Raw genomic sequence first — 60,948 nt, forward strand, 5'->3', positions numbered from 1 at the left:
TACAGGTCTGGATTATAACCATGGCCCTGAGAAGGACGCATTGCTGTAGAGCATTCTTGAGGAGGAACTACACTTTGGCATCCTGCTCTGAAAAGTGAGTGTGCAAACTCCTGCCTCATGTCTCCTCTTTTTCCTCATCCTCTATCCATCTAATCCACCTAGTCACCACCAGGAAATGATGTAAGGAGAAGCAGTCAAGGACCCAGCCTCCTTTTTGATGCATTCTGCTCTCTGAAGTTTTCTTCCACTGCATGAGTATCGGGACACAGTTTAAGGTCCATTGAAATGAATAGCTTTCCTTCTGGTTTTAAATCCCAGCAGAACGGCCGATGCTGTCCCAAGCACAGAGGTTTCCATTATGCAGAGTACAAAAGTCTAGTGAGGAGAGAGGACAATTGAGGGACTCCTTGTGTATTCTACCCCCTCTTGTACAGCTCTGCATGATGGCAGGTATTATGAAGCTCTCAGAAACCCTTAATAAAAAGAGAGATGACTGCACAAATACTGTAAGCTTACAAGTTGGCTTACGGACAGGAAACAGAAGGCGTTAGCAGGAGTGAAGAGTTCAGAACAGGGAGAGGTAGCAAGTCGTGTGTTCAAAAGGTCAATATACCATATATATGAACAGCCTTGCGGAGTGTGAGAGTTTCACTTCAAAGCTGATTTTGCTGATGAGACAGTAACTGAGGGTGGGAAGCAAAAGAAACAGAGGAACCAAGCCAGATTGATCAGGAGGGCAGAAAGAGATGGAGAGGGGAGACAGTGAGACAGAATGAATGTCTGGATTGATAAGTGGCACAGACATTTCAGTGCAGTAAATGAAAGTGAAAAAAAAATGCACAAAATATTTTCCTTTGCTCTCCTCAAAAGTAATGGATGGGATTCCCCACTTGTATAATGATCACAGCTCCAAAATAAAGCATCAAGGACCAAACAGATGTTGTTTAAATCAAATTCATTCTAAAGAACAAATTAATTCCCATGAACTTCAGTGAAAATAGAAAGTACTCAAAATATGATGATCTGACTTGAATTTTGGTTCTTGATAGAAAGGAAGATGCTCACTAGTCTTTCTGGTCCCCTAAGATACATATATTTATATAAAGTTCATGAATATAGGGCATACCAAACCCAAAAGTACAGAGTATTTCCAGAATTAACAGGAAAAGTTTTGGGAATGTCCTGCGTTGTTAAGACTCTATTTAAATAACAGCTTTTAAAATCATATTTGCAATTCCAATCTTTATATTTCGTAATAAAGCAAAACCTGAAAAGAACATTGGCTATAACAGTTAAAAGCTAGAGGCATAATTATATAGCTATTCATCTAATATGTCAGACTTTACATCCAGGATTAAAATATACTTTAAAAAAGTGATTTTGAATTATAAAAAATGTGCAGTTTTATACTACCCTCTTACTAAGCAATTTTATTGCTTGGTAAAAACAGTGAAACACCTCATACCTCACAGGAGACTCTATTATACAGTTCTCTTCTGGCTGATCAACAGTGAAGCATTAAAGTACATTGAAAAATTATAGTTAATTTCTGAAAACTGAGTTTAACCATTTGTTTTAGGAGCATAGAGATTACCTGAGGGGCTTTCAGTTTTCCCTGCCTTTGTTATTTTGAAGATCTCAGTGCTTCAGCAAGTATCATCTTCCTGCTAGAGTCACGGAAGTATAACTCTTTTGTACTTCATATTCACTTTTACTTCTGCAACATAAGGTTTTTCAAGCTTTCACATGACAGGGAGAAATAACCCTTTAAATTTTTCTATCAGTGCTTCACACGAGATCTTAACTGAAAGAGAATGGAAACAAGAGGTGAAGGCTGCCTCTTTTTCTTGTTGCTCTGTTTGAGATATTTCACTTCATCTGCTAAAAATTATTCACAGAGATGTGTGTTTGTCTGTGTTATGGGTGAGGGAGTTACTTCCAATTTGCTCATACTTTAGGTTTATCACCTTCCTTGATTTTCCCGTAGTTGTAGCATCCCAATGAACTAAGGAAAAAAGTTTTTCTGATGCCAGAAGTATTTTTTTCCTGTTTTTCTTACCACGGATACTTTCCTAGATGAGTTAATTTCCACCTAGAGAACCTTTTGAGTCATCTAAATCAAAGGAGACAAGCCTTTTCCTTGCAGAGGGCCAAGCAGACCTTTCACACACCTTTCACAGGCCACACATTAACACACAGATTAGTGTTGCCTTATAATCTGTGAGGAAATTAAAATACCGCTTCAAGCTGTCTGAAATAAAGTTGGAGGCTAACTCTGTCAGTAGGTTCTCACACCTTTTCTGTATAACCTCTCTCGCATGGTGGATTCCCACATTTATAAACCTCCTCGAAAAAAATGTCTCCTGAATGCTTTATTATGGGAAATAACACATATAAAGCATTCCAGCCCTGGAAAAATTCACAAGGAATGTCTCTCTGAAAGTATTTTTAAAGAATAGCTCATCTTTGACTACGTGCTTGTTTAGCTTAAAAAGACACCTGTCGAAGCAAGATGGATTACATGCATTTTCCTCTGCCAGCTTCTTCTGTACCCTGATGTATTCACTGAATGTGGCCACACAGAAGCACCCATGGACTTCTGTGAAAGGATGGTAGGTTTAACCTCCAGAGGGGACCCAGATATATGTTTAATGGAAGTCAGCTGAGGATATGTGAAATCAGTTCAGAGCTGTGCACCTAAGGCTTCCACACTGCAGATCATCTGACAGAAGGGAACAAAAAGGCAGCACATCCCACTGTTTGATCACCCCAGGCACCAGCCCCCTGTGAACACCACTAGCCCCTGACACGCATCTTAGGAAAACTTCACCCTTGAATTTCAAAGGAAGCTTTTGAAGAATCTTTACCCACATATCTGCATCTTCTCTCAACCTACATTAGGGAGCATTTATAGGACTGGGTGCCGTTTCTGAAAGTGAAATTCTAGACAGCTACCTCCCCTGCCAGATCTCCCCAGTGAACTCATGTTCTCACTCTCACATCTGAGATTTTTTTTATATCAGATAACTTCTCCCATATCGCATGAAATTCTTTCATTCTCTCAGAAATATTTGTTGAGAAGGATGGATTGGACACACCAAAGGATCATAGTAGGCATGTGAAAAAAATATCTAAAACTTAACTTAAGCCTATATCCTTTTAGGGTACAACTCAAAGCTTTTCTGCTGCGGGTTTTAGGGCTTCATACATGCTTGCATGTTGTCACTTAATGAAACTATAGTATGAACTTGTGAACGGCATTCATATTGTGCATTAACATACTGTGTCACTAGCTGAAGGTTTCCAAGAGCATATCCCCTGTTTCTGCCTGGAAATGTTCTCCGGGCAGTAAAAGATAATTTTTCCCATTTGTCTGGGTAAGTTAGCCCGGAGAAAAGGTTGCGCTCTGGCTTCCAGATGTCCAGCAGCCCCAGGCAAGTATACGTGCAGATCACCAGGTGGACGTGTAGCTTAATGCAGTAAGTCAGATGGACCCCAATGCATCAACTATATTGCGCATAGTATCCGTGGTACTCTCCAGTTCGAGAAATCTGGGACAGAAATATGTGAGTCATATTAGCTAAAACTCCTTGTATTTGGTTTTACATGAAATAACAGTATTAGGAAGTTAGTTACATCCAGGACATTCTCCTATTAAAAGACTTGTGACAGATTTTCTACATTGCCAGCACCCTTCCACCTAAAACTACCAGTCTCAGCACTCCCTACTGCAACAAACATTTTGCACTAGTCTGATGATAAGTAATAGATTAAAGAGATCTTAATAGTGGGAAAATCCCAGCCCATGTGTTGGGGAATAAGGGGATTCTGGTAGTATATTGCTGCTGGGATGGCTTCTATAGCATCACCTAATAAACTCCATCAATTTTTGGCTGGCTGAAGAGCCTGAGGTTGCTGGGAACTAGGCCAGTGGCAGAACAACCAAAGGCTGAAGGGTGGATCAGCAACATATGCTGGTCAGGACCTCTAAGCTTAATGCAAAGCAGTTCAAATGTTGATCCGTGGTCTGTGGATCTATGGAGGTGGAACTGGTCTGCTGAATTTCTGACTCTTAACTCTCTGTAAGATTTGCCCTATATGTTTTATATATTGCCAGAAACTGATTTAACTTGCATTCCTAGTTTTGGTCACAAACTCCTCAGTAAGAAATTGGCTAAGTATATGTGGAAATGATGCCTCAAACGGCACATAAAAGGATGCAAATGCAAAAGCGGTATCAGTACTATGGAAAACGAAACCTAAGAATTTATGTCCTGAACAGTTTTTCAGGCTTCACTCTGACTGCTTTTTCACCCTGCAGGGTGAAAGGAAAGTGCTTGGTGTCACTCTGTCTTGTAACTCCTGTAACACACCTTTGAATTCTCTGTGTTTTGTCCTACACAATTCAGCTAAGTCCTGACTACTGTATACTTTTTCCAGTGAAAAAGAGTAAGTGCTTCTCTTCTCTTCTTTAAAGTAATAGAGAGCTACAGAATCTACCCTACTTTGTTATCAGATGATTTCCTTGAAGCTGTAAATTAGCCTCACAAATCTTCTTTGTGCACCAGGAGCTAAAATGAGCTAACCTTCTGTCAGGCAATGAACTCTGGGACATTTTTTTCACTTTTGCAAACATTAGTCTGTTTAAGTGAATCAAGTACTTAACATGGCTTGATGAGGAGGAACCCAGGGGAAAAACTAGTGAGCTCATAGTCTAAAACTGATGCAGTCATAGTACTCAAAGAAAAAGAAAGAAAAAAGAACACTCAAATTTTCCACTATGATAAAACCAGAAACAAGCACTAGAATAAGTAGGTTTTGATATCCATTGTTCAGTGTCACTAGAGTGTTATTTTCTTCTGTATAGCAGAACAGTGGTTAATTCATAGCTCTTGGGATTTTTTTTAAAGCATAAATCACTATAGTTTTTTTTTTTCCTATATCAATAGGTGGTTTGTAAAAATCCGCAGGGAAAAATAAACCATACAAGCTGGCAAGTAGCTTTAGTGGCATTTAAAACAACTGTGGTAGTTATAAACAGTAAACAAAACATAGTAACCAATTTAAACACTGGAGATTGTTGTATCATAGGAGCATAAATCATTAACTTAATAATTTCAGCAGCAGTGACTCAAATACAAAATTAAGCCAACAGTACCCCCTGTGGCAATAATGAAGTACTGTATTTCTTACAGAAAACCACTGACACAATTTGTGGCTGCAGCTTGGAAATCTTCTGAAGTTGAAGCTGTGGAAGAGTTATCTCCAGGCAGCTTTAGCACAAAGTACTTTTGTAAGGAATTGTATTCCAAATACATTTTTGTAAATACAAAAATAAACCTGTGTACAGTGGAGATGAGGACACAGGTTTTTAGAGAAGAGATACACATATAAATGTGATGGCAGATCACTGCTGAGATTCAGATAATAATATGCTTTTAGATAACATCATAGGTTATTTTTCTGAACAACCTAGCAAGATATCAGTGTTATGTAGTAGGATATTAAAATACAGAACGGTCCCTGGCTAAACTTATCCCACGGTAGGACTGAAGTTCCAAAAATCCTAGACAGTCATTTACGAAACACTGAAGCATATTTTAAATGCAACTACATTCTCCTGCCTTCAGCCAAATCCATCCTACGTCTCTTTCTATTGTCTGTAAATGAAGCTTAGAGTGACCAGTCTTCTCTCTGGGCATTAGTCACGGGTCTGAAATTAGATGGATGAATCTCAGATTTAATTCTCCTTAATTTTACAAGAAGAATTACAGAACTTCTAAGGTACATGAACACTGCTCAGCAGGAATTTCTTTTAATTACCATTTTCAGATTTTGATATCTCTTCAAAGAGGATACTTGTAAATTGTCAGAGCTGGTTGGGCATCCAATTTAGTTTCACCTTCTTTCTTTTCTTATGACTTTCTGCTTTTACTCCTTCCAGTAGAGCATTTCGACACAAGAACAGGTCTTGTATTTCTGATAAGGTTAGATGATACTAGAGGAAAAAATCATCGGATAATACTTCAGAAGAACCCTTTCACTATGGGTCTCAAAATTCTTGTTCCATTCCTTATGTCTGGATTATGAAAATACATAGAAATATTATGAAAATATGTAGAAATCTAGGCTTGGCCTTAGTCAAAGATTAAGTGCAATAAAGTAGGAAATATCACTGTTGAAGCACAGGATATTTTCAGGTGGAAGAGAAAGAGGCAGTATAGATTCTTGTTCACCTTGCTGTTAGCTGTTGGAGTCCCACAGTGTTTTCTGTCATTTTTAGCTCAAGAAGAAAAGAGATAAGAGTGGGCCCTATTTCTGAACTATTTAAAATATTTTAAAAGGCAAGAAAAAGACAGAAAGGTAAACATTCAAACAGGAAAAGAAAAGACAATCAAAGGCTATTCCAATAGGAATCAGGCTGAAGTTCTGATCTTTCTTTGTTGTCTATATTCTCATTTCGTGTCCCAGAGTAAGTGTTGTCTTCTGTTTGCTGAAATGTCTAAGAATCCTAATTATAGAGCAGGACCCTTGTACAACATGGAAGATGACAATATCTATGTCACAGTGAAATTATGACAGAAGACAAGAAAGTAAAAATGGAAACAGAGGGGTGCAGAGATGCCTTTCATTTGCCCAGAGAGGCTGTGGAATCTCCCTCCCTGGAGATATTCAAAAGCCGTGTGGACACAATCCTGGGTAATGTGCTCTAGGTGACCCTGCTTGAGCAGGAAGGTTGGACTAGATGATCTCCAGAGGTCCCTTCCAGCCTCGGCCATTCTGTGATTCTCTGTGATTCTGTGATATACAGTAACAATTCTTCAGTAAATACTTCAGTATACTGCTTTTCCTCATCAAAATCACTCAAGTCAGGCCTATCTTCCTCAGCTGTCCTTTGTGATTTTGCTGGCTGGAGATCTGTATTTTCAACCTAGTCCCTTTCTTAACATAACTAGACTTTTATTCTGTAAGTATGTGTCATGACATATATTACCGATCACAGTAATATGAAGTACTTCCCTATGCACTAGGGAAGAGATACATACTGAAAAGTATGGGACTGATTGCAAACATTCCTGCCTATGGATCCAGACTATTGATTCAGGCCTACATACCACATATAACATATACGTTAGCAAATAAAGGTGACGAAAAGAATCTGCAGAAATGACAGACTGCAGCGCTGTGAACTGCAGAATTTCCCTCTAATTTTTAAGATTTAATAACTATCCTAAAGGAATCATTTAAGAAAGTAACATTATCCACAGTGTTTTTAACAATACTACATTGTCCTCTTAAAATATGTCTGAAAGCTCTGGAATAGCATAAGTACTTTTTTTCCAGTGTATCAGAGAAGAGAAAAGCGCAGCAAAGCACCACTACTAATGGTAAGTAATCTAGATGATTTATCTGAGTAATTACCAGGGATCCAGTCAAGTCCCAGCTATATGAAAGCCTTTTTCCTGAAACGGGCTTCTGAGAATTAAAACACACCATAAGGAAAAGAGAAGAGATTCAGAACTGAGACAGATCCTTCTAAAGCTTGAACTAGACATTTTTTTGGTCAGGATATTATGCAATGGAAAAGGTGAATTGCGAAATCTGCAGCAAAGACATCACATACGTAGGTGGTATAGCTGCAAGGAGTCAACATATCAGAAGAGCCCAGGGGTTAACGGTGAGACCAGAAGAAGATAGGGCAAGTGCTGATGGCAAACTGAAGCGCTAACTCAGGACTCATGTCCTAGACCCTAGATGACTGTTAAAGGCTGAGGAGTTGTTATATCTCCTGTTGAGAACTAGTAGGCAATATTCTCGATGTTTTGTACAGGTAACTCCACATAAATGGGAGGGGAGGATTTGGCATTCTGGAGTAAATATTCTTCCACTGAAGTTGAAATGTTACTCATATTATCTTTGACATGGTGTCATTTACATACCAAGAGGTCACAGATCAGAATCCTTCAGCCTCAATGCCCCAGATTAAATTCTCAGTTTTACATACAAATCCAGAATGATAATTCAGATTTATATCAATTTAATATGACTTACAGAATAACTGGTTGCTGTATATCTTTCCAGTTGTTTCTAAACCTAAACTGTGTGTGAACTGTGGGACTGAGATGTGCCAGACTTTGAAAGGGATGAATCTAGTTCGTATGCAAACATCTATCTATCATATCAAGCAATTGTATGTAGAAAAACTATCAAGTACCTTGCTTGGGTTGAGATTTTCTCCTTTCAAATGTGCCCTAGTGTTTGCTCTATTTCTGCGGCAGCAGTAGCCAAGAAAATCCAGACAATGGCCAACTATTATTGCTGTGTAGCCAAACTTAGGATTAGTAATGCATTTAGCCAACAGCAGAAGGTTAAAGGACACTTTGCAGCTGAAATATTTTTCAGGTAGGGTGCATACTCAGAGCAAAAAATTGTGATAGGTCTTTATACACAGAAGGATTCAGCATCACTCACCAGGAGAAATTCCATCACCAAGAAGAATCCTTGGAGGAGACTCAAAACTAAATAGATGACCTGGCCAATTATTCAGCTCTAGCTACTATTTAAAAATTGCTTTAAAGAAAGAGGTGGCTTGCAGAACTTTTTTATTGAACAAGATTTCTTGGGTTTGGACTTTTTTAGCTTGAGACTATTAGAAACACTGGATCACCACTGTTTATCTGGCCAAGATTCCAGCTGGTGGCGACAGGTTTGGGAGACCCTTTAGGAAACAGCAGAAGGAAGGAACAATCCCCGAGTGAGTGCTCCACCACTTGTGGAATCCACTAACTAGGATTTTTCTCGCTAGCCGCTTTTCACAATCAAAGTTAGCTCAGACCCCAAAGCCACCACTAACTAGCACTGAGGTGGCCCACAGTCACTCATTTTTACACATATTTACACATACTTGCCTGCATATTTACTCACAGTCACTCATTAAAAAAGTGTTCAGAGCTTTCTGGAGCTGCAGAGTTCACAAGTTTGTAAAGCAAATCTCCATTGTAAAATAAAGACTTCCCTTCAAAATGTAGGCTAATGTTGCTGCTCATAGAGAACTAGAGAGGCCTTGTTTTGCTGTACATACACAGCAAACATCTTCCTAGGCTGGGTCTAGTTTAATGCACATGCCTGGAAGGAAAATAATTAGGTTGTTAAGTGTGAGTCAACTGTCACTTACGTTATGAATAGTGCATGTCTGTGTGATGAAGAAATGCTGACTACATATGAGTTCAGTCTCTTAACTAAATTTTCTGCCAAAATTGCTAGAAGTTACTTAATATGTGTGAACAACATAAACTGTAAACAAATCTAGAGAGGGAAATTTGGTCCCTGAAATACACTCTTGTAGGTTTCACAGATTACTGAAACAGCAAGCTAGCTCTACCATTAGCCTCTCTTGAACAAAAACAGTCTATTGTTCAGTCTAAAGCAGTCTAAATTTATGTTTCTATTAAATAATGTGAAATAATGTCTATTAGAACCTTGGGGATAAGTGACAAACAATTTTGCAGGGTTCCAGGTAACAGTGCAAAGGTATGGCAGAGGGCATGGTGCTGTTCTTCACCTCCTAGCAAGAATCAGTAATCACTTTTAAGAAGGTTTATTTTGTAAACATTGTGTGAGATTTTTAACAAAATGGAGAGAGAAGTTAAAATCATAAAGGTGGTACTGGACAAGATGCAATGTATTTTCACTTACAAAATTCTTTATAAATTCCCATAAATGATGTTAATTTAACTTTAGAAATCCAAAATGCACTGTATGTGCCATAATATTTAGTCACTATGACAATGTACAAACTGGGAAACAGGTCATTGTTTAGTAAGAATCTTCCTGAAACCACACCCACACTTCTCTTCCAGATTTTCATCCCAGATGACATTTGACTGCAAAGTAATTCCTTTTGTTCCCTTTTCTCGTCATGATCTCCCTCCTCCCCTTCATTTTTCTAAAGAGAATCTAAAGAAAATTTAATCCAAAATGACAAGTCTACTTTATGATAACTCTGTTGATGAACTACTAGCAAGGATCTTTGCAAGCACTTAGTCTTAGTTGCCAAGAACCTTGTTCTGAACATCTCAAAACACAGCTCACCATCAGGAGGGGTTAAAAAAGTCTGATTGCAATTAACATGCTGTCATTCTTTTGGTCACATGAACAACCTGTTGCAATGCAGCTTGCTTTTATGCCTATCAACCCATTAACTGTCATTACTGTACCTCCAAGTATATCACTAAAACTCACACAACCCACTCTTGGTATGTCTATAATGGAGAAAATCTGATATGTTTATGTGCCATAATTTTGGTGCCTTATTATGTGCCATATTTTAATGGCACATACAGAATGAAATTCCAAAAGCCTGGTATGCTAAAGGAAAATGTGGCTACTGATGCTTCTAGGATAATTACAACTGGAAGAACTTTAGCTTGCAAAAATTTCCTTGCGATGAACATTATACTTTTAAAACATGAGCTTGCTGTCTTTCTTCCCTAGCCTTACAACTTACAGACAAAATTCTGGGATGGCAGCGTCATGGGTTGTACTGTGAAACAAACTTCGAAGTAGAACTCCAGTATATATAATATATTTGAACCCTGTCAATAGCTAATAAGGTAAAGGATACAACCCTTCCGAGCACAGCGAAGCTATTTGTGATCCCTATTTGCTATCCTAACTTTCAAGTGAAAAAATAAAGAATGTTCCATATCAAAATGCAGTGACAAGCTATAAATACAGAGATCACTTCAGCATAAGCTTTGAAGGTCCTGCATGAAATCAGGAATAATTGTAAAAAAGATGCAATCAATAGTCAATGTTACCTTTTGATGCTGTTTTGAAATGTCAGATATGTCCAATACAAGCAAAATGGAAAAACATAATTGCATCTAGAGGTATTACAGGCAATCATTTTTTTGAACACCACAATTCACGTGATTGAACACTCAGCATTTTCCAGAGAGTTGCCTTCTCTGTTAAAATGTTCATTAAATACTTCACAAATACATAATATAATCATTTATTATCAACATCCAGATATGTTTATGATAGCATTCGCACTGATGTACTATCTGAAAATCCCCACCAAAGTCAGACCCCACAACAAGTCCATAGTCAAAGAACAGAGAAAAAATTGTTATCAGGCTAACACAAGATACCATACAAGCATAAAGACAATGATACAGGAAAGATGAGAGAGGTAGTATAAGAACCTGCATTTATGGAATCACTGAATTGGGCACTCTGTTTCATCCTCTGCTGCTAGATCTTTTTAGTATAAAGCAGTGACATCTTTATTCTATAATGTTAGTTTTTTGTCACTGCTTGTATTACGAATCAAAACGATAGAGCACACTTTGAGACGGTCCAAAGAACAATAGCAGACTACCTGACAATCCTCTGAGAAACTGCTCTTGTGCTTAAATCACCGATTCACTCTTGCATAAACTATCTATTCCATAGAATTACGCCTTCTAAAACCTATTAGAGTGCACACACATTAAAGCATTCGAAACATTTTCAAAGGATTCATTTGGTCTTTAGTTTCTCCCGTACCCTCTAGCCTTCTTTTATGTGACAGTACCATAATCCATTATGTTACCGAGACAAGACAACTGCCTTTGCGCTGTCTAAATAAGACTAATGGATATTTCATACTTGAAGTGGTTATTTTATGTAATTGAAAAGAACTGATGGGAACTGTATTGTTCGGAGCTCATATTCAATTTCTCCTTGAGGTCACTCCCCAGTTCAAGTCTAGTCCAGGCAGATTCTGACTGATATTTTAAAGCGTAACGCCAACAGAGGGCCTGACATACGAGCTTTAAAGGACTGATAATGGCAATTCTGATCACAAATGCAGTGGTTGCTACAAGGTGGTCCTGTTACTTCAGGCCATTCTATATATCAGAATCAACCAGCTCAGACCTAGGACACAGGGCGTATCAACAGTGCAAGATTTGCTGTCTCTGCCATGTTCCCCTGCATGGAGCGGCAATACCTGGAGCTGTTCGAGAAAGTCAGTCAGTCAGGAGTCAGTTGGTCATCCCACACGAGGAAATATGGAATGATTTTATAAGTATCATAGTGCAAAGTGAATAAATGTTTGCTAATCCTTCCCGTCGATTCAGCACTCTTGAGATTGCATTTGGAGTAGTGTGTCTGGTTTTACCTCCTCCTCTACACAAGAAATACATTGACAAACTGGAGTGAGTCCAATGGAGAGCCATCAAGGTGGCTAGACTGGAGCACAGTACAATGATGTACAAGGAGAAACTGAGAGCATCGCATTTGTTCTGACTGGAGAAAAGGATGCTAAGGGGGGACTGAACTGCTGTCTTCTACTCCCTTAAGAAAGAGTGATCATAGAGAAGACAGAGTCGGCCTCTTCTCAAGGTGCTCAGCAGAAGGGCAAGAGGCAACAGTCAGAGCTTATAGGAGGAATATTCTGGCTGGACATTGGAAAAAAAAATTCACACTAAAGGTAGTGCAGCACTAGAACAGGTTGCTCAAAGAGGCTGTGGTACTTCCATCCTCGGAGTTATTCAAAATTCAGGTGGATGAGGTTCTGAGCAGCCTAATCTAATTTTGAAATTAACGCTCTTTTCAGCAGGACTAGAAGACTGCCAGCAGTCCCTTCCAGCCTACATTATTCTGTAGGTCTGTGATATAACTACTAAAGTTGTAGATCAGCTCGTCCACTGGTGCAAAAGTACATATTTTTGCTGTTTTGAGAGGCGCCAGGTCACATTTCACTAGCCGAGTTTTTAGTCTATAGGTCCTTATTTTTCAGAGGGAGGGAGCATCAGCGGTTTCCACTGAAGTCCATAGTATATGTGTAACAGTAACAAAATAGTAATTCTTATTATTTTGAAGGAAATAAAAGTAGGTCACTAAAGATTGAAGGATCAGATTTTGAAACCTCCTTTATGGAAGCTACAGAGCATTGAGGGCACTGATAGACACATCTATTTCATTCCGATAGGCTAAAATTGTTACTATGACTCCAGAGAAAATCAGGCCCTCATTGTTTCACATTGGCATGTCTCCTTTGTTAGTTATAGAGGTCAGATTTCTTCTGCTGTCCCACAGTGCTATATGTGGTGCTCTGTTTATTTTCCAGGTCAAGTAGTTTCATGCACTGGAAATTGAACTTTGAAGAAATAATATGAGAAAAAAAAAAAGATAATCTTAAATCTACCAAGTTTAAAGGGAAGAAAAAAAAATTCAGTTCACATGATTAACTGTCATAAGCACAGTACATACCATCAGAGGTGCCAAAGCCCAACTTGAAAGGTTTTAAATGTTTCAAGCTGTGCAAGCATGCGTTTCTTTAAACAGGCAGAACTGATTATGATGATCACAGGCAAAACCTTAGTTAAACAGAGGATGTGAAATTTTTGTAAATCGTTATACAGCGATTACTAACTATCGAAATAAATGGCTTGTATGTTTATTAGTATTAGAATTTTTTTTCCTGTATCTGTGTAAAGAGTAAGGAATGCTGCAGGTGATGAAGACAATTTTTATTATCTACAAAGGACAGAGAATGAGTTCTGAAAAAATCAAACCTGATTATAACCTAATCAAGTGTTCTTTAGATTTCAAAGTTTGGTAAACTTAGGGATACTTTTCATTTCTGAATAGCTTTTTTCTAACAGCTGAGATCAAAATACTACCAAAAATGCTATATTTGAGATATTTCTTACTCATTTATTATTTGAAATGTGTTCATTCTGGTAGTACCAAGAGGCTGAAATGAACATCTGCTCCCCATTGTGTCAGGAGCTGTACACACTCCTGTACGCTCTGCACATTAGATGAATGGATGGAAAGAAGCACTGGAAAGAAGCACAGGAAATGCTGAAAGTAAGGACAGGGTTATAAAGTCCACATTATATTTTATAGTCCCTGTTCCTAACTCTAAACAAAACCTTAATCAGCTAAATGGTTTTGTTGTTGTTGTTGTTGTTGTTGTTGTTGTTGTTGTTGTTGTTGTTGTTGTTGTTGTTGTTGTTGTTAAAATCAGCTTATTTAAACTGTTACAGGCCATTGTTTGGATACTCCTAAATCTTATTTAACTTGCACACAGACTGAATCGACAGAACTAAGCTAACTATTTAAACAAGGTTTTGTAATGCATCAGTTTTGTCAATTTGAAACATAAGTTAAACTGGTATCACTTTAAAACATTCATGTGCATGTTATTCTAGTATTATTCCAGCTACGTTGTACTTGTTAAACTGTTAACTGCTCCCAGCCTACCTCCAAAGCATCATCTTCACCATTCACCAGCAGATCAGACAGGTGAAAACCTCTGGAGGTGGATGAGGAAAACTACTGAGGCTGAAAAACTCTTTAGCTGTGACAAGTGTATCTAGAAGATGATGGGTCACCAACATCTTCAGTTCAGTTTAGATGAAGTATACACTTCTGAAGGGGTAATTCTGCCCCTTGCTTGCAGGCTTCTCCCATTATACGGTCAACTTTACTAGTAGCTCCCAGGAACAGAGAGGTCTGCCTGTGCAGACCAGATTGCAACCTGAGACTTAAACGTGGGCTTGCTATGTAGTGTATGTCAGAGCTAGAAAATTTAGGAACAGCAATGAGAACTCCGATCTGTCAATATGACAGATGATCAACATTCCTTATTTTCTACAGAAAGACAAGAAATTTTTTTAAAATGTCCGATTTCAATGTCCAATCATTGGCTTTCCCAAAAGGAGATACTTGAAAGGGGCCTGATTTTCAATAAGTGGTGAAAATCTGCCCTTTGAATATCATCTTCTTTTTCAAATGTTGTTAACTGCTCTTCTTCCAGAATACAAAGCAGCATTCAGGCTGTGATTCACAGAAGTGTCATTTTTTAGGGCAGATCATGCTTAAGTCCCATGGAAATAAGAAGGTGTTCAAACATAATCCTCACTCAGATGTGCTTAATGTTTTCCTGGCTTGGGTTCCTAACCAGTTAGTTCAGAGCACCTGGAACAAGCTGAAATTATTTGCCCCCTTTTTTGGAGTAAGAGTAATTTAGATTTGTTCAGGATGACAAAATATCCTGACTCCTATGCCTGGCCCTTATTCATAGTTTCTCTTTTCTTCCTTTTTATGATCTATTATGCAAAATAGGATCTGTGACCAGCAATAAAAGATTTAGGTTTTGTTTTTTTCCTTTAAACTGAGCATCTCATAATGAACTGATGCCCGAGTTTTCCAGCATCTCTCTTCCTCTCTAAATACAGAGACGTACACTTCCATCTATGTCTAGTTAGCTATACATTTCTCATACATGCATAAATATTTGTAGTCTTTATGAATACATATCAATTTCTGCCTGTGTTACTCAGAAGGGTAATATATTCAACCTATAGCATATTGAGGTTGTCATTCTACAATATCTTTAAATTTGTAATGGAAAAAAAAACAGATCCAGAGGGAAATCTAAAAGGTTGATTAATACCAGAAAAGGAATAAATAAGATTGGAAACAGAGTAGATGCCTGAAAATCTTACTTATTTCTACCTAAGGTCACTAATTTAATTTTCTCCTACCGTCCATGTGGTTTTTGTTTTTTAATTTCCAGGAATTCCTGACTGTTTATTCTATAGCAAACCAATGGGATTTTGAGGCCACGGTATGTTGTGGGAAATAGTAGTATGTGTTCTTTGTTAAAAGTTGCTGAGGAGCCGTGTTGGTGTAATTGAATAAACACTAACTATCCCACTTTCAAAAGGGAGTATAATCTGCACATCAATTAAAGCCAAATGTCTGCTTAATGGTTAAGACACTGCTGTGTGTCATCCTCCCAATATTTGGCAAAGAAGCGTTCCATAAGTGCCTTGAAATCAAATTTTCAGTGTTTTAAAAAAAAAGTCTTCAGATAGATATGTGAAGGCAGATGGCTTGTTTATGCATGATTTTAATAAGAACAATGTTCTGCTAATAAAATTGTGTATGATTCATCTAACATGTAAAGCACAACAAAGGAAAACAAGGAGCAGGCTAAACACACACACACACACACACTCACACACACCACCTTCTGGTTATGTATACCGCTCCCAAGCAGCCCCCACGCCTGACTAGCACCACGCTCCCTCCTTCTAGTCCTCATCCCTGTGCTGCCTGAATGAGGGTGGGGAGGCTGCACGGAGCCCAGGAGAGAGAAAAGATGTTTGTTGCCCTGCTTAGTTTTCCTTTTGACACATCCCTCCCCACTTCTAACAAAACCTTGACGTTAAATATTGATGCAGTCATGAAAGAAGTAACAGAGGTGCTGCCACTGGCGCTGGGTAGATGTTTGTCCCTGATCTACTTCCAACCTTACTCGTCCTTCCTTGCCTCCTCCCATCGCTAATATTCTTCCCAGAACTTCACAGATGTTTTCTTATCATGCTACTGAATGGTTATTTTTCAAGTGGCTTCTCAGAGCAGATGTTTTACAGGCAAGTGCTCTTTAGTCTTCTGTTGACATTATTTTTCTTTCAAAAAAGCACACTGCTGTGCTACTTTAAAAAAAGGAAAAATAAACCCCAGAACTCCAAATAAACAAACAAATCACTGGGGTTTTTAAATACCTACTGATAATATTATAAAACATCCCCGATCAGCTTGGATGCTGTAGTTGTTATTGTACACTTCACAAAGAAGCTCTTTCAAAATGCCTCTTGCTCCAAAAGCTCTAGCCCCTACCTCGTTGCAGGACAACTGCATTAATACTTACAGCTGTATGACAAATAAAATTTTATGGTGAGCATATGCATGCCCTTTAGACACACGCTCCGTTATTACCATGTTTTGATATTTACTTTATCAAAAAAAATCCCAAAATAAAACATGCATCATTTGATTTTATGCCAGCAAGTGAATTAATTCACAGTTAGTGAATCTTGCCTCCGCTCACTTCACAGAGTTTCTATTTTGGGCATGTTCTTTGCTGAAGGTGATGTTTGTTTTTTTACTTAGTCAGACCTAGCATCTTCTATTCCATTTTTAATCCAGCACTTCATTTGAGTTGCTCATGCAGGTATATGCAGTAGCTGCAGTTGTGCTCAGGTTTTCACATGGCATTTGGAGGTGCTGCACTTACACCCCGCTGGTTCTCATGTCAACACTTCAAAATTAATGAGAAAGAACTCATTGGAGGCTGGAATTCAAAAAGAAATGTGCAGTAAAGTAGTCACATGGAAATAAAACTGGTTTGGAGGCTCTATCTGGGTGGAGAAAATAAACAAATGTAATATGAGTTTGGGAGTTTCAACTAGTGACCAGGTTTCTCGGCTGGTCTAAACTGGAATTACTCCATGAATTAAAACTTGATTTCATGGGAGCTGTGCCAGTTAAAACCAGCTGAAGAGCTAGCCCACAGCCTTTGGCTTTGAGGCACTCTGCACAACCCAGAATATGCCCTTGCTGTGGATGTCCTTCCAAAATGAGTGAAAGAATAGAAAATCTTTACCCAAGCCACCTCATGCCTCTGCTCCTGTTGGTCTTTCTACACAATTAGTTTAATAAGCAATATTTAGAGAGCCTGATTCATCCTCATCATCTTTTATACCAGTGAAATCATTGGATCTGAACCAGTAGAAAACTAAAGCCATATAGCGCTGAATTAGGCCCAGGGATTTTGAAAGGGTTGGTTACCTAAAGCTTTTTCAGCTCTTGTTAGTATAAAACACCAAGCGCTATTAGTAGTTTGAGAGACTTCTTAAACTTCCAGAAACTTAGAATTTGGGGTAGGGGGAAAGCTACAGTTTCATAATGACGGGCAATTAGGGAATGAGTTTTCAGAATAGCCTACCCACTGGGTAGCCTTCTGTAACTTTCTCAGACTTCTGCTCCAAAATGCAGCTTCAGGGCTGAACTCAACAGTTTAGGAAAAAGGGATCCAACATTTTGTTTACAGTCTCTCTCCCCTCAGCCTAATATTACTCTTTTCTCAGTGTCCTACGTACCACCAAAACATCTGGGGTGGTGGCCTGTGCCAGAACTCACACCAAGATGTCCAACTAGTCAGATGTCCCGAAGGATGGGACATATGCCTCACATCATACGTCTCTCCATCCCACTAATGGTTTTGTTACACCAGGAAAACCTCAGCCTAATAGCTTAAAAAACACACCAAAAGCACAAGGATGAAACAGAAGGATATAAGCAGCATGGAAGCCGAGGTGAGGAGAGAAAGAGAGGAAAAAAGTACATATAAAGTGTGTGTGTGTGTGTGTGTGTGTGTGTGTGTGTGTGTGTGTAAGTACACATATAGATATAAATATATATAAGGTATATATATATCTAAAATATATTAAATGCCTGAACAACTTCAAGAGTGAGCACAGAATATTACCAGAAAGAATAAGAGGAATGAATTAGCTGACTTTGAAAGAAGTGGAAACTACTTTCGATTGGATTTCTACTAACTGTGGGAAAGCTACTAGGGGAAAAGTGGGAAATGTTTAAGCAACTGTTGGAAAGAGTGCAATTGAAATTCTTCCCACTTCAATCTAAACAGGGAAAAGTGCAACATAGGCCATTGTGGTTAGGTAAGGAATGAAATGCAAAGAGTTTTACAAGCAGAGAGCTGAAAGCTTTTAAAAAAGATAAACAAATCTGGTGCAGAGGATTTGGAGGCACTGTATGTAAAAATAAGCAGAAGTAAGTTAAAGGATCAAATTAAAGGAGCAAATGGAATTACTGAATGCTAAACTACATAAATATTTCAATTGACAACAATGGGCTCTTTAGATATATTCCCATTAAAGAAAAAGGAAAATATAATAGTGGTCTCCTAAAAATGCACAAAAAATGAGAAACAGGGACAAAGGAAATAATGGTCTAACAATAACATAGAAAAAGAAGGGAAAAAACAGGGATTATATTACGGTTCTTGATTTAGAGCCCAGTCCTACAAGGAATTGAAATGCATCTCTACTGTTTAGTGACAGATCTTTGTCGGTACCAGGTAGAAGCAAAGACAAAGTCTGCCACTTTGACCTTTTCTCCCAGTTCGGACTATGGGACTAGTTCAGCCTCCCGTGCACTTTAGAGGAGGTACAAAGCTCCTGTAAACTTCATCTGGCTGCATTGATCCTGATGGCATCCTTCTGATACCTGTGAATCACTAGGAGTCAGCTTTTTTCCAGTCACTTAGTAAATAAAGTCCTAAGTTGATGCCTGAGAGCAGGGCTGCTATACAGCCATTATGACAACTTTCTGCCACTTTTTACTTTAGAGAAATCCCAAGGCAGCTTTACATTAAATTACTACTTATTTTCTTTAAACTTTGTGTCCATGAAAGGAAAAATGGATATTGTAAGACAGCATTAAATCTCAGCATGGCATGAAAAACTGAGCGCTAGGAATGACAGTCAGTGACCTAGAATTTTTGGACCTTGAAGACTTATGTGCTTTGCATTGCTCACTTCTATCATATAGACCTACAAACACAGGTTCTTTGGATATGCAGAAGAGGATTTACAGAGGGAGTGGGCTAGGAAAGCTGTATCCCCCTTTAACGTATGTTCTTGCTGTTTGATAGAGAGAGGCCTCTGCATTGCACTGCTATGGATGTACTAGCACTGTTCTTTCGAGCTCCCTCTCCCTATCTGGCTCCACACCTGTTGTAAGTTAAGCTTATTTTCAGTGAAGAAGAAAAACATTTAAGATGACCTGACAAATGAGTACAAAATAATGAAGGAAGTGATAATAATGCACATGCTAAAACATCCTCCCATCTAAGAGGCTCATCAACCATGAAATGTGGCAGAAGCATTCTAAACATAAACATGAATAAAATACAGTAAGAACCTTTTCCACTAAGAAGAATAAACACCTGGAATAAGTGGTCACACTGAGCAATAAGAAAAATTGCAATAGTGATTTCAGTTTTTTCATACAGCAAATTTATACATAAAAAGCTGGAAAGCAGGAACGAGGTAAGTGTAATAACAAAACAAAAAGAAAGTATTTGGATATGTCCAAGTGCAGGCTGTATATGGAACAAAAGTGACTGTAAAAGAGTGACTGTTTATTATTTTTATCAGTTATCATTATTTATTTGTGTGAAGCCAAAAGTCTATGAAGTCAAAGCCATATACTAAGTTTAATTTTAAGTACATACTTGCTTGCAAGGTTTTCAAGAACAAATCTTGATTTCTTATTTTGAGCTAACGCTGTTCAAGATGTTAACACTGACATAACAGGCATGACCACTCATGAAGGATGTTAACCTTTCAGTGTTAAGTCCATTGTTATTAACTATTTTTTGACTTGAAGAACGCTTCCGGCCTTTCAAACCGATTTGCTCTGCTAAAAGTTAGGCTTGAACCTAAATCCCAAATCTAAAACCTTAAAGGTGTGGGTCTGTCCCTAAATCTAATACTTGGCTCCTTCTCTGCACTAGATCTTCATTAGCTTCATTGGTGCCACATTAATTTATGCCTGCTGAGTATCTGTTCCTATATATTTATTTCCTAAAGACTGAGATGAAAAAACACATATACCCTATACCCATGTTTTGAAACAGGCTTTGAAAGTAGTGTTAAATCCACTATATTGTTAAAGATGCAGAAGTAGAATTCAGTTTCTTCTTCAAGGGCTCTGCTTTCTCTCAATTCTGCTAATTTTTGCCCTGAGGCACCATGCTCACATGTTCGTATGCTACCTAAACACAATGGCTGACAACCCTCTGTTGAAATATAGGACTGCTATCAGTCCAAGTTTCTCTTTTCAGTCCTCACAATATGTTGTTCTTGACAGACTGTGCGTCTCGGTGCCAGAAGCAGCGTGGTTTAGTTACTGCTTTGCTTGGATGCTTGTCGGTTATCGACTGCTATGGATGCGGGGCTTTGTGACGTGTTTAGTCCTGAGTGTGCAGAAGCTCCCACCTCACTTCCCAGAGCCAGTCCACCAGAGGACAGGCAGGGCTCTCATTCCCCGCTGTCTTCTGCTGCCTTTGAAACCATCCACCTAGAAGCTGTATCCCATTAGCAGCCCCTGGACAGTGCTGAGCCATGTTAGTATACAATGATTAATTCAATGAATTTGGCACGCAGGAAAGAAATGTATCAACATTGCACTATTCCCCTGAAAACACCTGGATACCCTTAGGAAATAAATATAACAACACTATTATGGAGAAAAAGAATTGCTAGGAATTTTAAAAGGGGGAAATAATTTGAAGTCATAGCTTTTATATATCAGAACCAGCTTGGTAAAACAGATCCTTTTGTAGTGTTATCAAATGTTCTGACACATGGGTGACATGCAAAGTGCACATTTCCTGTTCTGCTAAAATATTAGGGCAGGAGTTAGTTCACTGAACCAACTGGTTTTGTTTTAAAATTAAAAGCTTTGGTAGATATTTCTTTCTATGCTGCCACAGAATAAAACCACATCAAAAAAAAATTATGTCTCATAAATTAGATCAAATCTACAATTTTGATTCACAATAAAAAGTGTCTATCACCTCCTTCCTTCCCCAGCTACTCGACAAAAGAAGGGGTTGAAGAATTGAGGTCTTTTACTCAGTTTTCTTACTTCTCCTTTAATAAAAAATAGTACTACTGGCACTTTCAGTACAGTCCATAAACCCCATCCTCATGTACCGAAAGATTAAAAGGTACCAGTCAAATTCACAGTTCAAGCTGCCTAAACCAATAATTCTTCTACATCATTATCACAGAAGCTCTAATACTAAACCACTTCAGCTGATCCAAAAGTCTCACAGTGGCCCAGGATTCTTGGAGCCTTTGTAAAATTGAAGTTCAGAATTGCAAATGGTCTTTTCCCCCTCTGCAAAGATTCAGCAAAAAGCTTTGCCTTAACAGTCCCATTTAGCAGTTCAGATGCTAAATAGGCCATATAGAATGGCAGTGACCAGGACCAGGGCAGAATGGGGCAGAAAAGAATTTCACTCCAGAATCAGTATGGGATTTTGTTTGTTGTTTTAATTAAAAAGAATAAAACTCTGCATTCCTAAGCATTGGCATCAGACACAGAACACTTTCATGTGCTTTGAGATTCCAATCACATATCTCTCAATTTCATGTGAGGACAATACAATGTAAACTCAGTACCCTGAGCTAATCAGATTTGCGGGAAGGGTTTCCAGTACTTTTCCGAGGAAATCTCTCGTGGTCTGTTCTATTCGTAGAAACGTAAGATTCCTTTTAAATCTATAGTATCTGTATTCAGTCAGTAGAGCTAAGACCATACATGTTCTCCCAGAACAAAAGAAAAGGAATGTGAGAATGCGACAAAGGTATTTATTTTTCATTTCCACTGCTATGAAGTCCTATCTTCCTAACCCCACTGCTTAAAATGCCAGTTTAAATGAGATACAACAGGACAATTCATAAGCTTTCTGCAACTTTGTCCTAGCTTGCAAAATCCTTTTCTTTATTCACTTTTCTGAACTATTTTTTCAATTCACTGGTGTGATAAGAACATCTTACAATTCCAGGACCCTTGTTCTATACTCCTAGGACTAACCATCTTTGATAAAAAAAAAAAAAAACAAACAAGGTTTGAAAACCTGCAATGTTTCTTTAAATGAAATATGAGAACAAGTGGCAGTTATAATCACCATGAGGGCATGTACCAATGTCTTATGTGTACATACCAAGTAGCGGATCAGATCCTGAGTTGCATCACTCTTGCCTAGACAACAGTACGGACTTTGGGACTTTTCCACTGTATTTAAATAGCAAAATGTGTAATATAAAAGCCATAATGTGATTAGCATCTGAAAATCTTACAGATTCACACTGCTGTTTGAGCACTTTTAAATTGCTATTTGCTTAGAGATCTGATTGCAATAATTTTGGATGAAAATCTTCAATGCAGCATACTAGAACCCAAAACTAACTTGGTCCATTACAGAAATGGACCATGACAGAAATCTCTTACTTGATGCTATACTGAACTTTTGCTTCATGTAAATAGAACTTAGATAGTAGCTACTTTTGCTTCCAAAGCATCTCTACTTAATAAATAAGCTGATGTGAAAAAACTTCACCCCAAGTTCCTCTTGGTCCTTTTCTTAAAAAAGAAACATATTTTTCTTCCTGACCTCTTTGCTAGCAAAGACAGATAGATTATGTGCAGAGTTTATTACAAGATTGATCAAGATAATTGAGGTATAATTTTCTCAGCTATTTCTGTCATCATTTTTAAAGGCCGAGATGATTATGTTTCTTTTTCACCCATCTGGGAAAATGTGTTCTCATGTAATTTGAACGCTTCAGCAAGGATGTGAGACCATCTTTTTGGATGCGGCTAATAGCTCTGCCATTAGGCCATCCTCTCCTGAGATTTCATTTTTCTTATTAATAATTCTCAACGCTATCTCTTTTTCAGAAACAACCAGCCACACCTAAGACTTCTCCTCCTCCGTGCTTGGCACAACACTAACCACTTTTATACCCAAAATGTGGCTTATGGTTATGAAGTTCCTTAAAGATTCACTTGTTCCTTGTGAAAAACTTCACAGATAATCCTATTTCTATAGTATATATTTTTAGGAATGATTATTGAACATTTGCATCAAAACAAATCTTATTTTTTTAGGCCACCTCAAAATTAAACTCCAAGTCCCATACCTTTCCTGGAGTGACCATACACAAAGTCTTCTTCTCATTTATGTCAATTTTCCAGTGCCATAATTTCAGTGAATTGCTCTTAATTGCATCTAACATTTCAGAAGAACAAGACCCCAACTGTTTACTTTGTTACTTCTCATTCTATCCTTTTTTTTTTCCTTCTGCTCTACTCTGTTTTGGAAACAGTGATATGTTACAATAAAGAGCATCTCTGTTCCGAAATACAATTCCTTTGATCCAATATTAGATAATCTTCTGGATCTGTGATGATGACTCTCTGTGCTACTGTGATCACTTACATTTTCATCTATTTTAACCACGAGTTTTCTTGCCAGGCATTTGTAACAGTCACCTTCAGCCCCTAACACTTGAAAAGTTTTGGGATCTTCTTAATATTGTTAAAATCAAGACACCAAAAAGGTTAACAATACATGCATGAGTGCATATTAACGTGCATACAGTGTGTATTAGTGGTTTGAACCCTGACTTTGTTATTTTTCTGTAACTGGCAGGGACAAAACATTCCTACTGGATATAAAATCAGTGATTTCCAAGTGCACTCATGACATAAGCATATCTAAGCTTCTGGCAGGGATAATTCACATTAAACATTCTTTGCACTGTATATATACAGTACATTTGTACACCAAATCCAGTTATTTTATAAACAACATTGAATGGACTTGCTTGTTCTGCATTTGATTTAGAAAAATAATAATAAATTTATACTGTTTCAACTTATTCTTTGACAAAAGATTCTTTTTCTACTACCAAAATAAAGCATTTCAACTTAAATTGAATTCAGAGAAAATTGATTCAAGAAAATAATTACAAAACTTAAAAATAAAATCAAATTAAAGAGTAAGCTTTGAAAATTTGGATCATAACAGTGTTTTCGAGTTAGTTAAGCGGGACTTTTTTCAGGGCTGTCAAAATCTCTTTTAAAATGAACTGTAAATTATTCACTATCTGGAAAGTTCAAAGCACTCAACATTTTACCCACGAGTTTGTCTGATCTGATTGGCAGCAAAATAAATATGATGGGTGGTCTGTTTAAGGCACCTGTCCAAGTCCAGTCACATTACATTTTTATAGTATCAACATTTGAAAACACTATAGCTGTTGCATCAACAAAAGTGTACGGGAATATCTCCAAAGCAGATGGCAAATAGCACATCACAAAAACATGCAGATTTGTGAGCCAATTTCTATAGCTAAACAGCATCTACCACAGAGCAAAGGAAAGAATAATTAGCATATTCAAACTTTCAGAACTTCCCAACATCACATGGTTTACGCTAGGGACCATGAAAAGCAATTGTTCTCATATAACTCTGCCTTTCATTTGCACATGTTCAATTTATAGGAGGGTTTATTCAACTAAGTAATTCACTTTGAATCTGAAAGAATATACAATTCATTTGAAAATACGGGCTGAATGCAGTATAACAGAAAGCACACAAATCAAGGCAAAGATCTTCTTAACAAACATTTAGGTATTTTGGTATTTTTTTACAAGGATATGGATCTAATGTCATTAACTTTTCAAGTTTTATTGTAATTCACACATTTCGAGTAAAGGCTACATTTCAAGATAACAGTGAGCAATTTGCACCTAAATAATACATAATTCCTCAGGTAGGATTTGTTCACAGAGAGCATGCCTTGGCCTTGTTGCAACTGTTTCTGAGAGCAGTGACTACGTTACACTAATGGAACTTATGCGTTGCACGTTGTCTGAAAATCTCTTTAATTCTGTACATAATTCTCTCTGTGCTAACTGATCCAGAATGCAGTCACCCTGTTATCCACAGGTGGCTTGATTTTGCAGTTTTCACATGCGTGAGACTTTATTTAGACATGTAATGGAAAAACTGCTCTACAGCTAGACTCAGAGCAGATCCAAAACCCCGGTGGTAACCTTTCTACAGTGACCTGTTCACATTCTTCATATTCTGATTCCATAGCTCCTCTGCTGCTGGAAACAAAACAAGCCCTTGTTATTCCTAGCTTGATGGCACTGATTTTAAAGATGTAGGTGCGTTTCAGACAGAGCAGAACTGGGAAATAACAACTTTGTTGTCACACAGCCATCAGATGCCTGCTGTGAGAGTTTAGAGATCCAGACTGCATTTGAATTAGACTTTTGAAAGATATCATTTTCGGTGGTCTGCTAATAATGGTATGGCCATGACCTGGAACAACAACAACACAAAACCACGGTAGAAAACTAGGGTATGATTAATCTCACCTAACTCTAGACATCATGACTTCAGATGAGTATAATTGAGCTAACCACCACAGATATCTACATCTCTCAAGTTTGATCACACAAATCAACCACCATAGATTTCATTTTCCTTAACATTTAGAAAAAAATAGTATATTCAGAACTTATTATCTCAAAATACAGTACTACTCTTATGGGATATAATCCTTCAAAGAAAAATAAATAAAATATAGCAAGTATATATGTGATACTCACTCTGCAAATTGACTTCATATTCAGACATGAATTTTCATGTAGAAAAAAATGCATTGTCTGTCCTTACACCATATCTCATCTATGATGAAGAAGATACACTACAGTGTTTTATCTTAAGACATCACAAATCTTATCTGAAAGGCTTGGAGTATAGTATCGCACCATTCAATTTAGGTCAATATTAAAAACATATACATATATACACATAGGAACTGAACACTCTTGGTTGGAATAATTTGCTCTACTAACATTAAAATAATTTTAAATGCAACACATTCCATTTCAACAAATGGTGTTTCCATTAGCCCGCTGTCTAAAAGTCGAATTACGTATCTGTAGAGCACCTTGAGATTATCAGCATGCCAAAGGTCATGCTGGTTGATCTTGTCAAATAATCACAAAATTGCCCTGCAAATGTGAATGAGAGACTCATTCTCCCAAATGAAATGCTATAAATTTAGGCCAATATAAACCTGTCAGAATTATGCTTCTACAAGTTTCACACCAGGGTGTGGTGCTTCACAGCTGAGCAGCTGAGCTAATAAGTGTTGAAAAATGAAAAATACTGCTTTATGGCATCATGTAAATTGGCACACAAAAATGCTTACATCTACACCCCCAATTTTGACAAATAAATGCCAAAATGTGAAAGCCACAAGAATATAGTCCCACTGCTATGAAAGTAGGAAGAAAGCAACAAAAAGGCCTATGAGAGAGTTCTTCATGTTTCCTGTGTCGATACAAATTTGGACGTTTTACCTGCTCAGGCTCAGAATGGCTAAATTTAACAAAATATTGTCAAGAAATAAAGAAAATGCTAACACAACACTTTCCACTTACGGACTAAAAATGTGATTTCTGTCATTACAGTGTTCTAATGTGGTTATAGAGTTGTGAGTCCAAAAGACTTTTCTTGGTTTCAACTTATGTTTGAGTAAACTACAGGGAGTTATTCCAGATTGACAGTAATGTAGCTGAAACCTGATTTTAGCATTAAGAAAGCAAATTTTGATTTTGTTGTGACTGTATAAAGTCTTGTCAATACGTTTATATGAGCAAAGCCCTCTTCTGGACATCCAATTTATACTGGCAAAAGAACTCCGTATTGACATGAGATCCTTTGACTGGATAGATTGCACTTCTATGGAGCAAATGAGACAGCTTGTTAGCATAGCTATATTATCTGAGACTGATATGTTTAACAATCCCAACTCAAATACACATACTTGTAGAACTGGGCAGCATAGATCTGGGCACAAACATTTATTAACTCCACTAACCCCACTAAACTGTTCCTGTTACTTTCAATAATTCCTAATTCATAAATCAGAAAAAAAAGGGTAAAAATTATGAGAATTTAAAAATAAGAACCTGGGGGGGGAGGGGGTGACACCTGTATTTCTGGATTTTAATGTGCATGTTTTCAAAGTTTTTTCCTCAGTTCAACAGTGCTTATGTCCTTACAAAGCACTGAGAGCCACAGATTCTTATTTAGTAACATATATGTGAGAACGCAAGTCCTCAAGAAAAATTCCAAAACACACAACAAAATTACAAGGTATAACAAACTTGTCAGATACACAATTTAAACTCAAAGAAGGATCCTTCACTTTGCAACCTGAACTTTTGCTAAGATTCAGACAATATTGTGGTTCCAGTACTGACATGCTCCCACAGGTAAAGCGCTAATGGAGCCCAACCCTCACACGGCACTTTGAACTTCAAGAGGTATGGAAACCACATTTCCCGACTTTGGGGTGGGTTCACTATCCAGGGTCAGCATTTTGGAACTACCGTCTGATACATAAAGCAGCTCTGCTAGCAGCTGTGAAGTCAGCATAAAACCAGTCGTAGAGTTGACAACCACAGCGCCAATCACTAACATCTCAGAAGGCAGATACCAATCCACACATCAATAGAAAACAGCCTCACTATTTGCTGACACTATTGCTAATGCGCTTTTGGTAAGCCCTGAGCATGTCAGATTCCTCAGGGAATTTTGGCTGAGAAACATCCCTTCAGGCTGGAGCAGGCTATATGCTGAACAACACCGGCCAAGGAGTTTGCCTAGGAGATGACTGCAGATGTAGCTGCTGCATGGGTGTCCAAATGACTCAGAAGCAGCAAACCAGCTGCAGAGAACAAGCAGGAGAAACATGCAGGCACCAGTAACATAGCCAAGCCTGGATTACTTTCGGCTGGGTGTTGGCTTGCTGTGGACTCAGATTTCTAAAGAAGGGAACTGCCTCCGGGTGTCCCTAGGACCCTGCCCTCGTTTGTTTTCGAACAAACGGGATGGCATGCAGTAAGGATCTGGCTTTTCCTAGCAGAATTATCTCACAAGACCCTACTTACTGACTATCATTGGGGCCAAAAAGAACAGAATTTGTGTGTTTATTATTTGTCTACTTTGGTGTGGTAACCAGAAATACTAGGTAAAGATCTCATTGTGCCAAACAGTATTCAGATGCAGAACACAATTTGCTTTCCTCTTTGAGGACTGATTTTCCCAATCAAAATGCATGCTAAATTGCATCTGTGATGCACAGTCTGAGGGATGTAGCCTAGCCAGGGAGCTTTATTTGTAGTAAAGAGCAGAAGTAGGCACCAGACTACTCACTGGGCACAAAAAGCAGCTTTTCAAAATCTACATATTTCAAGCACTGACCATTTGCTCAAAATTCAAACTTTTAAATAAAAAATATCACTGCAAATACATTTTTTTTGGCTTGGTGAGTGCATGAACAGTGCGATACGTGGGCCAGTAGACTGTGCACGTGACTAGCAGCCACTACAGCACTTCCTACCTGCACTGCTGCAGTTTTGCAGAGAACTGTTTAGAAGGACTTTCTAGAATAAACGTGGCCAAGATGGAAACTGAAAAAGGAGACCAGAAGTGAAAATGTCCTATGTAAATTGTGCATCAAAGCACTGCCATTGACTTCCCATGAATGAGATCACCTGTGAACCTGTTCTGAGGACAGTTGCTTATTTTAATCAGATCACAGTAACTGGCATGATGGTCTCAACAGAAAGAGCTGGCATACCCTTCAGCCTGCAAAAAACTGGGACAAGGATATGAGAGGGAAAGAATGTAAGAAAGAGTCTAAGAAAATCAGCATTTAAGTTTAATGCCTTCTGTAATGAAGAAAGCAAGTATACGGTAACCATTATTCAAGCAATAAAGATTAACAATGTGATCTTTTGATAATGGTGATGATGATGTCATGACACTGAGGAAGAAATAAAGAGGGCGTGTGGAAAGATCCAAATATTTGCTTTCTTTATTTCCATACCAAAACCCCTGCTTCTATCAAAACCACTTAAATGTAAATATAATCATTTAGAAATCAGATACGCTTCTTTACAATAATCTATAAAGCATCTGTGGACTAACCCACTTATTAAAAATAAACTTTTAAAAGAATGTACAATAACTAAAAACTGTATTTTTCAATGTGGGGTGCAAGGGCCTTAGTTCTGCATATGTAGTTATGGTAGTGTTTCTGGATGCTATATATGTACATAAACCTGGACATAAAAATTTCTCTGCAACATACTGCTTTGAGCTAAAGTTAATTTTAAAGTGCAAAGCCATTGTAAATGAGAAAAATGTCAGAAAAGTTGCAAGCAAATAAAACTCTTCTGCTTTCTTCTGAATAGAGTCAGTGTGAGAGAACAGAGTCAGAATAGAGAACAGCATGAGCAACAACTTATGCAAGGAACAAAACAGAGCTCACAGTTAACATTTACTTTCCTTAGAAAACTTAAATGTGGCCACACATTTACATTTCAATATTTATTTTGCATTTAAGTCAAAATTTAATCCATTTATTTCATTAAGCCCAGTATAAAATTTTTAAAAAGAAGCAATTGCAACAGAATACGTGTTTTTAACGGTGTGGGAAAACATTTTATTGACACTGTGAAATATAATAAATTCCTTTTGGAGATGTTACATGTTAGCAGAGAAAGACTTGTAAAAAACCATAAGTATCAGAACTTAGGCACATGTTAGTTTAACAAAATTTGCAAGCTATTTTCACATTGCCTATAATTTCCTAGGGTTATTAACATACTGTTAACTCACTCAGGACAGTCTTTTCAGCTGGTAAGGCTGGGTTTCTGCAGATGTGATTTTTGTGGGTTTCATGGGTTACTTTTGTCTGAATATAACAGGCATCACAGGTTTGGCCCAGGGGAATAGTCGCAACCCTTTTCTAGTTCTTACTCCTGGTAGGCTCCCTCCTTCCCCTCCCTCTTGGGGTAGAAGGCAAAACTGGCAGGGGAGGGGACTCTGCTGTATTTCGACCATGAGAGAGTTCCCCAAAATGAAAGAATCGTCTCCTGGCCATTTCTGAGCACTTGATTCTGTCCTCTCACGGTTACAGGACTGAATAGAACTGTGTCCTAACACAGTTCATTATTATCACTAAAAGAAAAAAAAATATGAAAAGATTTTCCTCTAGTATAAATAATAACTTATTAAAGTGAATTTCTTGTCAGTGGAACTATAGCTCAGCTCTTTTACATTTTTTTTTCACTATGAAGCTCCTACTCTCTCATGAGTTTCAGTGCAGTTGGTTCTTTTGTTTTTAATTTTTGAAAAATATTGGCCTTCCCCTTGAAGTCCTTTCCATCCAGTGAAAGATAAAGATAGCCCTTTGCTTGTTTTCTAGTGGAAAGGAAAGAATAAATTTTTTGCCTTGGCTGCTTCTCTTTCAAAACAACAACACACAAAATCCCCCAAGCACAGAGTATCATTTTTGATCGTCTGATTGTTTTGCTCCTGGCATCAAGTTTTTTTGTTGTCACACATAAATTTTGTACCTCCAGCCTTGAAATTCCGAGAGGCAGGAAATGACAAACCATGGCCTGATGGTGGTGTGTTGCCATAACTGCGTGGAAGAGTTTGTCTAAAGCCACACAGCAGTACAGTGTTGAACCATTGTTCAGTCATCCTTCCCACGTAACCGTTCTCACAAAATTAAAGTGCTCATAAAAGACAGCAAGACAAATTAATCACAAGTATGATTAAATGAGTGACTCTCCTACAATCGGGACTAAATTGTCCAGCTAAATTGATTTTTAAAAAAGAGCCGCGATATTTCAAATGCCACAAATATTTCTCCATAAAATACAAAAGGTGCTTCGCAGGTATTATGTACTAGCAATACTGACTTGTGCATGGTGACCACTACTTTGCTGAAATTTTGTGTTCCTCATTTGTGCAACTGGGATCATAAAAAGTTTTGGATGTACCCTTCATTTCTCCCCACCATACAATTTTCTCATTTTCCATGACTATTAGGCTTTTTTTTTTTATTAGGTATATCATAAAGACAGCTGCATACCTTCTGAAGAGACAATGTAACATGCTGTTTTGTCATTCTAAGTTTAATTGGTGCCCTAAGATTTGATAGCCTAAATACATAGGAAAATAGTAGTCAGGACAGTAATTTAAACAGAAACACAAGCACAGCACTCTCTTCATATTACACACATACTGATGTTTCATCTACTTAACCCACAAGCCATTCTTAAGGTAATAACACACTACCTTAAGAGGCTAAACTTTCATTACGTTTTTAAGGACTAACAGGTGTGGCCCAGGGCTTGCCAAAATACTTCATGACGAACTGCAAAACTAATCTGTAAACTTGTTATTCACCCCCTGGATCACATTGCACCTGGCTAGTGAAATGGCAATTATGGAGTTTATGCTTGGTCATTCTTACTCAAATGTTGCAGACCTCAAACCACCGAGGCAGGCGATTAATCTACACATCACAAGAAAGAAATCTTATGACTTTGATGAAAGTGCATATGTTACATAAAAATGAAAAAGAAAATTCCTACTCCTTATCCCTATATAGCAGTTCAATAAAAACTACCACAAAGATCAAAGTAGTTGCACTCAAAATTAGATTAAGGTCAGACAAGCTTTCAAATGTCTATTGGACATTTTTAAAGTTTGCTCCATCTAGGCCTTTCACTTTCTGAAATGCCTTAAAGGTCCCACCGAAGAGTCCTTTACCACCTGCCTCCCCTTAGTTCATTTGCCAACTGGGTCTTTCTTCTTGAAAATATGCACCTGCTGATACTCCAGCCTAATTGCATTTCCAAACATACACAGCTACATGAAAGGGACAATTCCCTTTTACTGTTTGCTCCCTAGTTTGCCTACCATATGGCATTTCTAAATATAGGGTCTAAAGATGTACAGCATTGTCTATAAATAGATTATAGTAACAGAAGCATGGAATTAAAAGAGAACATTTCTGACCAGTCATAACTAGGAAAACCTGGCAAGAGTTTCACTCATTCTAGTAAAAGAGGTAAATTTATAGAAACTTAATTCTAAATCAAAGACACAAAACTGTCTGAGAAGTTAAAGAAATAACAAAGAAGATGCAAAACAGTGGTAACAATCCAGTAGTAGCTCTTTGGGGGGAGGGAGAGGGAGCGATTTTATTTTCTTCCTTGCTCATCTCTGTTCCAAATCAACAACAGAGGTGACTGGGTTCGTCTTTGCGACCTGTTACATAACAGGGAACTTATTATTTAGCGTGAGTTTGGGAAACGTCCCAAAGAGTTGGTATTCAGGAGCGTGACAGTGGCAAAGTACCATTGGGATTTATTTTTAAGGAAGCGTGAAAGAAAGCAATGGTGCTCCTCGGGGCTTAGGGCGCCTGCTCGCACTTCTCGGCTGTTGAAGGTGGCTTCTAACGGGCTAGAAAAGATAACGAGCTGCTCTTCACCATCAAAGCACCCCACCAAACAAAACAGCGTGGCACGCTCTCTCAAGTCGATGGTGAACTACTGTTTGGGTAGCAAACGCTACTCGGGCAGCAGAGCCCCCCTGCGAGACGCAGTGCGGTTTCGCCTCCTCAGGGGCTGGTGCGCAACCCGGCCCAACGGCGAGCTCTTGTCGCTGCTGCGGCGAGGCCAAAGCAAACCAAACTTGGGAAAACCTCAGAGAAAAATATCTCCTTTTCTCCATATAAAGCCCTCGGCCTTCTCAGGCCCGGCTGTAATCACAGAGCTGTGTGACAGCTGTTATTGTAAAGTCTAGATGTTGCTGAAATGTGAGAAAGCTTGATTTCAGGTATTAAACCCTGCACCTGCCACTGCACCTCTAGCCCCACTTTACCCCTCTTGAAACACAGGTCATGAAGAACCTCTGCGCTCTCCTGAAACACGTACACCCGCTTACTGCGTCTGTTTTTCCTCACGCCACTCTAGTGGCACTGCCCCAAACTTCAGCCCCCTGGCAAGTCGCACAAAACCCCTTTTTTCCACGCAGGCACACGCACATCCTCGGGCCTTTTTTTTTTTTTTTTTTTTTCCCCCCGCCTGCGAGCCCTATCCACTTCTGCAGCCGGAGCAGCCCTCAGGCGGGCCGGGCCGGGCCGGACCCGCCTCCCCGCGCAGCTCCGCGCACCCAGGCCGCTCCTTCCCGCCTCCGCGCCGGCGCCGTGGCGGCGCGGGGCGGAGCGGAGGAGAGCGGCGGGCATGGCGGCGCCCGCGGCGCTGCAGAGGAGCGTGGTGGCCCCCGCGGGCCGGCACACCGCCTCCCTCATCTTCCTGCACGGCTCAGGTGCGCGCTGCCGCGCTTAGCTTCCCTGCTGCCGCGGGGATCGGGGGAGGGGAGGGGGGCGGAGGCGTCGGGAAGGGGCTCGGCCGGTGCCGCTGCCTGCCCCCCAGCCCAGCCCAGCCCCAGCCTGCGGTGCTGCTCAGCCGGTTTCCCCCGGTGCGGGAAGGGGCCCTCTCGGGAGCGTGGCGGGGCGTGGGGGGTGACCTCCCCCCCCCCCCGCCGCCGGCAGCCCGCTCAGGCCGCCGCGATCCGGTCTGCACCGGCCCGGCCCGGCCCGGGCCCCCCCAGCCCTGGCGGGCTGACGAGTGACAGAAACCGCCCTGAGGCCCTCACAGGCAGCGCCGGCTCGACGGCAGGTCCTGACCGTGCCGGGGCAGCGGCTGACGGCGCCCTGACCTCACCCGGCCCCTTTAGAGGGGGGAAAAGAAAAAATAATCCGATGTGGACAAAGTGGTGCGGGCGTAGAGCGTCTTCAGTGCTGGCGCTTGAAGCTGATCAGTTGAGTGTGTTTTACAGATGGTGTTTTACACCCGCTGGGTGGATGTCCTGGCCAGGAGAGCTCACGTGCTGCGAAGCCGAATCTTTTAATCCGGCCTTCGCCCGCAAAGGAGGATCTCCATGCGTTAAATGGCTGGTTTAAGTCAGAGTTTCTAGAATCAGATTGTGATTACTGTTTCCTTAAAAAAACAAACAAAAAAAACCTATATTAAGACTTACTTCTCTGCCTCAAGTAGCAGTGTAAAAAGATTCCAGCTCTTGTCCAAGCTCTGCAGCCACCATAAGCGCAAGGTGGATAATCGCATCAGTGAGCAGTCGCAGGGGAGAGGGGAGGTTTTTTTCCTTAGAGGTTATTTTTAACCAGTTAAACAACAAAGTCCAACTAACAACAACAAAGTCCGTCTGATCTAAAAAACAAACAAGCTAAAACCCCACATAGGTCTTTATTAGATCCGGGCCTTGGGAATCTGTTCTGATTAGCTGCATATATGCATATGTCAGCGTGCTTCATTCCTTTGGTATTTTCTGTTAGTTATGTTTGTAGCTGATGCTTCTATGTAACAAGTAAATATGTGCTTGTTAAATTAATTTCATTTTTGTAATCTAGTTTAATTTTTTCCCCCCAAATTTTATAAGTTAAAAAAAAATGAAGAAGAATTGATAAGATGTTTTCAGCCCTCTTGTTAACGGTAATGCTTTAATGGTTGAGGAAACAGTTTTCTCTCATGTTGAAGGAATGAGGGAAGATTATGGTTAGAGGTTGATTCCACATGTGGTTTAAGAACTCTACAATTTTTCATTTTTCATATGATTTCATTCAGTGTTTGCAATGGGGAAGTAGGAGGGTACTTTTTTTTGGTTTGGTTTAGTAATTCCCCAAAATAGAATTTGAAGCAGAAATAGCCACAGTTCTGTTGCTGTGGCCTGGCGCGTAAAGCTGAATTGGTGCTTTCTGTGCACTGGTTGTGATGGAAAGTGGCAGTCAAATGGCACGAATTCATTTAGTTCATTATGCTTGCTACAGATAAATTATAACAAGTGGAGAATGTAAATGCAAAATGGAATAGGAAAATAACAGATAATTCTCAATGGTGTACATCTAGTTTTAGATAAAGGCTCTGTATGGTAGCTCAGCAAGGAAGGCAAGTGGATGTAAGTTAAGCTTTAAATCTAGAGTAATTTTATAGACTAGTTTAAAGCTTTGCGTGTATGCATGGGGAATACAGAAAGAAAATCTGGAAATTCAACTAATATTTGAAAGGAATATTGACGTTCATATTTTACTTGAGAAGGGAAAAAAAGACAACAGTCAGTGCTGCCATCAGTTTGTTTCAGGTTTGGAGAAAGACTAAATATAGAATGGACTGTGCTTTGTTTGCCTTTTCTAGTATCATTCAGAAGAGCAGATAATGGTAAAATCTATTTAAGAACAGATTGAAAGGCAAGCCTTTCCAAAGGCTGTTGGATTTTGTTTGGTGTCACTGTCTCCTCTCTTCCTCCCTTCCAAATTCTGTACTTACAAATAGGAATTCATTATCTCTGCATGCACATATGGGTAGAGATTGCAAAGCATTTGGACGAAGGAGATGGTTGCCACACTGGAGATCAAAGAAAAATTTTCTGTTAATGAGTTTTCTCTAAAACGTTCATTGACAAACAAGCTTCATGAACTGTAGGTGTTTCTGCTGTTGTTGGCAAAGCTCAGGAAATACTGAATACACCCTCCTCAAAGTCTCCTGAAACATAAGAAATTCGTAAAGACTCAAGTCCTCATCCCACAAACATTTACGCAGTTGACCTACCTAAGGGCCACTCTCGTGCAAGTATTTAGAAGGCCTAGACTTTTGCTTTCTAGTCCAAAAAAAAAAAAAAGGATTATGTAGAGAAAAATGTGTGTTCAAGCCTCCTTAAGATATCTTGTTAATATATTAGTTGACAGCAACCCTGAGGAAACCGATGCATTTCAACAGTGAATCAGAGAGAGATTTTGGTTTCAGACCATGTTACTCACTTCAGCAAAGCGTATGTAGGAATGTGGCCAAAACATGTTCTGAAGCATCCAATTACATCTTTAACTTTGATTTTACTGTCTAACATAGCACAGAATAAGAAGTGTGCAAGTTCTGGGACCCTGTTGTTTATTTGTCACTTGAAGTATTTAGGTCAAGCACGGAGAACTTTGTGGTTACACCATTTGTGCTCAACAGGAAAAATACGCTGGTTTTGGGTCTTTTGCCTTTCATTTGTTATTCTGAAGACACACTAATTAATTGGACATGTAAATAAAATCTCTGCATTTTCTTTGAATACAAAAGCAAGAAAAAGCCTTATCCAATTGAGGAATTGCTATCACTCTAACAATAAATTAGTATGTTTGTGTGTCTTTGTTTACATTAACCCAAGTAATGTGACAGTAAGCTTGGGTTAGGACGGTAGCGTTACTTGTGATAGGGCCAGTTTGTTAGAATAAAGTGACCAATTTGAGATAAAATAATATTAACTCTTAACTCAATTTACCTGTCTGAGTCCAGAATATAAGGAAGCCTGGACTTTGAACAAGACTAAAGTCCTATAGCACAAGCGGCAGTAGTAAAATTCCACTTTGCTGAGTCTCTGCAGAATCTGTAGCTTGAACATTTCTGCAGATTGTACTGCTGCCTGCTATAAACTGTATTCCTTGATAGTCCAGCTTACTGAAGCCTACAGCACTCTTACAAGGGACTTTTGTGTGGATGGTGTTCAAACAGATGACAATGAAGTTATATTTGAAGATACTAGTGAAGATGAGCTCAAATGGTTAGACAGGTGTCTGACGTATGTATGCGTGTTTGTCTATAAGCATCTGCATAAGAAGTCCTTCTGTGTATCTGTTCATAGCACTGAGGTTGGTAGGATTTTTGGCTACAGGCTGAGCTGATAAGACAGGAAAAAACATGTTTCGAATCAGATCTCAACTAGTTTCCAAGTGGAACTTGAAAGGATTAAAGGTTTTGAGGAAGTTACTAAATATTTGAATCCAAACACGTATTGAACGTTTTTACAAGAAGTTGAGGGGTTTGATTGATATTTCACTTGTTAGCAAATCATGTTAGCATAATTAAATATTAAGTTTCTTTTTATTGCTCTTGACTGAGTTTTGAGGTGAGTTAATATAAAGTGCGGTAGTATAAAGTAATTCTCAAGGGGAACAGCAGTTTTCTTAACTCGCTTTTGAAGGGTTCTGTTGTGTTTTTTTATCACTGTTATGAGCAAATAAGGTAAGTTGTGAGTAAGAGGTGAGGCTTTGTGCTTGATTAGGGGGTACTTCAGCAATTTGATGTCGTAAAGTAGTTATTAAAACTTACACTATGGAGCATCGTAAGGAGTCTGTTCCTGGGAAGCTTTGAGTGCATCTTCATCGGAAAGGGAATTGAGGTTATTCGAGAAGGGATTTTTTTTTTTTTTTAGCATTTCGCAAGATTAACTTTGTGGTATGTAAATGAAGTCAATCTAGTATAATTATCTTTGACATGTTAAAATCTTCCTTCTAAATGCACAGAATAACTCTCACTGTACTCTTCTGTGTGATGCAGGTGATACTGGCCAAGGAGCAAGAACATGGATAAAACAAATTTTGAATCAAGACATGGCTTTCCAACATATAAGAGTAATTTACCCCACAGCTCCTGCCAGGTATTGTTTAGTATATTTTAACAGTAAGATTATGTTACCTTATTCCAGTGCTGTAAAATACACCTGTGAATATTGGTGTAGATCATCATGACACTTCCTTGCTCTTTCTCCATGTATATGTTTTTTGGCGAAACTGGAGCTCAGCAGTGCTTTGCTGCCCTGGGACTGTGATTCTAAATGGATAAAATTTCCTATAAGTCACATTTCTAATTCACATTCAAGGATTGTCCTCATACTCTCTCTCCATATGCTTATTGTAAAAAGAAGTTATGCCAAGGTGTTTTATAGCAGCATTATAAAGCCATATCCTGGATCACCATTCCGCCTATTAACTTCTGTAAATTAACCGATTAAATATTTTGCCGTATTTAGTGCCAGGCTTCAGTTCTGATAAGTGGTCAGTCTTTGTGACAGGGAGGATGCAAACCGCAAGAAAGGTCTTCAGCTGCTGGGGAGAGGATTGGGAATTAAAATTACACATTTCTTTTTCTTTTAGTTTGAATCCTGACCCAACTGTTCGAAAGAGAGTTGAGCTCAACATTCTCATCCCAGGGGGCTGTAGGCACAGATCTCGTTATTAAGTAACGTTGTGTGTTCAGTGGTATACTGGAAATTGAGATAAAAATATTTACCCTTGGGATTTTGAAAGTTAATGAGGTCAAATCTTAAAGGCAAAATTTGGGTACCTACCTGCGAGTTTGGCTGTCTAAAGACATGGCCTAATATTTCATAGATGTTTAATTTTTCTGAATTTTTTAAGGTGTCTGTCGTTGCAGGTGAGGAAATTGTTTCCTTTACAGGTGGTAGGACTTCAGTTTCTTTCTGAATTTGTGCTTAATTATGGATGTAAGTATTGTGCTGAAAAGAAGAGGAAATTATGACATTTGGCATAGACTTTCGAGGTACAGAGGTTTGAAAGTCAGAAAAAAACTTCTTGGAGCATGTAAACAACTGCAATAGCAGATTTTGTTTGGCAGTCACTTAATATGTGAAAAAAACTTGACCATATATTTTTATGATCTACTTAGGCAGGAAAAGCAATTGAGAGATTGTGGTGTGAATATAGTCACTATGCTGCAGAAAAATCGTGCCTATGAGCAGAAGTCTTTGAAGAAGTTGCACTGTGTTGGGTCAGTAGGTAGTGAATATGATTTTCTGTCAATAACGTGCTGTTACTTCATTGACGATGGGCTAAAGCAATGGCTAGAATTATCAGCACATCACAGATCCACAGAGCCCGATTTCTTACCTATCGGAAGCAGATACTGGAGAAACGTTGAAAGTTTTGCTTCCCTTTGGAACCATCTTTCTTAACCTTTTATTAGCAGCCAAAGCACCTCAGATAGCGTCTGCCAGGCTGGTGCTTCACTTTTCCATTACACTGCACTTCTGGGGTCCACACTTGTTTGTTTATTTGTTTTTTTTAAAAATTATTATAGATATAAACTACATGTAGACGATTAACCAGCAAGGTCATCTGAGTAAAACAAGTGATGTTTGTGGGAAATTTGTTTTTAATTTAAGGCTGTGGATTTCAGTTCTTCAGTAAACAGACGTGAAGAAAGATACTGTTGTGATTAAAAGGTCTGAATAAACAGTTGACCCCCTCCCCCCTTTCTTTCTTTTCAAGAGCAGATTGAGGTCATGCATGATTTAATTCAAAAGTGGCTTTTAGCAAGGCTATGTGGAAATTTGAGCATTGAAAGAATAAAAAAATACCTGCACTGTGATTGTCTTTGACTGGCAATGGGAAGTACACTTAGGAATATTAGCATACACCCTTCTGTTGCTGATTAGTGCCGTTAGCTGACATACTGAAATAAAAACAGATGCTCTGAAGTACAATAACGTTTGCCACTGTTTGCCGCAATGCAGAAACAGTCTGTGAAGATAGGTGTTATTGGTTGGCATATAAATAGCAGAAACCTTTGCGACCAATGTTATTTTGATATTCAAGTCCAAAACATACTCTACTCTTTGAAAAATTTGTAATGGTTTCTCACCTTTCTTTCTCAGCAAAGACAAACAAGGCCCAGAACATCCAAACTTGAACAGCATTAAAATAATAAATTAGATATTTTAATAGACGATCTGATTTTATTTTATTTTTCCAAAGAATTCCAAATGCTTCTGGCACCAACAGAGGAAATCAGTGTCCTCAAAAATGGGACCTACAGGTAGAGAGTTGTAGATGTGCAGATATGTTGCAGAAGGTTCTGGTCCGGTCTTCAGTCATGGGGGGACAGAGGGATATGCCAGTGAAAAGCTGCACTCTCATGAGTGAGATTCTCTGTAGATGGCACACCCTGCCGCTGCATTGTCAATTATAAGAGCAGAGTGCAAAGCTTGCCAGCAGGTTTTGACATTGATGATGAAATCAAAGAAAAGCTCAAAGTTGGACAAGGCCATACTAGGATTGCTTGGCTTATGTGCTCTTCTGGCAAAATGCTGCTAATATAGATGTAGCTCATACTCTATAAACTGTCTTTTCCAGCATAGCTTACCACATACACATTAAACACACTCAGTAAAAGTAGTTATGCCAGTAAAAGCAAATTTGATGATACAACTGCAAGCTAGAGGCTTTGGCGGTCAGAAACTACATCTCTGCAGGTCAGAAATTACACCTCTTCACAGGTTTGACTGATAAAATTCTGCTGGTAATTTGATTGGCCTCATGCTGTTGATTGGCCTTATACTTTCTCTGACTCTACTAATAAAGAGCTCTGAAAAGCTGTGGAATTTGTACTTTTCAATGAAACATTAAAATTTTTGTTCTTTGTGCTGGCTGGGTGGGTTTTGTGTTTGGGTTTTGTTTTTTAAATTTTTTTCCATGCACTGAAATAATATGTATTTTTCATTTGCTGTAACACCAAACATGATTTGATTCAAAAGTCAATACATTTGAGAATTATTTGGGAAAACCAGCCTAGCATGTAATCGAGAAGAATTCCAAAACATGTTTTCTGCTTGTCTAGTACTGATTTCAGCAAATACTAGAGCTAACACTTTATTTCTATGTGTAAAGGCAATAGAATGTTACTGGATTACATCTTATAAAACTGGTTTGAACTATTCTCTCTAAGTCTCTCTTAAATGTTGTAGAAAATTCCTAAAAAAAAGAAAAAAATATTTTAATCCCCTTTTTAATGTACAGGGTCTGTGTAGAGAGTTATCACCAGCTGTCACCTGAACAGGTAGTGTATGCAGCGTTTTGTCATGCTCCCTTTTAAGTATTTCCAAAGCCCTAAGAGTCTCAGGTTTGCCTGTTTCCTTACTAAAAATAACACAATGCAGTTAGAAATTGCACTATTTTTTTTAAAATATGGTCAATGACACTAAGTAAAATTTCGATGATAAAAAGGATGCTTGAATGAAAAAGGGAGAAATTTATGAGGTCTCAGTGTGGTGCAGTTGGGGCCAAATTTTGCCCAACTGAGTTACTTTGAAAACTTAAATTTTTAGATTTCTCTTCTCAGAGGCGATTTATTTTTTCTCTGGCAACTGGGACACGGAAAGTAAGCAGAGAATTCGTTTTATTCTAATAGGTTGTTCTTTTGAGTTTACCTAGTTGTATTTCCAGATCAGTGATACTACACATAGATTTAAGTTGTTAAATACAGCTAAACTCATGTTTCTTCCCCATTGTAATTTTAATGTATATGTTCTAATTAAAAAGGAGAAATTCAAATTGTTGTCCTGGTAGCTGATGCAATCCTTAAAGCCACGTCTTCAGTAACAGTTTTGAAGGAGAGGGTTTCCTTTTTTTTTTTTTTTCCCTTTTTTATTTGGGTCAGGATGGCTACAGCTTTAAATACTGTTTCAGCTGCTAAAACTGTGACTTAAGCAGTCGGTTTCTACTGAGTTTCTAAATCAGAACTGAATACTACCCAATATAGACGTTTTTAATAGAAAATGATAGTTTAAATTGGCATTGCAGGAGCTAACGTGGTAAAGTAAAAACATTTAGGCTCCGCTTGTTTTAATAAGTATACCTTACCTTTTATAATTCCCTTAAAAATCTAGGTCAAAGATTCTTTGCATTGTCTAGCATTCCACTCTGATAGTCTTTCTCTTCTGCAAGTCAGAAAGTAAGCTATAAATACTGCTTGGGCTGTTTTGTAGATCTTTTTGATGTTCACTCAGCGTACTTTTCCATGGCCGGTAGGTCTCTCTGCAGAGTTTGTTGCCTATTTTTTTCAGTATATTCTAACTTTCATGGTCTATAGGATATAAGGCTGGTAAGGACTGTTCAGCGTTGTGTGCACTGGTACTCCATCCTTTCATCTGAGTTCACATTGTTGCTTTGCTCCCGAGTGGAAATGAGTTTCATCTCAATGTAGTCCCCATTTGGCCATATCACAAAACCACGAGACGGTTTGGCACCATTCAGCTACATTGGCAGTTTCTACTCATGAGAGGCCTAGAACTGGAAAAGCAGCAGGGGTACTGTAGGTCAGACTTGAGATGGATTGGCAGAGCTGCGTAGGGGAGCGTGCATAGTGCCTATCATACTATGTTTGGCTCAGGCAAATGTTATTAATCCTTCACTTTTGTGAGCCCTAACTTCATTCACAAATTTAGCACAAAGAAGGCTTTTTAGAAGAGGAATTTTGAGGGATAAAGGGAAAGGGGTTTTGTTGGTATCATGGGGTTGTTCTTAAGTCTGTTCCCGCTAGTAGAAATATAGCATATTCTGCATAAAAATGATGAAAGCCTGTTTGGAGGAACTGTATTTTCATTTTTATTTATTTTCTTGCATTACGTAAGGAATATATATATTCAGACAAACATGTAATGCTTACATTATATACTAAATACCATGCAGAATGCACTAAGCCTGTGTCAGAGATGCTTGACATTTGCTACGACATGCTTGGGGGATACAAGTTAGAGTAAAATGGCAATGATCTTGGACTGTTAATCGCTTTAACTACCTCGTACTCTTAGATATCCTTCCTCTCCCTTTTCATCTCTCAGCCTTTATTTAGTGCAGAAGAATTGGAAACAGTATTTTTTGTATAGCCCCTCCAGCAAGCGTTTGTGGGGTTCTAAGTTACATTTCATCCTGTGCCCTTGCTTTACATTCTTCTAGTTGGAAGTGTCCAAGTTTTCAGTTTTGCTGTGCTTAGCCAGTGTAGTTCATCCATCCTCAATGCTATTTGTCGCCAGCTTGTGAAGGATACAGCTCTGAATCCGAGAGTGCCTTTCAGACTCCTTAATGGAATACTAATTCAATTTGACCCCTGGTTTACCACTTGCTGTTTTCTTTCACTGAATTTATGAAGCAGCCACTAATAGCTATGAGCAACCTTAGCTAAGGGTTTGGCAGTGTGTGGCAAAGGTCATTTGCAGGCTGCACAACCGTAGCATTATTGCTGTTTCTCTGATTAATAAAACAGTCCCTACAACTGACCTCCCCCCTCCAAAGAAACAAAACAAAACTAGAAACAAACTCTAGCATAAAGCTCTGTGGGTCAAATTCTGCTTCTCTTGCAGCTTCCTTTGTCTTAAGATGGAGAAGATTTGTCCCAAGTAACAAAAGCCACAGACGTATTATTTCTTCAGGTAACTATTCTGTATTGGTTCCATTAGTCTCATTTCAGATGATGTAATCCAGAACAACTCCACTAAAGTCATTTGTGTTTACACTGATGTGGCTGAGTGCACAGACCCGGTATGTTCCATGGGACAACCGGAATTATTCCTCACAGAAATGACTGTTCCCGTCCTTTTGTTTTCTCTAAGTACGTTTTCAAGTTTACCTTGGATTCCTGATGCGTCTTATGCTGCCTGTGTGTTACCGTACCGCAAAGCTTCATAGTCAAGCTGCATTGAACCTCACTTTTAACACAAGATATGCTTTGGACTACAGAATTTTGAATTATGCTTCTGATTTGAAAAGGTGAATTCTCTTCTCCCTCTCTTTTTTTTTTTTTTGATTCACTTTCTGTTTCAAGTAGACAATGGGAATTGAAAGGCAGAATTATGGACCAGATTTTCTGTTGTGGTGTACTAGTGTTGGCAGTGAGCATTCTCACTAGCAGAGAATTTGAGACTAGTGAGTAAATTTACTTTCTTTGGAAAAACTGCCATCAGTTTTAGTACAGTCACGACTAGATTCTAGAACTTGAGTCATCTTCTGGCAGTGTGCATTGCAGGTTTCCTCAAAGGGCTGCATAGACCTGCAAAAGACAACATTAGAATGTCTTATTTAACTTCATGCCTTTTATTTGAAAGGAGGTGGATCTGGGAAAGCAGCAAAAGTGGCAGTTTCATGAGTTTTGAAGTATTTTTCTCTATTTAAATCCTGAAGCCTGGCTTCACTGCAAATTCCCAGTTCTATCTGACATCTCAAGAAGATCTCACTGAAACTCCAAGAAAGCTGTAAGCCAGCAGCACCAGTGGTGTGGGTATTTTAGGTGACGTTATCAGCGGAGGGATTATAGTGCTGAGTGTAAAGGCAGTGATATAATTGTGTATCAGGAGCAAAAGTGGGGGAAGAATATTTTCTGTGTATCAACATGCTGACTGCTGCTCTGATGTTTCTTATTTAAAGCAGCTAATAGTCTTACTGGCCTATCCTTTTAGGTCATCTTTTAAGGTAAAGGTTGGAAAGGGACAGTGATTTATTGGATAATCAACAAAACACCTGTAGTTTTAAGTCAATTGCTATACTGATAAAATCATTTTAGAAATGAAATTTTGCATGTTTTTTAGATCTGAATTTGAACTTTACATGGCATCGTTCAGATGTTCTCCATTTATGTTAACTTAGGGTCATTTCAAACTGTTTAACACAATTCTAAACATGTATAAGAAGGTCTAAGAGTGCATTTTCCATGCTTCAGGAGGGTGGAAAAAGATGTAGACATTGTTATATGCTTTCAGTGTATTTTTGATGTTAGTATATAGTTACTTACATTGGCAGGGGCTGACCTGTCTTTATTCTGTTAAAATGTGAATGCTCTGTGTTATTTTGGAACTTTGCCGTGAAATCTGTAGTAAAAAACTTACTTTTGTATTTGAATACAGGTGTGAAAGGAGGAAAGGATGATGCATGCTTACATGATATATTCTCTTTTTGAAGACATTTAGGTAATGAGCTCTGTTGGATCTTTCTGAGACTGTGGCTTCGTAGGCTCAGTCCTTCAAGAAGTATTTTTATGAGGAAACCGTTACAGATCAGTACGCACCCTAAAGAAACAAGACCTATAAAGTAATCAGAAAAAAAAGATCTGGAGTGATACTGAGGATGTTTGGGAAGCTTTTTAAAGGTTTTAACCAGTAGGGTGCCTGGAGTTTCTCCATACTGACTGCTACCCTCTCTTTTCTCTTTGTTTTTACATGTTTTGAGTCAGTTCAACTTGCAGGAAGTTGCATTTCAGATATCTTAAAAACGGATACAAGTTTGGAAAGTGGATATACCTGAAGTGAGGATTCCTGTTCTCTTGTATGAGTTTGAGTCTTTTATGTGCTAGAGGCTTTAAAAAAAAAAAAAAAAAAAAAAAGCTCCTTCCCTGCGTTTTTTGGTTTGGCTATATATTTATATTCAGAGTTTCAACAGCACAGGTTTTAGAGACATGGAACTTTATTTTTAATATCATTAAAAAGACAATACAGAAAGTGAACCACACAAAAAATTAATTAGGACTAGCATTAGGATTTTTTTTTTAACTTAGGAAAGCAAGAAATCCAAACTTAAGGCAGACAAAAAGGCACTGTCCTTAACTGACCATGCTGAGCTTACTGGAAGGAGTTTTCACTCCACTCTGTGTTCCTTTCCTTTTGTGTATTTCAGTCCAGCCCTTCATGTCACTGTAACATCGGGATTTTCTTTTTCTTTTGTGGTTTAATTGTATGAAAAAATTTTGTGCTGTATTCTTGGAGCTGTACAGATGGTTCCATGCCAAACATATTTGTTTACCGTGGTAATGTCTGAGTTGTAGTATGCCAGCTAATAAAGGGATTTATTTAAGGAACAAGGTGAATGACTAAAACAGATGTGCCAGTTGGGTGAACCATTAAAAGAATCTTACTTCTCAGCTTTATGTAGAAGTTATTTTTAATGCATTTCTGAGAAATCAGATGTGGTTGCAAGGATGTTTTTCAGACAGCTGAAAGCATCTTGTCTGTTTGCTTGGGGGTCTTTTCCTTCGGGCCTACACGTTAGCCTTTCACCTGTGGCACTGGAGAATTTGCAGAGAGGGCGGGTAAAAGTCCTGATTTTTGACATCTAATAAAGTATTACAATCTCATCATGGATTTTGTCCTTATTCTAAATTGTACACTTTAGTTCTATCATTCAGTTGTGAGAAAATCCGTTTTAATATTTCTTTAATGTCTTGTGTTCATTTCACACAAATGTGTATCATCAGTCCATGGAAATACTAAGCCAACCTGATGTAATAATACTGAAACCCCATGTATCTTTTCTCAAACAAAGGTACATTACTCTATTGTTACTAGAAAATAAAACATTCTGGCTGCTAAGTGTTTTTACAGGGAGATTGATGTAAAGGTATTTGAGAGACTACAACTACAACTTTGAATTAAATGTTATTTGTCCAAGTGGTTAGTCCATTGTACATCCCATCACCCAAGTGACTTCCAGAGACTCCTTTGGTTCCGCAGTTGTTGGGATTTTTTGTCTGGAATGTCTCCTTTTACAAATTGGAAAAACTTCCACGTGTTAGAGATTTGTAATCTTCTTCATTAGGTGTTGATCATTTCACTTGGGAAGAATCCTGGAGAGATTGGTAGCACGAAGGAGAAGCAAAAAAAATTTTTTTTATAATATTTCCTTAAATTTGGCTTCAGCTTTTTGGGTGTATGAAATATTTCCACTGAATTTCCTTTAATTTAGTAGTTATCATCTTTTAATAGACAGGTAAAGGCTAATTTGGAAAAAAAAAAAGTGTTACTCTTAATTCCGCTGCTTAAGTACGTCTTAGTTTTGAATTAAGCAAATAAGGGAAAATGGTAGTGCATTGTGTGCCTTAAGCTGGCCACATACTTATATGCTGTTTTGAGTAATAGTGGATAGTTTCAGTTTTACATACTCTTTCCTGAAACAGTTCCCAAATATGTGGAAAAGTGTAATTTATCTGTCTGTTACCATTTATTTTCTTTTTCTTTATAGTTGGTTTATCAGCTTCTAAGTCATGGGCCATATTTATTTCACATTCATAGCACCTAGCAGAAGAAGAATCTGTGTTTGGTCATTTTTGACCTGTGTAAGTGGGTAAATGCAAATAGCATACTGCATGTTGTACCCTCCTAATAATGGCAGTATTTCTGGTTTAGAAATAGAGCTTTACATATGTGAAACTTCTCGGGTATCAGTAAAGGCAGAATTTGTTCCTTCATTGAGAATAATTGCAATAGCGGCTTTCTTTTTTTAGGTTATTGTTTAAGTTATATGTTATATGTTTAAGTTTAATCTTAGTAGTGAAAAAATCCAGTGAGAGAGCAGAAGTCAACGTTTGCATTTTCACTGAGTTGCCATCCAGACAAATTTATCAAAGGCTGTCTGTTTGTAGGCAACGATTGTAATCTGATCTGAGCTCATCTGAGCTTAAGTTAAAATGAAAAATGTGTCCCCTGATTAAACAGAGCAATTAAGGATTTTAGGAGGCTTGGTTTTGAGAGGAAGCATCGATCTCAAAGCAATATGTTTGGTATTGAATTGTGGAACCATTGCAAGGCGGTTAGATCACCTTTCTTAGGATTTCAGGGCTCTATTCGTCTTCTTTATTTTAAAAAGAAAAAGCTGCTTTGAATTGTAATTTCCTTGATTATTTGAGGTACGGGCAGCATGTTAAGGCACTTAAGATACTAATCTGACAACATAGTATTGTGGGGGAAAAAGTATCATTATGTCTCTAATTTTAGTGTCTGCACACCAACCCAGTGAACACACGGCATTTATTTCAGTTATTTTTGAGATACATACCTCATTAAGGTGAGGATTGCTGTATATATGTAAGGAAAAAAAAGATTGACAGAAGGCAGATATTTTTGTAACTAGTCAGAGGTTCACCATACACAATTCCTGTCAGTTTCAACAAGAATAAGACAACTAAATCCAATAAAGCTAGCTCCTTGAAAGCCTTCTTATTTGGCAGTTAACTCCAGTTTGCCCTATTCCCAGGTGAGTTTCAACCTTGACTTTGTTTAGGATTAAGAATCTCTTGGCAAGGTTGGGATTCCAAACAGTTAGCTGAACTGTTCAACCTTGAAGTTGAAGTGACTGAACTGACTGAAACTTACATTTTATCTAGCGTCCAAATGCTGTTGCCATTCTTGAAGGACAATCTTTGGAATGCAAGAGGTGAATTGAATTAGAATTGATAGAGGTTGATCTCTCCTTTACTGAACAGATACTGCATTGTTTTTATTTATCTTAGGCATGCCGAAGGCTTTTGATCTTACTCATGGTTAATCATTTGGATTTTTTTCCTTCTGCCATCCCAGGCCATATACACCTATGAAAGGAGCCCTTTCCACTGTGTGGTTTGACAGATACAAGATCTCCAATGACTGTCCAGAACACATTGAAACTATTGATGCTATGTGCCGTGGACTTACGGACTTGATCAATGATGAGATTAAAAATGGCATCACAAAGAATAGGATACTAGTAGGTGAGAAAGACTTATGTTTTGGTTTATTTTAATGTTTCTAATCAATCAGAGATCATGTGCTTTGAATTTACTCTGTTCTGAAAACATATGAGCAACTCCTGCAACTGCTGAGCCATCCCTTCACCAACAGATTCTCAAAAATATTGAATTCTTATCTAAACCTTCGTCTAGTGAGGAACGTGGCAACCAGCAAGCAGTATTCTCAAAAATGTAATTTAAAATTGTTTTTGTTGTGAATTGGTCATTTGTAGTTGTAATCTAAAATGCATGATGAGCCATGTTTTACTTTAAAAAACATGTACTTCTTTGCTGATTGCTTTTTAGCCTTCTTGGCGGATAGTAAAACATGCATGCCCAAAAATATTTGTATTTCTGAAAGTGCATATATAGCATGTAAGTAATCATGGGCTTTTCCTTTCTGCTATAATACTTTGGGATAAATTAATTCATGAGGAAACAATGATCTGTGTGTTAAACATCACTACAGATTAGCACTTGGTAATAAATGACCTGTTAGCCATCGTATTTTATGTGTGTCTGTCTTCCCATCCATCTTAATTTCCACAATTTCCAGCAGCTTTAACAGTACTTCTTGTGAAACAGATAGTGGGAAATTGAGGCACAGGGATTGAGGCCAAAGGAGCGGCCTGTGTCAGAGAGGGAACGCGAATTAAGGAGTCCTTGGCTCCCTGTCCCGTTCCTAGACCGCAAAGTATTTCAGGTTGGAGAAAAACTTTTAATGTGGGAACTTTTGAATTTATGGCCAACTAAGTCATGTCATCAACCTCCTGAGTGGTGGAGCCACTACCGTTCAGCTAGCATGTTTTCTTGGTCCAGCCCCATGTTGTTCTTTGAAGGCCTCTGTTTACTTTCCCTTTCTGGCTCATTGCCCTGGCTGCAGAATGCATTGTTTTGGATGGCTGTCAGCATAGTCCCTTTGATCTGACTTTCCTGTGTTATACCTGCAGGCTTGGAAACAGCTGCAGCGGAGCAGGTGCTTTCTGTAGGATTAGCTGGGAGATGTTCTATTTACAGATCCACTCTGCTAATAGGCTTTTTTCTTTTTTCTTTTTTTTTTTTTTTTGCCTTTCACTGCAGCTTTCAAAATTAAAAGTAGTGAGACTGCAGAGTGTGGAAGTTGCTTTACAAATTGCGAATAGAGCAAGGAAATTGATTTGCACCAGTTCCAGTTCGTAGATAATTTGGAAATGCCCATCTCTGTACCTAAATTCCTCAATTGCAAATCAGGAATAATGATACTTATTTTGTTCCTCTTAAGAGCTTTAGTTTCAGGCTTCTTGAGAAAGGTGCTGTTTCTTTGTTTCTGTGATATATGCTACATGCATACAGATAGCATCCTCACAGTTGAATCTAATATTAATGTAACAAACATAACAAAATTAGGCAACCCTGAATTGTCTCCATCCAAAGTGCAGGAGGATCTGGATGCATAAGAAGTCTGGTAGAGGCAATCTAAGTGTATCATCTATGTCTACACAAGATTAAGTGCTCTTCTATGAGGACTTTGTGCTTTCCCTGCGCTAGTTTTGATGATTAACCATGATATTATGCAACGGAGAACGAAGCTCAGAGATCCTGTGAGGTTTCTGTTTGTAAAGATTGATTTTAGTATCAATCTGAATCAGCATAATGTGACGTTCTTAATTATTGTAGATGGGACTTTGTAAATACTTGCCCGTCTGTTGGCATTGTTTCTTACAGAAAGTAAGAAATTCTGTAAAGGCACATCACAGCTTTATAACTTTTTTGGTTGAACGAGTAACACAAGGTTGAGGTTTCGTTTTTAAGATGTAGGCAGTGTTTCTGTCCCAAACTGTGAAGTCCATTGGAAGAGGAGAAATGGGTGGCCTAGGATTTTTCTGAGTTTGTGGAAGATTGGTGTGCTGGGGATCTTGTTAGATTTCTCTTTTAAAAGTCAGGAACATCCATCAAGAAGAGTCTTGAGGTAATCAGGTAGGGAGCAGACAGCGGATTTGTGAATGCCTATACAGGAAAGCTAGAGGAGGCAGCCTTTTTGAGAGGAAGGGAAAAATAAGATAATTATAGCAGAGGGAGTCACAGTGGAGTGTTGCTGTGAATATTTCCCCAGTATGTTTAATGATGATGAGTAGTGTTGGAGATCCGTGTTACAAACACATATCTTATTGTACGTATCTACATAATGGGTACACCGCTTATTGTGGCAAAAAGAAACAAAGGAGTTGGGAGAAGAGGTTGGAGGTCTTAGAAGTCTGTGAAGGACAGTCGGAGGCCTTTTTGGATAAGTCACAGAAACTGAGAGAACAGTTGCATGAATGAGGATTTACAGGGAATGAGATGGATTATTAAAGAGTTAAGGAGGACCATGTTGTGGGGCTGTCTATTCTGCAATGAGTGGGAGTTTTACTGAGTAGAAAAAAAAAACACAAAATGAGCGTAACAAAATTGAAGGTTTTGATTTTATATGGAATACTCGAGCAGAAATTACAGACTGAGGATGAGTGTCAGATATTGTTAGGTGAAGGAAAACTAGGTGTTAAGCGAGCAAGAAGGTGGGTAGCTGCTGACAGCTCTGAGGTGTGGGATAAGAAGGCAAGATCTGAGGGAGCACTGTGCAAAGTAGAGCAGGAAGGAAGGGGAAGCAGGAGTAGGCACTCAAGCATTGGAAAATGAGAAGCCCTGCACCTGGTGGGGGATGATTCTCTGCCTTCAAACTTTCTGCCAGGCTGAGGATTGTGGGTACAGTAAGATCATTTGTTCTAAGAGACACTGGAGCCTGCGCTGTTTTTTTTGGTAGCATAATTAGCTCTGAAATCCAAAAGTGGCTGTTTATAGAACAGAACTCTGAGGGTGGAGGGTGAGGGTGGAGCGTAGGTTGTGTGATGCCACTCCTTTTCTTTATCAGAAAAAAATACTGGAGCAGCTTCATTTTTAAGAGCTGCTCTGTGAATCTGCAACTAAGTATCTTAATTCACTGGCACCGATGAAGTCCATTTTTAAAACCTCCCTCTGAATTCTGTGTACCAGCATACAGTAGAACACAGCTCATCTACACATTCCTGCTTCTTGATAGTTCTCAAGGGTGGCTGGCTTTCCTCGTAGTACAGAAGTCCTTTGAAGGTAGCTGCCTTCTGGTTCATTCAGGTTTTTTCCGCTAACCGTAAAGGGGAAAGAAAAGAGACTGTGAGTTAAATATATGATTATTCAGAAATAATAATATCATCCCCAGAATTTGATAATGGAAGTCAATTTTTTGCCAAACATTCCTGTAGAGTTACTCTTACTGGTCTTCCTGGCTAATGCACTTCTTGCAAATAAGCCTGTAAGTAGGTTTATATTGACTTTGGAGATAGAATGATGGAATTAGTCAAATTCTGACACTTGGAGCTTTGGTAGTACCTCTTCTTGAAAACTGACTATATTCCTTCTTTATAAATGTCTGGATTCATTGCTAAATTAGTTAAAAAGCAAACAATCACATTCTGAAAGCAGGGAGAATCGTTTCTTTTCCTATGTAAAACTGATTTGTTTTTTGGGCGGTGGGGTTTTTTTTACTGCTTCTCTAGTGATACCATGCTATAAAATAACTTCACTCATATGGGAATTGCCAGAGATTTAAACAATCTTATTCTTGAATATCTCAGAAGCTCTGGGCAGAAATGGCCACTTTACATTTGAAGCATTTTAATAGGTCTCACTTTTGTCAGCTGTATTTTAGTGAAAGGCTATCTTGTTACTCTCTTTTTTTGGTCTTGATTTAGTGCTTCTTTCTTACTTTTACAGATCACTTTCTGTATAGCACAGAAATGCTGATCCAAGCATGTTGGTGTTTGCCACCTGTAGTCACTGGTATAAGCAGCCAGTGAAAATAAGCTTTCAATAACAGTCCTGTAGGTTTGACTGTCTGCCAAAAAACACATGCTTGATTCCTGACCCCTTGTACTATAACAATAACACAAGACACACAACCACTTTTGTTTATTGCTAGACTTCTTACATAGCTACTGAACCATGGTGGAAGTAACATGAAAGTTCTGTGCTTCTTGTAAATATTAGCATTTTCATCTCTCTCAGTATGTGTGAAAATGGGATGGGGAGGAAATTTCTTGGCTTTGAGATCGCAGAGAGAGTTCTGTAAATATGGGAAGATGAAAAATCAACAATAAATCACAAACAAACTGGACAAACTGCACCTAAAATCTTGTTACTTTTGTATCTTTGGCCTCTAATCTTTTTGCTGTCGCTCATCTCATCTTGTATCTGTTGTATTTATTAGGAAAATGTTGTCTTATTCAGAGGGACTTGCTGTCTTGCTTTCACAGAGCGTATTTAGGGCTTTGTGTTGCCATTTGTCGCTGCAAGTGTAATTCAAATGAGGTTTCGCTTTCTGTACCATCCATTATGTGGCTTCGTGGTTTATCTAAACAAATGCTTATGAATTATGCTTGGCTCAAACCAGTACAATTAGTCCATCTTCCCCATAATGCCAGCAAACTTTTCACTAATTTTCAATGCTTCAGTGTAAATTTCTACTCTGAGAGGAATGTTCTCTCTGCTTGTTTGTTTGCACATGAACTGGTCATTTACTTTTCTTTCAGTTCTCTACTTTTGTTTTAACTTCCTGATGTGCAAGCAGGAAACATAACAAATAATGTTTCTGTTCCATTCATTAATCATTGAGTAGGACTTACAAATGGCTATATTATTTTTCCCTACCTCTATGTTGTGCAGTTATAGATTATTACAATCTCTTTCTTTTCTTTACACTTAAGAATTTCAATGTTAAGCCTTTCCTGATTGACCATGTTTCCAACAGCCCTGGTTGTTCTTACTGCTCTCCTTTGGGCTGTCTCTAGCTCCTGTATAGTTTTCTAGACGTATCGCCATCAAGACGAGATACAGTACTTCATCTGAGGGCTTTCCAAGGCTGAACTTACTGGAAATTTTCTTACTTAGTTACGGTCCTTTTTCCAGCATCATGACATTGCTCCTCTGTGTTGAGCCTGGGATCCGGTATAATCTCCAGTTCTGTCCTTTTTAAGGAGCAGTTGCATAACCAGTTGTTCTCCTGTCTTGTAGTTGGGTAGTTGATTGTGCAGTTTGCCTGAATATGATATTTCACATATTTCGCTGGTGTAGGTTAAGTGCGAAGAATAAGGAGAAGAGGTATTCATGTCTGAGAGCAGAGTGCCATAAAAATGTAAATGAAGGGATCTGCACGTCTAGATATTTCAGAAATAATCCTCAGTATTAAGAGACAAAGTTGACTGTAAAAATGGCAGGTAGCTGTGTTGCAGCAGGACTGTGCTGTCATCCTCAGAAACAAACCAAGAAAACATAAAGGCAGATAAAGCCATAGCTTTAGCCATAGAATAGGGTAGCATCTGAATGACAGTTAATTTAATGCTTTTCATGGATTTTATTTTCCAGCTGAGTAATAAAAATTATGCTACCTTAGGACCCCCACTACCACCTGTATCAGTTGAAAATAAAGAAAGCATGACCATGTTGTACTGGGATATGATACATTAGAAAATATTGTGTACTTATTTTAACAACAAAACACTAGAACTTGTGCCACTAAAATATACATTTAAAAATGTCATATTTCAGCTGAAAGTTGGACAGCAAATTTATTCATGTTCCCAGTATGTAAAAAAAGGAAATGTCTGAGCCAGTCAATGGAAGTTGTCTTTGTTCTTGTAAAGACACTAAGAAGTTACTGAGTAGCAAATAGAATAAAAGACTATCAAAGGTTGAAACCTTTCATTTCAGTTTTGCTAGTATGTAAGGTTAGTGTTGGATAAAGTTTTGCAAGTAGATTAAAAGGACAAAATTGTTCTGAGGAAATTTGCTCAAGAGAGAAAGAACATGTTGCAGCGCTTGCGGCAGGAGCAGTGTTCTGAGAGTTCTGTAGAGGAGGGAATTTGCTGTTCAACCGACTTTTGTACTCTTCTCTGATACTCACGTATGAGCACTGTTAATGTGTATGGTGCTTCCGTTCATGTATGAAGAAGGAAGGCCTAAACAGAAGGTCAGCTTCTGCGCAGATGGTGCGTACAAAAAGGTTTTGCTGTTGCCATTAATAGAAGGTAGATCACAGAAAGTCCCTGAAGAGAGCAGAAAGTAAACTGAAATTTAGTGTAGGGAAAAAATCACAACAACAAAACTGATTAAAATAGCTCTTAAGTTGAAATATCAAAAAGAAGGGATAAATTGAGAATGAAAAATGCTGTGAGAATGGTAAGAAGATTAAACGAAAGTAGGTAATGTGTCATGATGATAACAGAATGGGCAAAGGCAATTTCTGACTGTGCTGGTGCAGCTTCATGGAACAGAAGGGTGATTGTCTCTCCACTTGCACTGTGGACACAGGCGCTATAACATTCATCTCTTGCCACTGTATAACCAAAGCTATACTGATGTATTTGAGGAAATGCAGGGAAGATGAAGAACACTTAACTAAAGAGAAACTAAGGAAAAAATACTGCTTAAAAGAAACACCTCAAAACCCACCCCTTCTCCCAAATATGAATCCCTGTCTCCTGACTGCCTGGGGCGTAGCTTCTCCTCTTCATCTTTTAATGCTGTGTTGCAGTGAGGCAGCGCCCACCTCTCACACTCTAACCTGTGTGAGAAGAGCTAAAATTCTGACTCTGCAAGTAGCATAAAATCTGTACTCAGTACAGGATTAATACTTAAGATTTTTTCCAGCCAGTGTGATTTCCAGTGTGAAACATAGCTTTGATCACTTAATTATACTGGAAAGACCTGAAAAGTGACCTAGTGCGTTGTTTGGTAAATCCATAATCATTATCTACAACAAATTGATTAAGGCATTTTACGGTCAGATTTGTGTGATTCAGGAAACAATCAGCAGTGTAGAAGGCATGTTTGTTAGAAAGGTGTTCTTTCTAAGAAGAAGGATGAAAACCTAAGGGGCATTCTGAAGTCAGAAGTGGGTCAGTGCAAGCCCTTATGTGGTGCGTGGGAGAGAAAGGGAGAGTTGTTAGCATTCTGTCATATATGCAGGACACATCTGAAAGAGAGAGAAGTTAAATAAAGAAATCTTTGTTTTAGATGAAAACGTTAGTCATTTTCTTAGATACAAACCCAAACATTGTTAAACAAAATACAAAGAAATGAATAAAGCTGAAGTTTGACGGTAGGTAAATATTTGGTTTTCTGAACTTAACATAATGTTAAAGTATCATCATGGAACAGATTGTCATTTCATACAGATATGAATTAGGAGCAAATTAATAGAAATCAAGATACGTAAGGGAAATGAGCTCAAGCTTTTACACAAACATTTTTATTTTTTAAAGGCTCCTGAGGCCATTTGTAAGCTGTAGAAGGAAGCTTTTGTTTTTATTACTGAAACATGACAGCTGTGATGAGGGGTTCTGTCTTCCTCATATTACTGAAACATGACAGCTGTGATGAGGGGTTCTGTCTTCTTCAAGCAGGAATAAATTACAGGCAAGAAATTCAGTCTGTATTCATTCCGTGTTACATCACTGTGTGGCTAGGTTACCTTAATGTATTTACACATGGTATTCCAGCAAAGAATATCTTGTTTTTAATAAGATATCACACAGGAGTTTCCTTCTGATTCACATTTTTTATTTTGAAAGTGTGAAAATCCTGTGATCCTATGATAAAAAAGAAGTGCTTTGCTGAATTGAGTCCATTTTGTATGTGCTTACTTTTTAGCCTGTCCATAAACCTCCTTGCAAGGCAGGAAAACTAAAGGTAATGTAAATGGTTAAATGTTTTCCTGAAGTAGGGTCTATAAGGAATAATACTGTAATGCAGTCGTTGCTCCTGAGCATTATAAAGCTAACACTTTTTTAACTATTTCTAAGCATTAAGATCTGTTTAGACATAGGTGTAAGGAAAATACATGGAAAAAAAGCATGCTAGCAGATAGTGCTGTGTCTGTGAAACGAATTGGCAAGTTCTAAACTTTCACGCACAGTCTTTGTACTCTTTGGGAATACGTTGATCCCAAGCAAAGGGCTGGCTGTGTTCTGCCCGTTTAAGGCTGAAATGTTGTACTGTCATTTTTGATGTTGATTAGCATTCATGACACAATCTGCTTAGCAGTGCTGTAAAGCTTCCGTATTCTTTATGCTGAGCTCAATGGTGTACACCTGTACTTCTGTTTTGCTTGCATGCTATCTATTGTATCACTTTGGACATTTATTTTGTGTAATATCTGTGCATTCTTCTTATTTTTCCCTAATCTGAATATTAAATTCCTTTTAAAAGGTCTTGACAGGTGTTTTTTGTGTTTTGTCTAATCCAGAATTAAACTGAAATGCTATGTTTTTGTAACTGAAAAGTTTTGCCTCAAACCACAAATGCTCATTCCATTTATTGTCTGTGAAGCCTTTACTCTACTGTGTTTACTCAGAGATTATTGTGGTATCAAGTGATAAACTGCAGGTTTTCCCCTGGAAAACCAAATTCAAAGAACTAGTCCTTTGTATTACATTCTCATAGTAGTATGAGCCACATGAAGGAACCATTACCTAATATTCTTCTAAACAGAAGGTGACTGCATTGTCAAAGACTGCTGGTGAGTAATTGCAGATAGTGTTGCCAGATTGTGACTAAACGGGTACAAACTTTTAGATTAAATCATTTACAAACTAGTAATGAGTTTTCAATGCAAACTTTTTTCTGTATTGTCAAACACTTACTTAAAATAGGCTTCATTTTGTATGTGGACAAAGTATATCTGTATTTATTTGTAAGCAAATGCAAAATGGTCTCTATAGGTATATATAAGTGTAAGCGCTATTTTGGGGGCCTTGGGATGACTGCATCACTCAGAATAGTCACAAGGAAGTGATAAAGTAAATGATCAGATTCCACTGGAGAGAATAAAGAAAACTTCAGCACAAGACATGTTGTTTATGTAAGAACCTTGGGTAACTGTTGTATTTTATATACTTTCTCAGCTGGCTGTTCCTTTCTGTCTCCATGAATGTAGGGTCAATGTTGTTGAAATTTTTGTGGTTGCTTTGTGAGTCTTGAGCAGTGTTTTTTGCTTTACAGAGTTCTCCTGCGTATGAGAGAGAGCAGGTCTGGTAGGAAATGTTGATGCAGGTGAAAGGCTTGTAGTAGCATTTTCATTATTTTTATTTCTGTAAAGACAGATTTTTTTCCAAATTTCAGGTGACATGGGCTAAGAGAGTTTCTGAGCTGTGCTCCAAGCTCATTCTTTCACACTCATCCATGGTTTTCCTTAACTGCCTGTACTTCTGAACTGCCTCAGGGCACCTAGACGTACTGCTTTTGACTTGAAACAGGTGACGATTGATGCATAGGGTAATATCAGGTCCCAGCTTGATTTATCAAAGATAAATATCAGGGTATTAACAGACCCTGGGTGCGTGCATAGCTACAGGACCGAAGGTGTATCCCCTAGCTGGGGACACAGCTTTCCTAATTCAGTTAAGGATTGTGTTAGCAAAGGAAAGAAAGACTTCAGTCTTCCAAGTTGTATATTCTTGTTCCTTCTCCCCAAGATTCAAGTTCTGTGAGGCAGGAATCTGCAGTTCACTACATCTGGCCAGATCGATCCCTTAGGACTACAAAGTGACAATAAATAGAAAGAGGAATGAGAAACACAGTATAGGCTCTGATCAGAAATTGGTCAAAAATCAAGAAACACTGTTGTGAGGGAAGAAGGAGGAAAGCACTTGGAGTGTGGATTTGTCTAGTGTTCTCAGGAAAATTTCCTACCCAAATCCAGCCAAATCTTCTAGTCATAGCATAGCAAGGAGTGTGGGCTAAAAAGGCCTCAAACCTGGCGGGACCTGCAGTTAAACATGCTGGAGAGGATTCCTCTTTAGGGACAGCCTCACCGTGGCCAAACTAATATATACAAAGTGCAGCATTCTCTGCCTCTGAATTTATGTGCCCTAGGGATTTACTGTGTGATTGCAGGATCCAGTCAAGTCGCGAAGTTACGCGGTGTTGTGTTAAGCTTGAGTTCAGTGGTAGATACATGCTGCTTCCTGGCCGGGCTCTGTTCGGCAGCTGTGTGAAACTTCTGTCTGGCATAAACCTGATTCAGCCCGGGGGGCTCACATAATCCTTGCAGAAGAGCCATTCTGAATTTTGGAGTCTTGTTTTAATCACTTCAAAAAGATAGCAAGCCGAAATGGTTTAGTCTTTCATCTATTATTTTTGTATTTCTCCTTCAATCTGTATTTGGTATCTTTCATGTAAGAAGGTCTGGGCTCAGAATTTCACACCTAATTAACACCAGTTAACTACCTGGCACAAGGCAATTGTATCACCATTACTCTGTGTGCTAATACTGTTCTGAGTTGAGCTGGAATCATAACCTTTCTCTGTTGGTTTCTGTCTCTGTGCTAGGAGAGATTTCAGCAAGCCAGTTATTCCTCGTGCTGGTCATTACCTGGATGCAGCCAATATAATAGCCTGTGTGCTGTATCCTTGTAAAGTAATATTGTGGTCTGGATGTCTTTCCTAATAAATTAAGCATCTGTCATGTAAAAATCATACCTGAGGAATTATCTCGCTTAAGGAATTAGTGCAGCTTAAGAGACAAATGGAACACCAAGTCATTAAATTCAGCGACCCTGTTAGAACTCAGATGGGGTGTATGGCTGTGTTTCCCCGCTACTATTTATTACCTATCCTAAGGAGCAACAACAACAAAAAGACCTCAGCTGGCGTATGGTAGTCTAATGTGAGGAATGTCCATTATTTAGTTACAACAGTATACACAGATCTCTTATGCATGAATGGTACTATCCTAAGGGAAAAGCAAGCTGCATAAAGAACAAGGATAATTCTGTTTCTGGAATTTTGTTTTATTACTGTCACAGAACATAAAGCCACAGTGTTCCGTTACTTGGTAAAGACTGTACATGAATAGATTATAAAGTCATGGCATTTTTGCTTGATTCTTTTCTTTCTCTCCCGGTAATGAATCTTCAGCAGTTCTCTAACTATCCAGCTTCTTAACTGAGTCATGGTTTGATTTAAGGTCATTGTAACCTTTATGTTATTCAAAATGGTTTTTGAATGCATTATGTATAAAAGAAAAAAGTCTGAAGGTAAAAATAATCAAAATGGACGTTGGGTTACAAAGACATAGCAAAATCCAGCCTTTTTTTTTCTTGCATCCCAGGAGGCTTTTCGATGGGAGGCGGAATGGCAATGCATTTAGCATATAGGTTTCATCAAGATGTGGCAGGAGTCTTTGCTCTTTCTAGTTTTCTCAATAAAGAATCTGCTGTTTACCAGGTGAGTATGTGGTAGGCTTTACAGAAATACTTCTTAGCTAAAAGATTAAAATTAAATCTGGCATGTTTCTCCATTTGGGCAATTAATATTCTAAACATAAGAAATTTCCTGAAAATTGATAAGAAGAGTATTAGGAAAAAGAGGCTTTAAAACTACCCTTAATGATGTTTCATTGCTTTTTTTGCACATACAGTCCAATTATTTTGTTCAAAATAAGTCAGTGTAGAAGCCAGATTAACAAATGAAATGTCATTAGTAAGTTGATGTAAGTTGTCATTAGTTATCAGAGATTCCATGTAATTGTAACTATTCTTTGGAAATGTGAAGTGAATTATAATACTCACAGGCTCCATCTGCTGTCATGAATTTTTTCTGTTTCTTTTATTTGAAGAAGGACATAGCCCTAAATTTAAACCGTATCATTTGTCAGAGTTAGCACATCAGAAGAATTTGAAGTGCGGGTTTTTTCCTCAGGGATCTTTCATTGTTTGCTTTTGTACAGGCAGTACAATATGCCCCCTAAAAGGCAGATTAGTAGATGAAATGCTATGCAAATTGTCATTGCTTTGTTACAGAGACACCGTGTAACTCTATTCTTTGAAAATTTCTAATGCTTTGTCTGACAGTGTTTCTTTTCCATCCAGGCTTTGGGCAGAAATGAAGGTGTCCTTCCAGAATTATTTCAGTGTCATGGAACGGCTGATGAACTAGTTCTTTGCTCTTGGGGTGAAGAGACTAACAAGATGTTAAAGTCACTGGGGGTGTCAGCATCATTCCACACTTTTCCAAACCTTAATCATGAATTAAGCAGAACTGAAATAGAAAAATTAAAAACCTGGATTGTAAAGAAACTGCCCATTGAAGAAGCAAAGACAAATGAATAAAAGATACAGCTTTCGTGTACTTTCTGATTTCTGATTGTTTTAAGGTCATGCATGGCAAATGGGTGTCCCATACATATTATATAAACAAAGCTTCAAGTGAACACTGTTATATTCCACACAGTTCACTTAGTTTGTGGCATGATGGTGGTAACTATTGAAACCCATTTTATTGTATGAATTTCTTTTTCTGTTTTCTTGTCCAGTGTTTAAGTACACATCCATGTCAGTCTATGGAAAATAATGACTGATGATATTAAAACCATTCTTAAATAGTCAGAAC

General features: G+C 38.4%; 1 protein-coding gene across 3 annotated transcripts; it reads left to right on the plus strand.

Moving 5' to 3' along the window:
• Nucleotides 1-33,527: 33,527 nt before the first annotated feature.
• On the plus strand, nt 33,528-60,687 carry LYPLAL1 (lysophospholipase like 1). Of its 3 annotated transcripts, none has more exons than XM_068939869.1 (6): nt 33,552-33,679; nt 37,747-37,846; nt 43,595-43,751; nt 48,323-48,492; nt 59,669-59,784; nt 60,429-60,687. In XM_068939869.1, exons 3-6 carry the CDS (start codon nt 43,624-43,626, stop codon nt 60,666-60,668), a joined length of 654 nt encoding a protein of 217 aa, XP_068795970.1. In that variant the 5' UTR covers nt 33,552-33,679; nt 37,747-37,846; nt 43,595-43,623; the 3' UTR covers nt 60,669-60,687. The 3 variants fall into 3 exon arrangements, with proteins under 3 accessions (XP_068795969.1, XP_068795970.1, XP_009667304.1); XM_009669009.2 differs by lacking the exon at nt 33,552-33,679 and adding an exon at nt 43,346-43,414 and having other exon boundaries at nt 37,775-37,846; XM_068939868.1 differs by lacking the exon at nt 43,595-43,751 and having other exon boundaries at nt 33,528-33,679.
• Nucleotides 60,688-60,948: the final 261 nt, after the last annotated feature.

The sequence above is a fragment of the Struthio camelus genome, chromosome 3 (genome assembly GCF_040807025.1).
Source record: "Struthio camelus isolate bStrCam1 chromosome 3, bStrCam1.hap1, whole genome shotgun sequence".
NCBI lineage: Eukaryota > Metazoa > Chordata > Aves > Struthioniformes > Struthionidae > Struthio > Struthio camelus.

Coding starts and splice junctions, on each gene's coding strand:
- LYPLAL1 (XM_068939868.1), top strand. CDS start 33,595: ATGGCGGCGCCCGCGGCGCTGCAGAGGAGCGTGGTGGCCCCCGCGGGC. Junction 33,680..37,746: donor CATCTTCCTGCACGGCTCAG/GTGCGCGCTGCC, acceptor TGTGTGATGCAG/GTGATACTGGCCAAGGAGCA. Junction 59,785..60,428: donor AAGAATCTGCTGTTTACCAG/GTGAGTATGTGG, acceptor TTTTCCATCCAG/GCTTTGGGCAGAAATGAAGG.